Here is a 54,474-nt window from a genome sequence, read left to right as displayed (position 1 = left end):
TTTGTCCAGGACAAGAGAACACAAAAAGAGCCATTGCACAGTGCCAAAGAAGCACAAAGCTAAACTGCATAGTGCCTATCGAGCACAAGATCAAAGAGACCAACCAATCCTGATGGGATTCATAAAAATTTTGAGCCAAGACAAGAGGACTTGAATTTGTTTGGATTCAAGTTTGCGGCTGTTTAACATGTGTTAAAGGCAGGTCTTCCTTGTTCCACATTCTACCAAGTATCTCAAATTTGGCTCTTACTTGGCTCCTATAATCTGGTCCCTTTTCTGTCTTTCATAGTGTGGCAAACTTTCTGTAGTCCTGGCTACTGATTGGGTAAATGTATTATTGCTTAGATCATTTTAATTGGTCCCTGATTCAAGGACCTGGTATGGATTTATTTTTCCTTTACTTAGAATTTTTACCCATAAGACTTTGATAGTCTATATTTCATCCTGAACTTATTTTTTTCATTTGGATTTATTTTTATATGTTTTTATTTCTTTTGCCAATTGATTCATATACCTCATAACCCAGCCATGCATCCCTGAGTGATCCCTGTGCTTTTCAATCACCCTCTTCAGGGGGGAATGTATAATTATTATTATTTTAAATTGCAAAGTTTAAATTCCTTTTGAGAGTAATTTCAGGTTAAGAAACATGATACCTCTCCAAATCCAGAAAGTGAACTGTTTGGAGAAGACACCATGAAGATGCCTCCACAGACCACACAACTACACTAAAAGATCCAGAGTGAACTGGGGCCAGGTGATCAATCTAGGTCCAGAATATCAGGAGGAAGCAGTATCAGCAACACCAGAGTCAGCAGCAAGGAGGAATGAGGAACAAAGGACTCAAGCAGTTGGAAGAGAGAAGCAGTTTATTTCTACTTTGCCAAAAGTCCCCCCACTAAAAATATCCCAGCCAGTAGAGAGAAAAAGCAACTGGGCAAAAAGTAAGAAAAGAAAAACGCAGCAATGAAGAAAAGCTAGACACCATTGTTAGATTGGACTTAGAACCAATCCCAAGACAAAAAAGCAGAGCCTTGATCCATATAGTCGTGACAAGACAAAGAACAAGAAGGCAAGATGTAGCTGTAACAGTGGCAAATGCTGACCTTAGAGTCTCTTTAGTGTAAAAATTAAAATTAATCTCAAATAATAGAAATATTATATTTTAAGAGATTTATTAAAGATCACTAGAAATAAAGGAATAAAAGGGATACAAAATAAAACCATGTGCCCATGGCTAATCAGCCTGTTAAAATCCCCGTGCTTACCACCACCATGCTCAAGACAGGAAGAAAAGAGAAGTCCAAGCAGGACTACCCACTGAATTTATCCCCTGTCTACAGGAAGTACATAATGACAGGAAGTCAGTGGGCTCCCAGGAAATGTAGTTCTTTTTTAGGGTGACAGATTTCCAATTATACATTCCCCCCCCCATGATCATTGGAAGACTTGTCTCCCTTTAACATAATCAACTCTTAAATTACAATAATTTGGGGGTAAAAAGAAAAGAGTACAAAACCAATCATTGGTAGGCACATTGTCAAAAAGTCGGTTAGGGGACAGTCCCCTTCGGCATAAGAGTATACATACAAAAACAAATGCATTCAACCCCACACAGTTCAAATCACCACATCCCAAAGTTCACTCTGGATCTTCTTGGTGCGGCATGTGATCTGTGCAGGCATCTTCATGGATCCTTCTCCAAACAGTTCACTTTCTGGACTCAGAGAGGTAGCATGTTTCTTATCCTGAAATTTCTCTCAAAAGAATTTAAACTTTGCATTTTAGAATAATAATAATACATTAGGGAAACCTCAGGTTTAGGGTCCAAAAAAAACATTTTTAGTTTTCTACTATCGTGTATTGTTCATCCTGATTTTATTAAATGTTTGCACTTATCTGATGACATACATCTCGACCAGAATGCCTAGGTGCAATATTTCATGTGCTCCTACTCTTGTTTGAACTCTATGTAATGTAAATCTCACAGAAACTCAAGGGGAGGAGCCACACATTTTTTCTGGCTCTCTGTCCTCTACCAAATGACTTTATGAATTTCTTTCTAAAATTTTTTCTGGATTTGATATTTATTCTTTGTTTTTAAACCCTTACCTTCCATCTTGGAGTCAATACTGTGTATTGGCTCCAAGGCAGAAGAGTGGTAAGGGGTAGGCAATGGGGGTTAATTGATATTTATTCTTAAGGGACAGTAAATTGGAGTTAACAAGTCAAACCAGAGAATGAATATAGGCATCCATGATGAGCCCCCCAGAGTCAAACTACACTAGCAATAAACTGACCCCATTTCCCAAAGAAGTCAGGGTTTGGGAAGTCTCTTGCTCAGGCTAATGGTTATGTGCTCCACCTTGCTCCAGAAGGAGTGGCAGGAAAGTGCCAAGCTTGCTCTGCTTCTCAAAGAGTGGAATGTGTTCTAGCTCCCAATTTTACTCCATAGCTAGTTATGCCTATCTCATTGCCCTAAAGGGTGTCAGGGTATATGCATGCAAATAGAATAGCTTGGAGTCCTCACCTTCTAGGAAACCTCAACTGTTCCTACCTTAATGTAACTCACTGAGCCCTATTCATATAACCTGGATATAATGGAGTTAGCCATGTAACTAAATGGGCACAACTACATGATTTCCATAAACAATTATTCACTAGCATGTAATTAATTTTAAAAAAGAATAAAACAATATGCAATGGAAAATCTACCACACATCTGCAGCTTCTCCCGATTGTAATCGGGCTTAATATATTTATTATATATTAATATTAGTAATAAAGGCTTAATAGTTTGTAACCATGTGTCTACCCAAAGAGTTTTAAAGTCTGGCTTTTTAGAATTCTCCTCCTGCCACTCTTCAGTCTCCTTTGCTGAATCTTCATCTAGGTCATGCCCACTAAGCTTGAGTATCTCCTAGAGCTCTGCCCAGAGTCCTCTTTTCTTCTGCCTCTATACTCTTTTACTTGATGATATCATCAGCTCCTAAGTATTAAGTGATCAGCTCTATGCCAATGATTCTCAAATCTATTTCCATAGCCCTGATCTCTCTTCTAATCTCCAAACTGGCAGCTCTAGCACCCTATTAGAGATCTCAAACTGGCTGTCCCATAGATATCTTAACTCAACATGTCCAAGACTAAACTCCTTCCATCCCCTTCCACACCAACCTCTTTTTAACTCTCAATGGCTCTACCATCATCCCAGGGTGAGGATGACGACTTTGGCATCAATCTCAACACTTCATTCTCACATCCTCCATATCTAATCTATTGTCAAACCTTGTTGATTCTACCTTAATAAAATATGTGCCCTTTTCTTGGATTCTTCCTTTGTCAGATATCCTTTTCTTTCCTTTACCACTTCCACAGAAGAGGCCCTTTATATCCAGACTAGTTTAATAACAATAGTTGGTACTTTTGTTTTTCCCCACTCTAGTCCTTCCTCCATTCAATTGTCAGATTGACCTTCCTAAAGTCCAAGATTTATCAGGTTACCCACCTTATTCAGTAAATTCCAGGGACTCACTACGATATCTGAAATAGAAGGTCCTTTTTGGTTTTTAAAACCATTCATAATCTGGCCCTTTTCCAGTCTTTTTACCCCCATCATATACTTCAGGAGAGGTTTTCTTGTTTTTCCTAACACAAGTCATTCCATCTCTCAACTCCAGATATTTTCACTAGCTAAACCCATACCTGGAATTCTCTCCCTCCTCACTTTGACCTTTTGGCTTCCTTCAAGTTCCAACTACAATCTCATATGGAGTGTACAAGGTGTTCAGAGAAGACTAGTACCTGTGGTTTAAGGGCGTGCAGAGCCTGTTTCAGGGCTGCTTTTCTTCTTTAGTGTCCAACTGCCACCCAAATTTCATCTGTGGCTCCAAGAAACTGTAGCATGCACATTTGCCAAACCCCAGTAAACAGTCTTGTCAGGTGGTCTAAAACAGGTTGAGGGTAACCAACAGGCCTTAAACCAGTTAGTGAGTTGGTAAGGGGATTTGGGGGAGTACCTACACTAGGCATGTGAAGACTTCTACAGTAGAATATACAGATGAAAACAATTTGTTCAAACATCCATGAAAATGGCAGAAGTAGGTGCTATAGAATGCTTAGAATCAAAGAAGTCAAGGTCATCTATTGTTGAACTAGTTGTCTTTTTTTTATTAAAAACTCTTAACTTCTGTCTTAGAAATGATATTAAGTTTCAGCTCCAAGACAATATTAAAATTAATTGTGGTTGAGACTGATATATATTGTTAGGTGGTCACCAGGGATTTAATTTGTAAATTCCAAAATGAATTACTAAAGTAAATGGAATTTATGGTAGTTTATTTATAATATTTACAATAGAAGGAAGATATTAAGAAGAGAGAAAGAGAGAGAGAGAGACAGAGACAAAGACAGAGACAGAGAGAGAGACAGAGACAGAGACAGAGACAGAGACAGAGACAGAGACAGAGACAGAGACAGAGACAGAGAGAGAAACACTCTGGCTTCTTCTTATACCAGTTAGAATTTCTAAGTCCCAGCCAGGGGAAGAGAGTCTCAAGAAGTTGGGCCTTTCCTGAAGGCTTCATGCCTCCAGAAAGGCAGGGTCACTAAGTTAGCTGTTCACTCACCAATGGTAACAGTCTAAATGAAGTCTGAGTGTTGGTCTTCCAGTTGCTCCTCTGAGTCAGTGCCTGAATGAATCTCTGAATGAATGTCCATCTTCCTTTCAGCTCTGAGTGACTGATCCTTCACTCCAAACTCAGGTTAGATTATATCTTTTTGGGTTACTTAAATCCTATTTTGTTAAGTTCACCTTTTGTAGTTACTAAACACCTTTTTTGTGATTAATTCACCTTTTGTAGTTACTTAACACCTTTTTGTAGTTAAAATATAAAAATAGATTGTAGCTTACAATTCTAGCTTCACTATAAAGGAAGAGCTAAGTACCTTCATTGTTACAATCAGGAGATTACAATTTTATCTTCACAATAAAGAAATAGCTAAGTATCTTCATTGTTACAATCACGATATAGCTAAATCCAATCTTCACAGCAGAAGAGAAATAAGATCTTGGCAGTGTTAACTGGGAAAAACACGGAACTATAAAATAGTCGGAAAATAACTCTTTAATTAAGGAAAGTTGTTTAGCACTAGAATTTAGGCCTCCTCACAGAGCTGTGCACCATAAATCCACACAAACTCCAAGAAGTGCCACCTTGCTAGATGACAGCTCCAAAGAGGGGCAGAACTTAGGAGTCTTTTATACCCTCTGTAGAACTAGGTACAGCAAGCCTGCAAAGACAAACTTCAAGCAGGCTGCAGAGGTCTACAGCCAACCTCAGGGATATCAGGGAGTGGTCAACTCTAACAATTACAAAGGGAAGGATCAAACTAAGAGCTGGGCTTCCTGAGAGAGGACTGTAATACAGTGGGAGAAGTTTCTAAAACAAATAAAGGCACTCAAAATTTTGACTATGTCCATTGATCCCACCCACACTAGGGTCCCCAAACAGTTTAAGGTCTATAGTTCAACTCAAAACAGGTGTGCCTGGTACTGGGGTTTCTCAAAGGGTGGAGGTAAAATTGAGGCTTCCAAATTTCACATTGACAACAATTAGGGTTAAGTGACTTGCCCAGGGTCACACAGCAAGGAAGGCAGATCTGAACCCAGGACCTCCCATCTCCAGACCTGTTAGTCTATCCTCTGAGTGACCTGAGTTGTCTTGACTATTGTCTTGCCACTGGATTTGAATGATTCTAAAAAAGAGAGTGAGGATGGTGACTGAGCAACTCTAGCTCACTTAAATACAATCTATGATAGAGACAAAAGATATTACCAGTGCTGTCATTTCAGTCCTATTCCACCATTAAGGACAATAACCAACAATCTCACCTTCTCCAGAAGCCATTCTCCCTCTACATCAATCCTGGTGCTAACCCTCTGTGGAGTGTAATATTTATAGAGAAAATGAGGGGATATGAGAACAGGAGATACGGAAGGTTTTAATACAGGGAATGGAGGAGTTGAAAGGAGAGAGGGAATATGGCTTCCTGAGAGGCAAAAGGAGAGAGATGCCCCCTGCCAAGAGGCTATTTTTGAAAAATGGGGTTCCCGAGAAATGGGCCACTTATGATATCCTGAGGGAAAGTCTCCTCTATAGATTGATGTTGCAGATACCCCAGAGCAAGTAAACACAGACCCTCCTGAAGGACAAGCCTCCCCCCAGACCAAGGTCACCCAGCAGGGATCTGATAAGGACTGCTTATTGTTGAATGGCTGTCCTGAGGTTCAGCTCCCTCTATGCCCCCTGAAATGTTAGTCCTCTTATCTGACTGCAAGATTCAAATAAAGATAAAATTTAATAACAAGTTTGGATTGGAGAGGTATCAGAGAAGAGGGAAGAGGGATTTCTCTAGATGAGGTTTTGGAGTCACTCTCAGCTTTTGAGCTGAGGCCAGGCATCACAGGCTGGTGGAGGGTTTCTCTTATTCCTATCTATGCTATATCTAGCTTTCTTAATTTCGAAAGTCTTAGCAGTAGACAGTGAGAGGAAGAAAAGTTCTGACTTTCAGAGCTGGTTGGGACCATCTCTTCAGGCTGACACCCCTAAAGACTGGCCTTACAGTTCAAACTGTTTCTGTTAAGTCCTTTTGTCGATGACATAATCACAGGAATCCAGGGAGAGCACACAGTTAGGAAAATCAAGAAAATAAAGTCAATACTATCCAGAGACTGGGAGAGAGAGACCTCCTTCCACTTCCAGGGCCAGGAAGGAAGTGCTAGTCACAAGACCAACTGCCACTCCCAGTTGCCCCTTCCCCCACCAACTGTCAGTTTTATCAGTGTCTTCTCCCTAACACAACAACTGATGTTGGTTCCAACTCAGTGGTAGAAAGTTCAGAACTTGATTTAGTTTTCCTTTCCACAGGAGTAATCTAATTGATCCTGCCTGTATCTTATCTTTGTCTTGTAGTTGTCTGCCCATGGTCTGCCCCATTAAACTGTGGGCTCCTTCTATGGCAGTGGGTATCCATTTTTGTCATGAGTCTCTTGGAGTCCAAATGCAGATTGAAATTGTAGCCATCCTGCAACTACAAAATATTCTTGTGTGGGTCGAGCACCTGAATGGGAAACTGGAGACTGAGGAATATGGGAAGAAGAGTTAAAGATCAAGGTAAGAAAGACATAAAGAGTGTGAAGATTGGATTTGGCTATCCCCTGATTGTAACAATGAAGGTACTTAGTTCTTCCTTTATTGTAAAGATTAAATGTAATTCCCTGTCTATTTTTAGATTTTAATCCCCAAAGTGTTAACTCAGTATTTAAAGTATATCTACTCATTTTAACTACAAAAAAGGTGTTAACTAACCAAAAAAAGTGTTAACTAACTATAAAAGATGTGAACACCCATTTTATACATTGAGTGGGCAGTCCTGGAGAGGAGTATCTGCAGTGATTGGTAGATGTAAAAATTTAGGGGGGGTGGCACCAGAGAAAAAGGTCTTTAAATAGAGGAAAAAGAGGCACACAGATATAGATCTTTAGTCACTCAGAGTTGGACTGGAGATCAGACACTAGGACTTGGAGTGAAGGATCAGACACTTGAGCTTGGAGTAAAGAAGAGTCTTCAGAGGAGAGACTAGAATCAGTCACTTGGAGCTGGAGGGAAGACAGACATTTAAGGAGATTGGAAGACAAACACTCAGACTTGGAGTGAAGACACTTGGCTGTGGAACTGGACCCCTGGAGGAGCTCACAGGAGACCTCAGACTGTTTTCCTTTTAGATGGTCACCATGGTGAATGTGAAGCTGACTTAGTTTCCTTGCCCTTTCTGGAGGTGTGAACCTTTGAGAAAGGCCCATCATCTTGAGACTCCTTTCCCTAGGCTGGGGCTTAGAATTTCTACTGGCTCTGAAGCAGCCAGAGCTCTCTCTCCCTCTCTCTCTCCCCTTTTATCTCTTCCCTAATATCTTCCCTCTATTGTAAATAAACTATCATAAATTCCATTTTACTTTAGTATTTCAATTTGGGATTTAGACATTAAACCCCTGGTGACCACCAATTTCAATATTCATCCCAACCATAAATTTAACAAGAAAGAAAATAGACACAGAGACACAGGATTCTTCAGCATTACATCCAACATGTATTGTCCTCCTCTGATGGTGAGAAAGAGAGAGACCTGCAGGTGAACTGAGTTTTATTGAGGCTTCCAGGAATGGGGGATGTGGGATTGTCGATCAAACATGTGGAATGATAGAGATATTAGCATCATGTTGCCAATTAGTAACAAGACAAAAGAAAGGAACCCAACATACTGCCTCAATTGGAAGTCCTACTTCCTCTATAACCCTGGCACCATTTCATACAAATGCTGAGTGAGTGTCTTTGCCATTACAAAGAAGCTATAGAAATTGCATGTCAGTCTTTCAGACTGCAGACACCACGGGAAAAGGTTTAAGTTCCCCAGAATTTGAGACCCAATTCAATTCAGAAATCAATCATGTGAAATATTAGATATATATCCATAAGCCTGGTTCATGAGCACTTTGCTCATTAGTCAGCTTTTGAATACATCTTTAATACTTTCATGATTCATTCATACCTGGAACCCTTCAGAAACATTCCACGATCCATGATTCATTTTATTTCAGATATCAAGTGTCAATAAATGGACTTGACTTGGTGTATAAAACTGCACAGCTGGTATAAAGATTAAAATTAATATACAATAACTAAATATTATATTTTATAACATTTTATTAATAATAACAAAATCAAAAGAACTGCCTGAATTCAGTCCAGTTGCAGATCAAAGAGAGAGCATGGGAGGAGCATACATCCACTTAAATACCAATAATATGATCTCGCCAATGTGGAGACACAGGAGAGATTATAGGGAATTTTGGGAAATACTAAGGACTTCTGGGGAATGAAGTCAAAGGTTCAAAATCTCCATTTATACACTGGAATGAGGGAAAAGTCAGGGAGAAGGGGCTCTATAGAGGGGGATGGGTTCTGCAGATGAAGGATTTGTCTGAGAGTCAAGTGTTCAGTGAGCTCAGCAGAGATTTCAATGGGGGAGTGGGTTTGTGGTGAAGAGAGGGGTATAAACATTTATTAAATGGTTACTATGTGCCAGGTACATGGCTAAGCCCATTGCAAATATCTCATATCATCCTCACAAGAACCCTAGGAGGGATGTGCTATTATTATCCCGAATTTTATGATTGAGAAATGTAAGGTACAGAGGGATTAGGTGACTTGCCCAAGGTCTCACACAGCTAGTGTCTGAAACAGATTTTTTAACTGGGGTCTTCGTAATCAAAGACTCAGCACTTTATCCACTTTGCCATTTATCAGGGAGTGGGGAATAATGTGGCAAATGGAGGGCTATAATCCATAACTGCTGGAGATGAAAAAATGGGTAGGTGAAGGTTCTTAGGTATTAGGAGTAAGCAAAGGGGGATGAAAAGGGGTGGGCTCTGCAGGGACAAAGGCAGGGAGGGTGTGGCTATCTTGGAGTAGAGGGGAGAAAGATTTTAGAGAGCTCAAAGAGACTGTGGAGAGAGTGTGTGTTAGGGAGAAAGGATCTATACTGGATGGGAAATGTGGGAAAGAGAAGGGCTATCTGTGAGGAGGGAGAAGCTGTGCACAGAAAATGTATGTCTGTGGAGGGTGGGAGGGAGAGGTAGGAGAGGGGGATACTGTGCAGGCCTCAAGGTGGGAGAACTGGCGGGTAGCAGCCAGGATTAGGGAAGGCAGCTGAGAAAACTGGTACTCCAACAAAATCCAGGTGACTTCTGGGAATGTGGTTGTGCAGGACCCACAAGTCCCTCCCATCAGCATCCTTCTAACCAGAGCCTCCCATCCCATAATAGTTGTTTACAGTTTCATTATCCTTTGTCTTCCAGTGCTTGATGATTAAGGGGTAGGAGGGGGGCCTTTGTTAAGAGGGGGCTGGGCGGAAGCTGGGCTGCAGCAGCTTGGCTCCCCTGCAGTGCCTCAGCAGCAATCCTGGGCTCTGTCTGGAGTCCACATCCAGCTCCAAGGGGCTGACCCTCCCTTTTTCAGTGTCCAGCCTGATGCCCTTTCCCAATTGGAAATGCAATGCCCTGCTCCCTGGGGCTTTTCTTCTCTTTCCCTTTCTCTGTCCCTAAGCAAAACATCCATGTCCTTGTCTAAGCAGAAATCCATGCTGTAATTAGCAACACTGCCCCCAATCCCAGAGTTCTAGAAACCTAGAGTTGGGAGGAAGCAGCTATCTGAGGAGCTGGGGTAGCATGGAAGATAGAGGGGGCCAGAGGGGAAGTGGGGCTGTCTTTGTTAGGGATGGGTGGTACTAGCTCCCAGCTGCTTAAATGGAAGGAAACCACTATGTATAAAATCCCCCCACCCATTGTTTTAACTGGAAGGAAACTCAGACCTTAGATAGGTGGGAGGGTTCTTCAGTAGGGTAGAAACTCTTCTTATTGGAACTCAGCACTCTTGAATTCAGGTACACACCACTGGGGCAATCCAAAAAAAAAAAAAGCCAGAAAAATACAGAAAATGAAAATCGTTAGTTGCTCACTAAATCTGCTCCATTTCCCCAAACAGCATGAAGTCTCACCACAGTTCCCCCATCCTGCTCACTCTTGCTCCCAGAAGCCTTAGCAGGAGCCATTACCTTGCTTTGTGCCAAATATTAGACCCTGCATCAGTCTTTGTCCATGGTTCTCGCTTGTAATAAGACACGTCTGAGTCAAAGCAGTGGTGTTTCCCTTTGTTTCATTAACGCTATTTAGTTCATTAATAATGGCCCCAAATAATGGCGCCTCAGTCTTTGGACTTCAAAGCCACATGAGGGTACATCAATAGATGATAATGCACAAAGACAATCGTCATTCTTGGCTCCCGAGAGACTACCACTACTAATGGCCCCAAAGTACAAGCATAGTGATGCTGGTGGCTCTGAGAAGCCTAAGGAAAGTCACAAAGTGCCTAGAGAATATGTCCATATAAGAAATATATGTTAGATAATGGGGTTCTCCATTCCGCTCCATGTTCAGCTTAAGGGCATGTTAATGGAACATCACGTAAAATGAGGTCTTTCTATACTACAGATGGGAGAAGCTGGGATGGGGGCAATATTTATAAGTGTGGGGGCTCAGAGCCGTGTGTGTGTGTGTGTGTGTGTGTGTGTGTGTGTCTGTGTGTGTGTGTGTGTGTGTGTGTGTGTGTGTGTGTGTGTGAAGAGAGGAAAGGGACTAAGAGAAGAGGTTTTGGGGGAGTGGTAAGGGAGATATCTAGGCTATCAACTTGGGAAAACACATGCAACAGTTAAAATTAGTTTCTCTGATAAAAGTATTATATTTTATGAGGTTTATTAAAGATTATTAGAATGAAGAAATAAAGAAAATACAAAATAAGAAAAGCACGTGTCTAGGCCCAGGGCCCAATTCACAACCACTTACTCTACATCTTGCCTGCTAGGTAGAGAGACACGTGTGCTTAGAAGCGGAAGCAAGGAGAGGGCCAAAGTAGGCAGAGAGTCAGTTTAAATACCCATTTTGGTCTCAGCCCAGGTGAGGACCTCAGGTGAGATTTTAGGGAATTCTGGGAACTACCAAGGGCTTCTGGGAATTGAAGTCGGGGGTTCAAATCTCCATTTTTACACACAGAACTACTAAACTAGTCAGCAAAACCAAATCTTTAATCAGGAAAGATAGTGTTCAATATTTGGTGGCCACACAGAGTCAAGCACCTAAAAAACACACAAAGCCAAGGGCTCTGGGACTCTGGGAACAGTATCTCTGTGAGAATCACAGTAGGAGATGGTTCTCCAAAGAACACCAGAACTTGGAGATCTTACATACCTTTTGGGAACCAAGGACAGAGCAGTATGACTGATTGGCCTTACCATGGCTACAAGGAAATGAGAAGTCCAAGACAGGGTTATCAGTGAGAAGCTGATGGTCTACAATGGATACAAAAGGAAAGGGTCCAGCCAAGACTTAGGAGAGGACTTTGATACAATGGGAGAGACTACTAAGACAAAAAGGATACCTAAAACTTGGTTGCATGCTAATCTTATCTAAAATGGGATCATTAAGTACTTTAAGATTTATTATTCAGTATGAATCCAATGAGTCTGGGACTTCTTTCAGGGTGAGTTCCCAGGGGGCAGGGCCAAACTTGGGATTTCCAAAACTTTAACTGACAAGGCCAATGATTAGAGGTTAGGGAAAATATGGGGGCAGGTGGGTAGCTCAATGGATTGAGAGCCACACTTAGAGGTCCTGGGTTCAAATTTGATCAGTATCAAATACGTAGTATTGAGTCCAAGATGGAAGTTAAGGGTTAAAAAAAAAGGTTTGAGAATATAGATGGGGGTGAAGAAGAGGGCCTCATAAAGAGGGGAAAGTTCTGGGGGGCCATGGAGACTAAGGAGTGTGTACTTTTACTAGGGTTTGCATGACCTGGGGTAATGGAAATGAATGTAGATAGAAAGGGGCCATGAAAAGGTATATGGTAGATGGGGTGAAAATGGGTCCCTTGGACTACTAGAGGTGGAGCAAATGGTGCAGAGTCTCTTAGGGAAGAGAGGCCTTCCCAGCAATGGAAAAAGTATTTGTGGCTTGAGGAATCTGCTGGCCTAGAGTGGAAGGAGATCATATCCGTTGAGGATTGGAAGGGTCATCTGCAGGGTTTTCTTTGGGTGTGGGAGAGAGGAGAGTACAATCACCTCTGGACCTCATTTAAAGCCATTCACAAGCTGGCTCCAACCTACTTTTTCAGCCTTCCTAGATATCATTTCTGCCTCATGCACTCTTCACTCTCACAAGCGAGCCTTGCCATTCCTCATGCAAATCATGCCATCCCCTAGCTCCATGTCTTTCCACTGGCTGAGTCCTCTACTCCTGGAATCTACTCCATCTTCACCTCCATCCCTGGGAAGTCCTCATGGCCTTCAAAGCCCAGCTCAACTGCCCCAGCCTGAGAAGGGAAGACTTGGCCTGATCTTCCCCGTTGCTAGTGCTTCCCCAACTCTTAAAAAATCCTTGAATTTATTCTGTAACTGCTTATATGTATACATGTCAACTGGGTTTTCTGCCAGTTTTAAGTCTGCACCTGCCCCTTGAGAACTCAAGTACCAGACATGCCTGTTTTGGCCTGAACTATAGACCTTGAAGCAGGGGTCCCCAGACTTTTTACACAGGGGGCCAGTTCACTATCCCTCAGACCGTTGGAGGGCCAGACTATAAAAACCCAACCCTAACCCTAACCCTAACCAGGTAGTAGTATACACAGTGCAGAATCCCCTACCCCAGATCGCCGCTCACCATGCTGACGTCTTCCATTGGGCAGCCACATAATCCTTTGAAGGCACCTCGTTCTAAGGTCCCACACAAAGGATTATGTCTCACTGTACATGAGCAACGCCACTGCCACGCTTTGCGATGCCGCCACATACAGTGCTCCTTTCACTGACCACCAATGAAAGAGTTGCCCCTTCTGGAAGTGAGGTGGGGGCCACATGTGGCCCATGGGCTGTAGTTTGAGGACCCCTGCCTTGAAGTATTTGGTGACCCCACTTTGGGTGGGACTGGTAGGCAACGTCAAAGGGTGAGCACCCTCATTTGTCTTAGTAGCTTCTCCCATTCTATTAAAGTCCTCTCTGAAAGCCTAGTTTTTGGTTTAACCTTTTTCTTTTGTATTTATTCTGCCTGATGCTCCAGCTGCTGGCTGCAATGTCTTTGCAGCTTGTCTATGCATGCTTCCAATACCAAGTTCTCCAGAGGTCATAAAAGACCTCCAAGTATTGTCACTCTTAGGAGAATCATCTCACATTGTTTGGTCTCCCAGAGAAAAGGTTCCCAGAGTCCCAGAGCCCTTGGTTTTGTGTAGTTTTTAAGAGCTTGACTCTGTGTAGCAGCTGAAACTGAACACTATCTCTATCCTGATTAAAGACAAGGTTTTTCTGATTACTTTAATAGTTCTGTGTTATTTCCAAGTTAGGTTTTCCTAGATAGATAGAATATAAATTCCTTTCTGAAGGAAGAAAAGATTAATTTTTTTTCCTTGTATCCTCAGCCAGGGTTAATTCATTTGCTTAATGAATTAGCTTAATTAACTTAGCTTAATTCATAAGCTAAAATAAAGCTTAATTATTTGCTTCCTGGACCCTTGTCAATCTCCTGAAGGCTATGGAACACCTTTTAGACTAATTTTTTTAATGCATAAAATAAAATACTTCACTGTCTCCTGACTTCCTGTAATCTCAACTAATAGCTCACCTTCTACAAGAAATTATTCCAGAGACCCCTCAATACTAGTGCTTTCCTTCTGGGTTTATTTTCAAATTATTCCATGATCATGGGAGGAATAGTTGGTTGATTTGTTGTCATCCCTCAAACTGGAAGAGGACCAAAATGTCACTATTGATGTCTTTTGATGACTACACAAGTTGGATTTGAGTGAGGCAGAGTTGCACAAAGTTATCGGCCTCATTCTCTCTTCCAGAGTCACATCATTCCAATGACAAGACAACCCTCAAGATGACTTTTGATGTTACTATATTATCTCAAAGAGATCATAAAAAAGGAGAAAGGACATACTTGTACAAAAAGATAGCAGCTCTTTTTGTGGTAGCAAAGAACTGGAAATTATGGAGATGTCCATCAATTAGGAAATGGCTGAATAAATTGTGGCATATAATGATGGTGGAACACTATTATATTATGAGAAATAATAGGTAGGATGATTTCAGAAAAATCTGAAAAGACCTAAATGAACTGATGCAGAGTAAAATCAGCTAAACCAGGAGAACATGGTACACAGTATCAGCAGTATTGTATGATAAACTTGGCTACTAACAGCAATATGATGATCCAGGACACATCTGAAAGACTTATGACAAAGAATGTGTTAAACTGGAACAAACACAGAACTATTAAATGATCAGAAAAATAACTTTAAGGAAAGGATTGTAATGCTAAAATTGGGCCTCCTCGAAGAGCTGTGTGCTATTAACCCACACAGAGTCCCCAAACTATGGCAGCCTCGCTAGATGACAGCTCCAAAGAGTGGCAGAACTTGAGGATCTCTTACACCTTCTGGAGAACTAGGTACAGCAAGCATGCACAGACAAACTGCAAGGAGACTGCCAAGAGATTACCAGCCTCAGGAATATCAGGGACTGGTGAACTATAAAACAATGACAAAGGAAAGGATCAAACTAAGAGCTGGGCTTCCTGAGAGGACTTTTAATACCATGAGAGAAGCGTCTAAAATAAATAAAGGTACTCAACATTCTGACTATATCTACTAATCCCACCCACACTAGGGTCCCCAAACAGTAGGTCTATTGTTCAACTCAAAACAGGTGTGCCTGGTACTGGGGTTTCTCTAAGGGCAGGGGTAAAACTGAGGCATCCAGATTTCACATTGACAAATGCTCCACTTCCAGAGAAAACTCTTGAAATCAGAATGCAAATCAAAGCATGACTATTTTTCACATTAGTTTATTTATGCTATTATTTTCAGGGTTGATTTTTATATGAGTGTTCTCTTACGATAATGACCAATAGAGAAGTTTTAGAAGATTATGTGTGTGTGTGTGTGTGTGTGTGTGTGATTTTTAGATTTTCTCCATCTTGCTTGGTCTAGCACCCAGGAATGTGCACACCCGCACTACACGGGCATGTGCTAACTAATGACAAATCAGAAACAACTGACTACCACCCCCCCCCACGCTGTCCTAAGCCAAGCTTGAGCCACCATTGGTACATGTGAGACACAGGAAGTGATGTAGAGAACTGCCTTTGGAGTTCTCTTCACTTCCTGTGGAGAGGGCTACATGCCAGTTCCATCCTAGAACTCGAGCTTGGAGGATCCCTGCAGATAGCTTTCCTTCAATCGGTCAGTGATAAGGACTGACTTCCCTTCTCAGAGGAAGGCAGTCCCTATTCTGTCTTTCATAATGTGGCAGCTTTCTGTAGTCCTGGCCACTGATTGGGTAAATGCATCATTGCTTAGATCATTTTAATTGGGCCCTGATTAAAGGACCTGTTATAGATTGATTTTTCCTTTACTTGGAATTTTTACACATAAGACTTTGATAGTCTATATTTCGCCCCAAAATTATCTTTTTTATTTGAATTTTTCTGATATCTTTTTAATATCTCTTGCCAATTGATTCATATACCTCATAACTCAGCCATGCATCCCTAAATGATCCCTGTGTTTTTCAGTCACCCTCTTAAGGGGGGAATGTAAAAATATTATTTTAAATTGCAAAGTTTAAATTCCTTGAGAGAGTAATTTTAGGTTAAAAAACGTGCTACCTCCCCAAATCCAAAAAGTGAACTGTTTGGAGAAGACACCATGAAGATGCCTCCACAGACCACAGGAAAAGATCCAGAGTGAACTTTGGGATGTGGTGATTTGAACTGTGGGGGGTTTAAATGCATTTGTTTTGTATGTATACTTTCATGCCAAAGGGGACTGCCCCCCCAACTGGCTTTTTTGTCAATTAACAATTATTGGTTTTGTTCTCTTTTTCTCTTATCCTCAAATTGTTGTCATTTCAAAGTTGGTATGTTTACAAGCCCCAGTGGAGAGACTAGTCTTTCTCGGGTCTGGGGTGGGGAGGGATGTAAAAATGGAGATTTGAACCCTAGACTTCAATCCCCAGAAGTCCTTGGTATTTCCCAGAATTCCCTATAATCTCACCTGAGTCTCCACCTGGGTGAGATCACAATGAGTATTTAACTGGCTCTCTACCTCACAGGTGCCTCTCTACTCAGCCATTGCAATGGTGTAGTAAGTAAGCTAAGCATGGGCATTCTGAATTGTCTAATCAGCCATGGGCACGTGGTGTATTTTCTTTATTCCTTGATTTTCTAATAATCCCTAATAAACCTCACAAAATATAATATTTCTATTACTAGAGACTAATTTAATTTTACATATATAATATATATGGAATATAATATATAATAATATACTCAGATCAAATTGCTTACCATGTCCAGGAAGGTGAGGGAGGGAAGGAGATCATTTGGATCTTATAATTTCAGAAAACATGTTGAGAATTATTACATATAATTGGGGAAATAGAATATCTTTATTTAAAAAAAAAAAAAAGATGAGTGGTGATGGCTAGGGATGCAGAGGATGACCTTGGCATTTTTTATGTCTAACTAAACTCTAAGCATTCCTCAGAGCCTACTTCAGCAGCTTTCCTGGACTTTAGGACAAATCATTCTCATCTACCCATTCGTCTGGGGGAAGTCTTCACATGCCTAGGGCAGACATTTCCCCAATTCACTGATGGACTTGAGCCCAGCCCGATTTAGCTCACCTACCAAGATGATTCACTGAGGTGTGGTTGCTGGGTGTGCTACAGCTTCTTGGAGTCAGGAGGACCCCAAAGGAGGAAAGCAGCCCGGAAAATGGCTCAGCGGGCCCTCAAACCCCAGGTACTAACTAGTCTTCACTGAACACCCCACAAAGCCCTGTGGGCGAGATGTCTCTTCACTGGATTCCTGTGATAAGTAGTAACAGCTCGTGAACAAATCTATCACGATGCAGGACTTATAGAGATAAAAACTCCGATTTCACTCTGCTTGCGCTCAAGTTCAGGAGGTAGAACAAAGACGAAGATTCTAACGGGCGGGCGTTCTAGACAAAAATGACATCATGGGAACGTGATTGTTTGGGGCACAGAGCAATCTCGTACAGCCTCTTCGGTCAAAAGCCAAACTGTCTAACAGAATCACAGTCTCACGCATCTCCTATAGAAAGAAACAAACTTGGTTACATAGCCTCTAGATAAAATGAACAGTTACAGACTGCACTACTTTTAAAGAGTTCACAATGGGCTCTTTGACAGAAGGAGCTGTCCATGTCCCAGAAGCTCGAAGCCAAGATAATCCTTCCACAAAGGCCTAAATCGCTTTGGAAAGCTCAAAGTCTCCCTCGGCTTCTTATCTGAGAAATGTCAAAAAGTCCTCCCTTAATACGATTACTCTATGAATCCGGTTTCTAGACGGGCAACAGGAAACAGGTGTCATGTTCCTAAGTGGGCATTTTTCGCTTTGGCAAGAGCGTACGAATCCCCAGACAAGCTTGTGGAACCCAAGGTTAGGGGTGGAGGTGGGGGGAAAGTGAGACCACCCCCTTCCGCCCCCTCGCCTGCCTCCACCAGTCACCTGTCGTCCTCCTCTTCTCCCCGCCTCCTTATTAGCACTGTCCCTGCCTCCTCCTGTAGCCCTGCTCCAGCCCTGGCGCCCATCCTAATGCATTCTGGGGCTTGTAGTTCTGCTGCTTCTTCTACGCAAGCGCAGTTCTCAGGGGGGAGGGCGCTAGGGCAGTCGGTCCCCTCAGGCATCGGTTTTTGGGTGGCTCCCGAGGTGCCTTCGGATGGTGAGTGTGGGCTGAAGGGAGGGCGTATGCTATTGTGTGGCCTTTGTATGACTCCTGGATGTTGTTCGATGTTCTTTGTGTAGCTGTTGTTGTGTCTCCGGTGTTGGGTTTGTGCCTCCTGGGTGTTGTCTTGTGTCCCTTTGTGTGAGTGTCCCCGTGTGTTGTTGGGTCTCCAGGGTGTTATTGGGTGTCTCTTTGGGCTTTGTGTCTCCTGGGTGAGTCCTGGGTGCTGTCGGGTGTCCCTGTGGGCTTTGTGTCTCCCGGGTGTTGTGTGTCTGTGTAGGCTTTGTGTCTCCTGAGTGTTATTCGATGTCTCTGTGGGCTTTGTGTCTCCTGGGTGCTGCCGGATGTCCCTATAGGTTTAGTGTCTCCCGGGTGGTGGTGGTGGGTATCTCTGTGGGCTTTGTATCCCTTGTGTACTCGAGCGCGTGTCGCTGCCTGTGTGGGTGTCACGGGGTATCCATCAGCCTGGGAGGGAGAAGAGGGGCGGGGCGGCCTCTCTGCAGGGCCATCGATCTCCAGATCTAGTGCTGCGGGGTCTGGGGTCGGGTTCCTCCCGAGCTGAGCCCATCCTTCCACCTCACTCCCCTCTTAGCCCTGGAGAGAGTTGCCATCCCGCTTCCTCCCCACCTCGCCTGCCCGCACTCTGGCTTCCGTCCCCACCTCTGAGCCCCGTCCTGGGCCCTGACCTCTAACGGCTTTGAGCGGGCTGGGGATGGGGAGGGGGTGCTCCGCTGGCCTCCCCTGGGGCAGGTTGACTGTAAACTCCTTGAGGACCAGAAGCAGTTATTTTTTTCCTTTGTATTCTGCTGGCCCACCCCCTTGGTAGGTATTGAATTGGCGCTTGATTAAAGGATGAAAGGTGGGTGCCATTGGGGGTTCCTTTCTGGGGAAAAAAGGTGGGACTCAGTGTGTGGCTGGAGGGCCAAGAGCTGGGGGAGTGGCCGACCCCCGACACAGAGCTGGTGGGGACTTTGGGGATCATTTATTAAAAATCCCCTCATTTTACCTGGAGTGAATCTGAAGCTTGGAGTCAGGTGGCCAAAGTCCCTTAACAAGTCTTTGCTGGAGTGGAATTGGGATCTAGATCGTATCCCTTACTCCCATAGTGCCTCTGGGCTGAAGGGATAATGGGGAGTGGCAACTGGGGTCCTGTGAGTGGTGGAAGAATTTGCACTCTGCGGGGCTCAGATTAGGAGGGTGTGTGAACCTCTCCAAGGCTCAGGCAGGTGGGTTGTGTTAATGAGGTGGGAGGATGCCAAGAAGTAGGGCTGGGGGAGGAAGACCAAGTTGAGAGCCAGGGAGGCTCTTGGGGCATGAGCTCTGCAGTTCTGGGAAGATCATCAGTGGGTCTACACAAGGAGATGGGGTTCCAATACAACAAGAGTTGTGAGTCATGACTGGAGACTCAGCAGATCCAGGGGCCAACCTCAAGGTCCCATACACCCACCAAGACACGTTGCTATGTGGCTTTCCCTCCATTATCTGCTCTTCCCTCTGGCCCATCCTCTGCCCAACTACCACCATAACTATCCAAATGGACTCCTGACTAGGCCACTCCTTAAATCAAAACTTTGGGTGCTTCAATAATGGGATGAAGTATAGGCTCCTCAGATGGGTGGCATTCAAGGCCTTCAGTGAGTGAGTTCCTTCTCCTTTCCCCCTTTATTGCAAGTTACTACTCTGTGTCTTTGATCTTCCCTGGCAGTGTACAATGCCTGGCTGAACTCTGCTTGCCCCTTCTTTGCTGAAACCCCCCTTTTTCTAGAAGGCCCCAGTCAGTTCCCATTGCCTTCAGGAAGCTTCCCTTAGTCCCCTGGGAAAGGTGCTTCTCCTTCCCAGATTTTCCTAAGGAGTCTTGGCTTGGATCCCTTTTCTGCCCCTATTTGGGAGTCTCATTTTTTCTATTCCTCTACCTAAAGCTGTCTATTTGTTTCCTGCGTTGGATCCTCTTTATATACATCTATGTGAAAGAAGCCCCCAGGACAGCCTTGATCTCCTTGAGGAGCTTTTTATAAAAAGCATTTTATTTCTTTATATCCCCAGCTCTCAGCATGGGGCCTTGTATATAGTAGGAACAGAATACATGTTTATGAAGTGAGTCTGTGTCCTGGATCCCCCCACCCCCGGTTCTTGGCTGGGGGGTGGGGGGGTGGATCCAGGGATGGCCTGAGAGTGTCAGAAAAAGAGCCATTTTCTAGAGAGATAGACACACAGAGGGAGGGAAAGAGAGAGAGCGCAACAACCCCATGTTTGGATTTGTCTCTGTGTCTCTAAATACCTCTCTGTCTCTGGCCAGATCAGACCCCCTTCCAGGAACTCTAGTCTGTCTGACCATAGCACTCTGCATTGTCTGATGCCCCAGATTAGGAGAATTAAAAAACCCATTAAAGGAGAAGATGACATTTTGATTAATTATATATTCCTCCCAAGCTCAATTACATTAATTTGTTTAAGGGATAGAGAGAGCAAAGAGCTCTGATTGTCCCTCATGGCCTCAGGGTGTCTTATTGTCAGGTTGGGGAGAGGGGTAGGAAGAGAAGGGAGGGGATATTCAGTCCCTGATCAACTGGCCTTCCTCCCAATAGGCTGCATACAGTTACAGGACAGAAAGAGCACCAAATCCAGCCCCTCTGAAAGAGGGCAAGCCATGCAATTTCAACAAAAGGACAAGGAGATCTAGTTAAGCTGGATCCCCAGTACACTTTCAGGGTGGGAGAGCTGCAGGTCTGGGGATCAAATGTCATGGAAAACTGTATTGGAGAATCAGGAGACTGTCTAGTCCTTACTAGCTGTAAGACCCTAGGTAAGCCATAGAAAATCTCTTTAAGAAAGCAGATGGTAATACTACTCTCCTCCGGTGGCTGTGAGGTTTGACATGGGTTCTTTAGACAGGGAGCTTGGGAGAGAAGCCCAAGAAGAATCTGGGAGTCACCTGAAGTTAGAAGAGGGGGGAATGAGCAAGCAGATCTGGATTTGTGGGGGAGAGGGATGTCTGGAAACCTGAAAAATAGAGACAGTCTTGGGGAACCCAAGGATGAGGAAAAGGCAGTAGTTGAGAGGGTGGGGAAGGAGGCCAAGGAAGCTGGAAGGAGAAGCCAAGTGAAGGCTGCCTGAATGGCTTCACACAGAGTAGGGGATTAATAAATGCTTTGTTTTGTTTTCTTTTTTCCTGCATGCATGCATTCATTCATTCATTCTGCCTCTGTGTTACAGGGAGACCTCCCTGGCCCAGCCACTGGGCCTTGTGCCCCTGGCTTTATCATTTGCCTGTTGGAATCCTCTTCATCCTCCTTGGCGGTCTTCTTCCATCTACGCTGTCACCTTCCTTCTTTTCATCTTCTGCCCCATCATCCTCTGTGGTCTTTTTCTCTATCTCCCATCTTCCACCAAATCTTTCCTTCTCTCTTTCCTGCAGCTCTCAGGCCCTTCGTCCTGAGATGAGCCCCATTTATAAGTGTTTTACATAGACTTACACATTTCTTTTGGTTACAAGAAGCAAACTTTAGCCTTTTATTGGTAAATTCCTTGAGAACTGAGCCTGACCAGGACTTTGTATCCTCCCAAAGGATGTGCCATAGATCATTACACAGAATAATCATCGCCATTATAACACAGGTTGGCCATAATTTAGGGCTTTACAAATCTCTCATCTGATCTTTATAATATCCCTGTGAGATAGGTACTCTTGCTATTCCCATTTTAAAGATGAGAAAACTGAGGCCAACAGAGAGGTTAAGTCAGTTGCCTAGGGTCACATAGCTAGGAATTTTCTGAGCACAGATTTGAACTCAAGTCTTCCTGATACCAGATCCAGTGCTCTGTCCATTGTACCACCTCTCTGCCTCTTCATCATGAATGAGGATGATCTTATGCCCTTCATCTGGTCTCTGAGCATCTCTAAGCAGCCCTCTGAGCCCTTCCTGCCAATTTTTTCTTCTTTCAGCTCTTCTCCCAGAAACCTTTTGCTGGAATCTCCTGAGCTTTAGCCTAGTTTATGCAGAAGAAGGCCCCCTCCCCTCAGTGGGTGTGAGATGAACCCCAGAGCAAAGGGCCAAGCTAAAATCACCTCCTTTTGAAGTCCCCAGGCCCCAGCTCTACTTTGGAAGGCAAAGGTCCAGAGGATCCCCCTCCCGAGCAGAAATGAATCCTAGGAGGAGACTCAGCTGAAGGACAGAGCCTAGAAACTGATTCAAAGGAGCCTCTCCAGACCCTCCTGCCTGGGGAGACCAGACCCAAGTGAAATCAGAAGATTCAGAGAACAGCAAGGAGGGGGCGACCATGGAAGCATGGGTTCACGTGCTTGAAAAGAGAGGTGAGAATGTCATTTATATAGCACATTGCAAAGTACTTTCTATGTTTGTTTCCACATTGGGTCTTTCATCAGAAGTAGGTGCTATTATTTTCCTTTTTTTCAAATATGAGGAAACTGAGGCAGACAGGTAAGACGACTTGCCATGTGTCACACGGCTATTTGAGGTAGGACTTGAACTTGGGTCTTCCCGACACTCCATCTACTGTACCACCTAGCAGCCCCTTCCAGCTGTGCTCTTGAATCCAGGGTGAGAAAGCAGATATCCCCAACCAGCCCGAATAAGAGCAGAGGTGGCTAAGGGGCTCCTCCATACCACACAGAAGGCCCAGGCCAGAAGACCCGAGGACCTAAGTTTGTATCTGACCTGGGATACTTAGCATCTGGATGGCCCTGAACAGGTCACGCACCCCTCCTTGCCCGAGTTTCCTCAACTGTAAATGTCTCTGACTTCCCAAGATGGTGATGAGGATCAAATGAGATAGTGATTGTAAAGCATGGAAGACAGGGCTGGCACACAGTAGACACTGTGTGTGTGTGTATTTGTACTTTTTTTTTCTCAATTGCACCCTCCCCTGCCACCATTTTTGCTTCCCTGCCCAGAAATCAGTGGGCCCAGGCAATCGACTTTCATAAACCAGGGATAGTAATATTTCCCAGTGAGATCCTATGGTGAAATGTGCCCAAAGTCTTCAAGGCATCTCGTTTGGCCTTGACAAGATCCCGTCTCTGGGGGGGCACCCTTAGGGCATCCAAGTCCTTTTTACACCACACTTCGGCCCAAGGAGAAGATAGCACGGAACAGGAACAAGGGCTGGTTCCCAGCCTTCATGTGGAGAGCCATAACTCATGGAGGGCACATCGGAGACCTTGTCGTTCTGCCTCTACGGCTCCTTCTCCCCCAGCTTCCTTTATGTATTTCTCCGAGAAGCAGCTTGACCTAGCGTATAGGAGGCCTGAAGACCTGGGAGCACATCCCGCCCTCTGATACCTGCTGGCTATGGGAGCCAGTGCCAGGGGCTCCATCTCTCTAATACTTGTTGTCTTGGCCACAGCGGTGCCGAGAGGCCAGCTACAAAGGTGTGCAGAGTGGAGACGGGGAGAAAAGGAGATGCCCTCTGGATTCCTGGCAGCCCAGACCAAGGTAAGTCGCATTTCTCATTCTGTCTCTCCAGAAACTGCCTCTCTTCTAACAGGACGGACACGTTCTCTTCCCTTGGCCTAGCATTCAGCGTTGGTGAACCTTTCCCAGGTACGAGTGCCTGGGAGGCAAATTCAAGCTGTCTGTGAGCCACCCCCATCCCCATTACTGGAGACAGCTGAGGGAGAAAGCGTTTGCCTTGGGTCACTGGACAGAGGGGTGAGATGTGCAGAAAAATGTCCTCTGGCGCTGGGAAGAGGGGGAATCCAGCGGCTCCCCAAGTGCCGGCTCAGCACGTGTGCCCCACCTTTGCCAACGCTGGTCTAGATCATCTTTGCCCAATCGGAGGCTCTTCCAGGCCCTGCGACGTGGTGTCTCTCTCAAAAGAATGTAGTTCAATTGAGAGAGTCCATAGGATCCTCAGTCCAGATCTGGAGGGACCTTATAGGCCATCGAGTCCAGTTCCCTCTCTTTGTAGATGAGAAAGCGCAGGGCAGTTCAGTGATTTGTCCAAGGTCCCACAAGGAGTTACTATTCAGGGTGGGATTAGAACCAAGATTCTCTCCTAGAGTGTTATTGCTAGAAAGATCACAGGGTCATCCTTGCAGAGCTGGAAGGAACTTTTCTTCTTTTGACACATGAGGAAACTGAGGTCCAGATGGGGGCAGTAATTTGTTTGAGGGTGCCAGTGATAGGACTGGTAGTAGAGCCCCAGGCTCCTGACTTCATGAACAGTGCTCCCCTCTCAACCATGGCACCCCAGAGACAGAAGCTCTCTGTTTGCCCAGAACCCTCCCGCAATGGTTTTTTCACCATTTTTTAATATGGACTTTTCCACAGTCTGCATAATTATCTTATTTAGTACAGTCACTGGTTCTCCAGTGTTTGCTTGTATTAATCTACCACATACTGCCATGCATTTGGGTTGTTTCCAGTTTTAATTATTACGTATCACATAACTAGAAATATTTTTGTTCAAATCAGCCTTTCCCCCTCCCCCTTTTAGATTATTTCCCTGAGATTTATTCCCAGTAGTGGGTGGCCAGGTCTAAGGGAAAGACCAGTTTTATGATTTATGTTGAACTTGTGTGTAAATGATGCTTTGAAAGAGAGGTGACTCCCCAGGACCCAAACTCCCTGTGCCATAGGAGATACTTTTGGAGTTTCTGTGGCCCCAACCTTCTGTCACCTGATGGTCAGTCCCTTGGGGCTGAGGGTCTCCTACCTTGACTCGGTAGGTCCTTTTATCCAACGACCATGGAGCACATCGTCATTGACATCCTCACACTGTTTCAGCTCGGGAGGACCAGCCAGGATTCACACGGAGCTGGCAACGTCTTGGAGAATCCAGGACTGCTCAAAGGCCATTCACTGAATTTACCCCCAAAGTGCCTAGCAGTGTGGCACATAGTAGGTGCTTAGCAGATGTGTTGACTGATAAGACAAGTCATTTAATCTCTGTCTGTTTCCTAGCTGTAAAATTTAAATAATGACAGTACCGACGTCCTAGGGTTATTGTAAGGATCAAGTGAGATCATGTGTGGAAAGCACTTAGCACAGTCCCTAGCACATAGTAGACACTTGGAAAACCCTCCCTTTGCCCCTCTAACCCTTCCCTCCTCCCTTCCTCTTTCCTTCCTTCCTTCTCTTTCCCCATCTCTCACTTACTCTCTCTTCACCAGTAATTCCCCAAACTCCCCTGCCAGGCCACTTAGTGCAATAAGTACCTGGAGGCGTCTCTCCTGTGATATCTCAGGGGGTTTCCTTCTGCATCTGTAGACGGTTCTCAAACCAAGAACTGCCCAACTGAGATGCTTTGTAGAGCCGTCCTTCCAGTCACCAGGTGTGTCGCCTTGCAGTTGCCATCTGCTCTGCGCTCAGCCTCCTGCTGCATTGATGTGCCCACTATGGCCAGCCACCAAGGGTCGTTGGTTCTTCCTTTAGGCCGTCTCCTCCCTCACTCCCCGCTCTGTGCTCACACAGCCACCTTCCCACTTCACCTCTTTCTTGGATAAAGTAGTGACCTCCGTGCCTTCCTCCGTCTCTCAGCCTCCGTCTTGCCCTCGTAGACACTCCATACCACTGCTCCAGATATCCCTCATAAAAAAGAGGACAAACCGTGCCCCACTCAGCAGCCTCAGGAGATTCCTAATGTCTTCTGGAGCACACCTAAACGCCTCCGCTGGGCATATAAGACCCTTCACGATCCAGCGTCCAGCTTGCTTTCTATCCAGTGACACACATTACTTGCTGCCCCTCACTGTGGCCTCCCCAAAGCTGAGGTGCTTTGGTTTCTTCTGGCCTTTCTTTATATCCAAGGAGGTGAGTTCCAGGCCCTACACTTGCTTAGAAAATGCTGTTTCCTTGCCTGGTTTTCATCACAAGCTCCCTGGACCCACTGAGCTGACCTCCATGGCTTTATTGGGCAACCTCCTAACCCTGTCCTCTTAAGACTCCTTCCAAGCTCAACCTCTCACATGAGGCCTTTACTGATGTCCCCCACGGAAAATCTCCATAGCCCCCAGACCCTCTACAGCCATTTATTTACTTGTTTAATAGCTTGTCTCTCCTCAGAGGTATAGAGGCACCACTCCCTAGATCGCTTGGACCCTCTTTCAGGAGGAGCTGTTTGATTTTGGTCTTTGTACAGTGCCTATTACTGCCTGATTCTTTATATATATATTTTTGTATTACTAAGATGCCTACATTATATTCCCCCAACAGAATGTTAGCTCTTTTTGACCAAGTACTGGTTCATTTTTGCCCGTTTACCCACAGCCTAAAAATGGGTGCTTTGTGCATAGTCATTGCTCAGTAAATAAATACATACTAAAATTTTTTTTAATTCAATTGTTTTTGACATCTGTTAGTGGGTGGGTGGGGTTTCCATCCCTGATATTGTAGAGAAAATTTTCAGTGTTTCTCTCTTAGAAATTATGCTAGCTTTTGGTTGAAGCTAAGAGCTTTTTATTCCATTAATGATCCTTCGTTGCTCTGCTTTTTAGCATTTTTTTAAACATAAATCAGTAGTGCATTTTGTCAAAGACTATTCCCGCTGCTGTGATATCATTGGAATTTGGGACTTTCTTATTCATGCAATTAAGTATGTTCATGGTATTCCTACACTTAAACCCTTATATTCATGATACAAGTCCAACTTGTATAAATACTCATTTTCACATCTATTCTTACAACATCTTTATTAATATTTTATTTTAAAATTTTAGATCGATATACATTAGTGTCAGTCTATAGGTTTCATTCTCCAGCCTTCTCTGGGTGGGAGCCATATTTGCATCACAGAATGAGTTTTTCTAGAGAGATTTCTATCTGTTTCTAGGATAATTTATCTAGCATAAAAACTAACATTTCATAAAATCTGCCTATCAATGCATCTGGTCTAAGACAGTGGTTTTTTCTTCTGGGGATCCATTTTCAGTTTATACCTCTTTGGGTGATGGGCTTCTCTAGACTTCACTCTTTTCGAGATTGTTGATCTGGATATTTTATATATTTTTTAAATTCAGCATATAATGAAATATTGTCGTTTCTGGTAACCTTCCTTATGTCTTCTCCTTTCATTATGAATTCTTTCTCATTTTTTTAACCTCAGTAATTTGGTTTTCTTTTTTTCCCCCATTAATCACATTAGCTAATGATTTATTGATTTTGTTAGTCTTTTTAAAAAACAATCCTTGTTTTGTTTCTTGGTTCAATAGCCTTTTGGTTTTCAATTTTATTTCGTCAAATTTCAAAATTTCTTTTATGTGTGCTTGGGGATTGTTAATGTGTTCTGTTTATTTTTTAATTGCTATTCTAGTCATTGTTTTCTCTAATTGCCTTTTTCTAATATGTATTCAGAGCTATAAATTTTCCTCTAGCAACTACGTTAGCTACATCCCATAAATTCTGATGTGTGGCCTTGCTGTTATTTTCCTGAATTATTCATTCTTTGGTTTGTTCTTGAACCTACTCATTTGCCCTATTGTAATTTAGTCTCCATCTTTTATTGATTTTCCCCCTATTGAAACAGCATTTCAAAACAGATAGAGAGAGAGCCTTGGAGACAGGAAGCCTTTAAGTACAGGTTCGCTGACACAGACTAGCCGAGCGAACATGGCGCCAAGTCGCTCATCCTCTTCACACTCCATTGGATAAGTACTCTATGTTACATAGTAAGTTGGTGATCTCTGTTGGTGGGCGGAGATTTTATACCAGGAGCTCCCAACACAAAGAATTACCAGGCTGCACCCCAAACAAAAAGTTATTCCGTGACTGTGGACCTAATATTTACGTCATTTCATTATCTGGGGCGCCAGCAAACCTCCTCTGGCTGCCTTGCTTCCGTCAGAAGGCTTTGTTTGTTCTATTAGCTTCTGTGAAGTCATGACCAAAATTCCAACTTTGCATTCATCTGAAGAAGCTTAATCAGTGGCATTCCAGGCCATTACAGTAACTCGGGGTGCATATTGTTGTGCAAGTTCTTCGTGCATAGCTAATAGCCAGGTTCTCTCTTCTAGTCCATTTTGCAATTTTTTCCTTTGAATGTTGTGTCTTCATGATCCATTTTGTTTTAGGTATGTGGCTGGTCAGACCGGCCTCCCAGCCAGATCTCTGTGTAATCAGCACAACCTCTACACAGAGTGAGCTTCAGAAGGACCCAGACATGCGGAGGAAATAGCACTTCCATGACATCCGTGACACACCTCAGAATGAGTCTCCTTATTTTTATGGCTCATTTACTACTAGCAGTCAAGTCACTGACCAGTTATCTTCATAGTCCTATAAGCCATGGAATGTTGTATAAGAGAGCCTGGTAGCAGAGGTGTTAGAATGGCAGCTGCTGCTGAAGCAGATTAATATGTAATTGAGAGGGGCAGCTCAGTCCTCCATGGAAAGAGCCAGGCCTGGAGTCAGGAGGTTCTGGGTTCAAATTTGACCCCAAGCATTTCCCAGCTCTGTAACCTTGGGCAAATCACTTAACCCCAATTGCCTAGCCCTTACTGTTCTGCCTTGGAACTGATATTTGTATTGATTCTAAGACAGAAGGTAAGAGTTTAATATTTTTAATGCATATGAGAAATATCTAACAAAATAAATAAAATTCTAATAAAACATAAATAACAGTTACATGGGGTTTTCTAAGACAATATATTTCACTGGATTTGACAGCACTGTTCTTTGTTGCTTATCAGTTGCTTGGCCTTTTGAAAATTTGGTCTACTTTAGAAAATTCTCTAGGTAATCCTGCATAATCCTTTGGAAGTTTTCATCAAGAATGACTTTGCTACATGCAAAATGGATTTAGAGCTGGAAGGGACCTCAGAGGTTACCAAATCCAACCCCTTCATTTTTAGAGATGAGAAAAGAAGCCCATGGAACTCTAGCGATGTTTTCTCGGTCATTTTCTAGTGGTAATAAAACCATTATCACTTGGATTCTTTCTCTCTTTAAAGAAATCATTAACATTGACATTGAGATCCTTTTAATTTATATTAATGCTAGAAGAGATTTCTTCTGTTTATGTCTAGTCAGGTTCAGCCATTTTTGACTTACCTTTTTAGGTGCCATAAAATAGGGTTTGTTTTTTTAAAAAGGTTGGACTGGATTCTTTAAGAATAGGGTCACCAGGAATTTAATTTATTCCAAGAGATTTATTTACAATTTATTTACAAAATATAGGAAGAGTAAAGTAAGAAAATCAGAGAGAGGATAGGGTAAGATATCTAGCCTATGCACTATAAGTAATTTACTCCGGGCCCCTGGCTCAACCTGGACAGGGAGAGTTAGTCCTTAGCCAGAGAGGCCTCGGCAAAGCGGGGGACCTGGGGAAGTCTCTCTCAAGAGGTAGGTCTCTCCTGAGGCTGGTCTCTCCAGAAAATCCAGGAAAGGAGTCAGCTCTTTTTACTCACCACATGTCAGTCCAAAGGGAGAGATTTAAGAATAGTCACACCAAGTCCAAGGTCTCGGTCCAGTAAGCAGATTCTTCACCAGCCTCTAACTTGAACTCAGAACTCTAGAAGTCCTTTCTGAAGATCTCAGATGAATCTGCTCCACAGGAAGTTGTAACTCCCTTTTAAAGACACTTTCTTTTGTGTCACTTCCTGTGCCTTCCCCTAATTTTATGTCTACCAATCACAGTTGAAGCTTTGCTTTAGGACTGACCTGGGGCAGTCAGTTTGATTTTGATTCGTCACCCACTATTGCACACGTGGGTCACAGACCTTCCCACTAAATGATTAAGTGGGATGTTTCCACTTTTGGTGATTAGATCTAAAAATGGGCAGGGGTTACAATTTGATCTTCGCAATCAGGGGAGAGTTAATTAATTTCATTTTCATAATCAGGGTAAAGTTAAATTTAATCTTCACACATTGCTATGTCCTTCTATGGTATTTAGGGACACTGAGGGGCCCGAATCCAAATGCAGTGATTTCTCTGCTTCTGCTGATGAGAATAGATTGCCACAGGTCTCATTCTTGTAGTCAGCAGAGTAATTTTCTGGTCAAATTTGCTTTGTCGCTGTATAGGATGATAACCTCCCTCATTCTCTTTCTCTACCTACCATGATGCTTTGTAATTGAGCTCATATGAGTATTGCCCTCATTGTTGTTGCTCTCCAGCTTTGTTGGTGAATGTGGTTTGGGGTTTCTTTCAACCTTCTGGTGACTCTTCTTCATTGACTTGATTTCTTCAGAAATGTTAGTAATGGATGTGTTTTCCTTTTGACCACTTCCCAGTTGTTGACATCAGCCAAACCCAACTGCACTGCCAAGATTGGATTCTAGTTCTTATCCTTTGGTTTGTCTTCTATTCTCTCCTTCAGGATCAGGATGTTTATTTTGCTAGTGACCCTTCCCTCCCCAGTATTATCCTTGCTCATTCCCCCTTGATCTTCTGTTGAGTTCAATGAATTTCTTTACCTTACTTTTGTGTGCGTGTTTGAGCATCCTCTGTCTAGTGCAGATACGGGTTAGGTTCATCTGGTGTCCCTTCCTCCATATTTAGACATACTTCACATGTACCCCAATTGTGAGTTATAGAAGGTTCTACATCCTTCTTCCTCATTTCTTCACTATTTTACCCTGCCTCCGTTTTGCCCCTTTGAAATCCCCAGAACAGGACAAACATCACCCCACTCAAGATCTGTCTTCTTATTTAACTCCCTCAATACTTTTTGTAGTTATTTAGATTATAAAAAGATGGCCAATCCCCCCCCCTTAGAATATTAGCATCTTATCACACTCCCCCTTCCAATTGCTTGGATACATTTATCTTTTTTACTTTTTCTTCACTTTTATGTTTTTATTTCAAACTTTCTACTCAGTCCTAAGACATGCCTGAAAGTCCGCTATTTCATTATCGATCCATTTTTTTCTTTTGTAGGATTTTACACTCAGCCTTGGAGGGTAAGTCATTCTTGCTTTATAAGCTTATATCTTTTGCCTTTTTTTTTAAAGTAACCCTTACTTTCTCTCTTGGTATCAATACCATGTATTGATTCTAAAGCAGAAGAGCAGCAAGGGCTAGGCAATGGGGGTTAAGTGACTTGCCCAGGGTCACACAGTTAGGAAGTGTCTGAGACCAGATTTGAACCCAAGACCTCCCATCTCTAGATCTGGCTCTCAGTCCACTGAGCCACCCAGCTGCCCCCTATCTTTTGCCTTTTGGAATGTTCTACGCCGAGATCCCCTGTCATTTAAAGAAGCTGCCAGGTCTCACGTGTTCTTGCCGGGGGTCGTTTAGTACTGGAACTGCTTCTTGCTGGACGTTGGGAGTAGCTTTCCTTGAATGCGAGTTTGTAGATCACCTTCCCAGGACTGTTCCTTGTGGAGGTTCTTTCAAGAGAGGAGCAGTGGCTGCGTTCTCCCTGCTGAGGCAGCGGTCCTCGGCTGTCTCACCCTCTGGTGGAGAATAAGCTAGCGCTGGGCGGCAGGCGTGAAGAGGGGCGAGCCCATTCCTACTTCAGAAGCAATGAAGCGAGGAGCAGTTGTGTGCATTCAGAGGGGCTCCGTTGTCTGCTCAGCCCGCAGATAGGTACGCACCCCCCTCTGACGGGCCGTGCTTGCAGCTCTGCAGCCTCCATGGCAGTGTGTAACAACATGACGGCCGCCTGGCCTCTTCTACCACGGAGAGCCGCCTCGTTTCCTAAACGCTAAATGGTTCAATGCCTGTCTAAAGCGTTCATCACCACGAATAAGAGTTCCTATTTACGTAGGCTTTGAGGTTTGCAAAGCACTTTTAGAGGCTAGCTCATTTGTTCCTCACAATAACTCCGTGAGACCGGTGCTGTCTTTATCATCCCCATTTTTACAGTTAAGGAAACTGAGGCACAGAGGCTCGGTGACTTCCCGGGGCGAATCCGTTGTTAGCATCTGAGACGTGATTCCACCTCATGCCCTCCGTCTGCCAAGGCCTGTGCTCTAACCACTGTACCACCTTAGTTGGCGCAATCATAGCTAGAGTTTCACGGCAACTTAAGGGATGCAAAGCACAGTACAGATATGCTTGTCTTGTCCTCACAACAATCCTGGCAGTAGGTCTTAATGCCATTCCCGTGTTTTTGATGAAGAAAGTGAGCCTGACTGACACGTGTCAAGGGTCGCACAGCTAGTAAGTGCCCGAGGCAGGATTTGAATTCCTCACTTCCTCATTTCACTGCCAGCCATCTACCCCTGTGCCACCTACCTGCCAAAGTTTAAGAGGAATGTTGTATTTGCCCCCAATTACATATAACACTTTAACAGTCTTTTCTTTTCACTTTGAGTTCCACACCCCCTCCTTCCCCCATCCGTCTCGTTCCTTCGCCCCTCTCCGAGGGAAGCAAACTGATACAGATTTACGGGTTCCATCGCGTAAAGCATTTTTCCTTTTGAGTCATTTTGGGGAAGAGGCCTCAAGCCAAACAAAAAAGGAGCGAGAGCGAAGGAGAGTGCGATTCAGTCCCATCCGATTCCATCCGCTCTTTCTCTGCAGGCTTGTCTCCATCGCTGGGCGGCCAGGTGAGAGCGCGCCCTCCGCGAGCCCCACAGCACCACAGACTGGGCAGTTAAGCAGGGCCCGGGACCAGCCGCCCCGCGTGGAGATCCTCTGGGTGGCCGTCCGGAACAGCCACCGAGCGGGTCGCTCCCGGGCCAGCAGTCGGGCGCGAGGCTTGTGCTGTCCACGTTCTCCTGGGGCCCTGCACGGAGGCTGGATCTTACTAGCGAAGAACTGGAATCAATATATTCTTAGTCATTGAATTCAGCCCTGTGAGTCCGCTTTATCCGAGGAAGTCATTGCAGAGTTCTGTCTGTGGCCCTTTACGTGACGGAGCGGAACCAGGGCAAAGCGGGAAAGTCTCCGTTCCTCTCCGGGGAAGATCCTGTCAGGAAGGGCAGTGGGCAAGAGTCTGCAGTTAAGGCCCGAGTTCACATTTGACCATAGATACTTCCTGGTGGTGTGACCCTGTACAAGGCATTTAATTGTGTCTGCCTCCATTTCCTCGTCTGTAAAATGGGGACAATAGCGACGACCCTCAAAGTTATCGTGAGGATCAATTGCGATAATAATTATAAAGCTCTTGGCACAGTGCCTGGCACATCATAAATGCAACATAAATGTCAGCCATCATTCACCATTATTATCCTCTTTCTATTCATTGAGATTTGCAGCCTTTTCTCTCTTTCTCACTGCCCACCCCCACGCCTACTCTGTCACTAGGATTCCTTGAGTCCGCCCCGCCCCTGCCTCACTTTGCCCTTTGTGGACTCACAAATCTCTGTCCTGGTTAGACCTGTATCGCCTCTTAACTGAAACCTCCCAGTCTCGTACTCATTGGTCTCCTCCTTCCCTCTCCAATCCATCCTCTCCTAGTTGCCAAAATAATCTTCCTGATGCACAGGTCTGGGCCGCCAGGGGGCAGAGAGGATCCTGGACCCTGGGCAAATCTGGCCCCAGAGATCTACTGGCTGTGTGACCCTGGGCAAGTCACTTCACCCTGTTTGCCTCCACTTCCTCCTCTGTAAAATGAGCTGGAGAAGGACACGGCCAACCACTCCAGGGTCTTTGCCAAGAAAACCCAACTGGGGTCAGGAAGGGTTGGACATGGCCAAAATGGCGAGAGCATCTCCAGGCCCGTTTCCCAGGCTGCGAAGGCGTTTCTTCGCCTCCACTTTTCAGTCTTCCTGTTCATTGCAGCTCAGCTCAGGGGCCAAGTCCCGCATGAAGACCTTGTTGGCTTCCTCCAGGTCTTTGGTCTTTTTCCTCCTCAGGTTTCCCTGCATTTCCTGCGCTCGGGGCACACTCCGTCCCTCGGGCAGACTGTAAGCTCCTGGAGGGGAGGCACTCATGTCGGGTGTTTGTCCCGCTTTCTCTAGCACCACAAGAGACTGGATCTTGTGAGAGTCCAATAAGATCAGGACCGTAAAGCTCTTTGCAAACTTTAAAGTGCTGTTTAGACACCAGTTGTTATTATTAATCCCTGGTGTTGTTATCATCCCACTATCTTCCTGAGCCTTCTAATGTACTGCTATGGAGCTCAAACAGTGCTTATAGAACCATTCTGGGGGTGCTGGTAAATGTTTAACAACAGGCTCTCTGGAGAAGGTTTGCACTCATTTTCATGTTTTATCTCCTTTATTGACACTTTCTGAAATCCAGATGATTCACAAAAGGGCAAATCAAGCCGTGAGTTGTAGCATTGGCGTTTCTGAGGTGTGAATGCTCACAGATTTAACAATGGGCTCACCTAGAGAGAGCTGCAGCACACCTTGCAGCACAGAGCTGTTGTTCAGTTGTTTCAGTCCCTGCGACCTGCCTCACTTCGCCCTTTCTTGACTCACAAATCACTGTCCTGGTTAGACCTTTATCACCTCTTAACTGAAACCTCCTTTGTCCGGCTCTTTTTCCTGGCAGAAATACTGGAGGAGAAATAGGTGCCATTTCCTTCTCTGGCTCGTTTGCCAGGTGAGGAAGCTAAGGCAAAGCATGGTCAAGTGACTTGCCAGGATTTTGAACTCAGCTGGATGAGTCTTCCTGGCTCTGGGCCTGGCACTCTGTCCACTGCACCACGAGCTACCCCGGGGCACGGAGCATCCATCTCCCTAATGAGTGGTTGTTGAATTGTTGGCTTGGCGGAGCAAAATCTCCAAAGGCCCAGGGGTTTCTCCTGCACGTGTTGGTCAGTGACCTTTCACAGAAAGCAGGCAGGCATGAGCTTCCCCAAGTTCTTTGGCCCTGGCATGGGGAGGCCCCGTGCCGGGCTGGTGAGGTCCTCTGGGGCTACTGCTTGCTGGGAATCCTCTTCAGGGAGATCCCCGCTTACTGCAGAGAGCAGCCCAGCAGAGCAGACGGGAACAATTCAGAGGGTGACAAATGTCTCTTGTCCAGATGCAACATGCAGTTGGATGGCCAGTCCATTGGCATTTACTGCAGGTGGACACTGATATCAGCCTAAAAGAATATGGACCAGGGGCAGCTAGGCAACTCAGTGGATAAAAAGCTAGGTCTGGGATAGAAGATCTGGCCTCAGATACTCCCTAGCTGTGTGACCCTGGACGAGTCACTTAACCCCCACTGCCTAGCCCTTACTGTGCTTCCTTCTGCCTTGGAACTGATGCTTAGAATCAATTTTAAGACAGAGGATAAGCAGGTTTTTTCAAAAGAAGAATATGGGCTAGATGGCATTTGGGGAGTTGTCTAATGCTCTCACTGATCTCTGGCAGAAAAGGCCATTTTTTTCATTTTATTTTTATTGTGATTCAAAGCATACTTCCATATCGGTCATAGTGGTAGGAGCAAAGTCGTACCTAACTAAAATCTCCCAATAAAACCCACAATACAGCGATGTGAAAGACGACTCCCACAGTCCTTTCTCTGGAGGTAGATGGCATTCCCCATCACTTTCAGGAGAGTCCTATAAAATTAAATTATAATCCCTAATAATAAAAATATTATATTTTGTGAGGTTTATCATTAGAAATCAAGGAATAAAGAGACTAAAAAAAAGACCACGTGCCCATGGCTGGTTAGCCATTTTCAAATTTTCCCCACCTTACCACCATCACCACTGATGCTACATCATGCAAGAAGAGAGGGTGTGGGAGGCGTTACTGCCAGTTAGATACCAATAATGTGACCTCGCCAATGACACAGGACAAATTATAGGGAATTCTGGGAAATACCAAGGACTTCTGGGGAATGACGTCTGAGGTTCAAAATCTCCATTATACAGTCCCAGGTCATTGCATTGCTGAGAGTAGCCAAGGAGAAAAGGCCATTTTTAAAATACAAATCTCTTCAAGCCACGCTGCATGTTTAAGAATCATGAACGGCATTCCGAAGACTCGGAGTTGTGGGCAAACCAAAGGGAATTTGAGAGCTGTAGGGCAGGTGGAAGCCGTGGAAGACCTCAGTGAGAAAAATGGTCCAGAAAACCTTCAACCAAATGTATGATTTCTGAACACAAGAGAGGATCTTCGGTTTACTGATATAAAGAACAGCAGCGATAATCAATAAACTGCAGAGGGCTATAGGAGACCACAAGTCTGCAGTCAGCAGTAATTCTAAAATTCCATTTCCAAACGAGCCGCGTTCCATTATCTTGAATTACTCAATTACTGCCAAAGAAATAACCTCAAGGCCCATTTCCCAGCTGAACAGCTCTTTCTCCAGAAGATTGCCGCTTCTCTTGAGGTTTTGTACATCCATACAAGATTCGATTAGAAGGGAGAGGGGTTGGGCAATTACAGTTACCAAGGGGTGCCTCCATGCCTTTTTGTATGATGAGTTTCATTTAATACCCAAAGGTCATGGAAGCAGGACTGTTAGCCCAGGAGTGGATTTTAGCAAGGGAGGGAGTTCAGCAAGCATAACTGTGAAGAGGAAAATTCTGTTTCATGACAAAAGGGTATGCGGTCAGGAACATTCCTACATTTCTAGGAGCAATCCCTTCATCCCAAAAGGAGGCAAAGGTCTAAATAGCAAATAGACCATGTGCCCTAGAGGAAGAATGAGTTGCAGAAGCCACAGAACCAGACATCATAGGGTGACTCCTGGCAGATGCTGATGGATTGACCTCTCGGGTTGTTTGCTGATCTAAAAATCCTGTAACCTTATGACAGTGATTATTCATAATGAAAAATTAACCTTTGAGTGTGAACTGTGACGATGGTGTTGTGCATCTAAGTTCAAAATGGCATCTTGCTTGAATTATGTGTTCGGATGAGCGGTTAACAGTGAAGGAGGTGATTGCCTGGGATTCACACGGGGAGCAGAGGTGTCGTGGGTATCGGAGTGGAGGACAAACCAGTACTAGCTCCATGCCACCCAGTTTGGCACAAAGTACAGCAATTCTGAGGTGACCCACAAACCTTTGTGGTAGTTAGTTCAGGGCCCTGATAACTGTCCTTGTCTTGTCTTCTCTTTACCTCTGTCCACAACAGGGGGGCAGAAGGAGCCCTGAGTAAGCAGAAATATGTTTGGTGTTTCAGGAATCAGTCACTTTCAAGGATGTTTCTGTGGACTTTACTCGGGAAGAATGGGGACAACTGGACCCAACTCAGAAAAACTTGTACAGGGATGTGATGCTGGAGAACTATAGAAACCTGGTTTCCTTGGGTAAGGTTGACTTTCTCTAAGGAGAAAGAATGCTCCCCATTGTATCTTTCTGTTCTTATTTTCCAAATCTGGGGCAGGGGAAGGAACCTGACTTTCTTAGCTGAGTTTTGGCCTGGCACACAGAGGTGGGACATTAATATGTTTCAATACACATTTATTAAGCACCCAGGTACATACCAGGCACCACTTAAGTTGCTGAGGACAAAGACTGCCCAGTAAATCCATGACACACACACAAAAAAAAAGATTAAGAGGGGTCAATTTGGTGGCTCAGTGGATTGAGAGCCAGGCCCAGAGATGGGAGGTCCTAGGTTCAAATCTGGCCTTAGACACTTCCCAACTGTGTGACCCTGGGCAAGTCACTTAAGCCCCATTGCCTAGCCCTTACCACTCTTCTGCCTTGGAAGCAATACACAGTATTGATTCTAAGACAGAAGGTAAGGATTAAAAAAAAGACTAAGAGCTCCTAGTGTAGAGAGAAGGGAAGAGAGTCCAGGACAGAACTTTGGAAGAAGATGTGCTTAGCTGGTAAGAGATAGATGAGTCTCCACAAAAAGGAGGCAATTAGGAACAATCAGAAAAGTTGTCCTTCTTGACCTGACCTCTTCCTGTGTTCCCTGCTCCTGATACATCTCTCCGTATTCTGGGATCTAGCTACATTTGGCCTACTTGCGGTTCTTCACGATGACATTCCATCTCCCGTCTCTGTGTCTTTCTCTGTGGGGGGAATGCTGTGTCCCTACCTCTGCCTCTTCGTTTTCTGGACTTCCTTCAAAGCTCAACTCAAATCTTGCCTTCTAGAGGAGACTTTTCCCAGCCCTCCCAGCTGCCAGTGTCTTCCCTTTGGGGATAACCTTCCATCTAGTCTGTATATTTCTTGTTTAGACCTGGCTATTTACATATTGTCTCCCCCATTAGAATTGGAGCTCACTAAGGGCAGGAGCTATGTTTTTGCTTTTTGTGTATTCTTAGCCCTTAGCACAGAGCATGGCACATGGTAAGCACTTAATAGATGTTCTTTAACCTGACTGACTAGGAGGAGAGGGAAGAAAGAGCAGTCCTATGGATGTCCAGGGAGGAAAGAGTATGTTGGAAGAGACAATCTGGTCAGTCTTAAGCTAGAGGGTAAGGAGGGAAAAGACAACTTAAAGTGATGAGTTCATTGGTAATCTGGAAGAAAGTTTCAGTACAGTTGGAGGCCAGAATGCAAGGGGTTAAGAAGTTGAAACATTAGGAAGAGGAGGAATTAATTCAGGCAACGATATGTACCATGTTTTGTGTGAAAGAGAGACGGCGGTATCTTGAAAGGATGGGATGAGGGAGTGAAGTTTTCTAAAGGACCAAAGAGACCTGAGTATGTTTCTCCATAGCAGGGAAGGATTCAGGGGGTGGAGAAAGTTTGAAGATGAAAATGAGAAGATTTGATTGATGGGACAAGTGAAGAAGGGAAATGAGAAAGTGCGTAGGTTAGCTGTGGCAAGAAGGAAGACCATTTCTTCCCCAGAAACTACAACAGAGGAGGAGAAAATGAGGCATAACCTTGTGGGAGTTTGAAATGTGGCTTGAGTGTTTTTTGCATCATGTCCCCTTTATACAGCTGGAAAGTGGCAGTTTCAATGTGTTCCAGGGCTATAAGTTCCATATCCTCTGCTCCCCCAGTCAGTCAATAAGCTTTTATTAAGGGCTAACTATAGGCCAGGCAAACCCTGAGGATACAAAAAAAGGGCAAAAACAAGGTCCATATCCCCTAGATCACAGTCTAGTGGGGGAGATGGCATGTAAATAATGAGGTACACAAGAGATTTCTAGAGTTGGTGAATGGTAATCTCAGCAGGGAAGGTCCAGGAAAGGTGTCCTGTAGAAGAATGGACTTGAGCTGATTCTCAGAAGGAAGTCAGGAAAACTAAGAAGCGGAGAAGTATTGGACAGAACACTTCAAGCATGGGGGACAACCAGTGCAAAAATGCAGGAGGAGACATGGGCTATGGTGTTAAAGGGACAACCGATTGGCTGGTATAGCTAGATTAGAAAGTATATAGATGGCACGTATTCTCTTTCTCTGACTAGCTCAAATGTTTGAAGAGTTTTATGGTCCAAATTGGTTCCTATCCTAGCAGGAATTAGATCAAGTGAACTAATTATCTAATTCCCCAATTCTTTCTTTGATCTTATTTTTTAGCAGTTTAAAAGGAAGCCTACTTCCAGGTGTTCTGCCCTGACCACTACCCTACTCTTCCTAATATGCCCTTTTCCTAAGAGTAGATGGGATTGGAGTTGAATTCTGGGTAGTCATGCTCCAGGCACTTTGCCGTTTTTTTTTTCTATGAACAGGGCTTCAGGTTTTTAAGCCAGATGTGATCACCAGGCTGGAACGAGCAGAAGCTCCATGGACACTGGAGAACAAAGGCTTCAGACCCACCTGTCTGGGTAAGTAATGGAAAACCAACTGATGGGAATTACCAGGAACAACAGCTCTACAGCTAAGTAAGAGGAAACCACTTCTGAGATTATGGACAAGAAACATCCTTCAGAATCTTCCCTCAATCTTCAGGCAGAGGAGGAGGAGGAAGTTGCTGAGTATCAGTGCTAAAATGACAGTGTCTCCAGAATGTTCTTGTTTCTCTTCAGCTATGAATTGACACCTTTCATCCATCCCTTGGCATGAAGCCAACTGTGTTCTTGATACCTCTATCCATATTCTCTCTAGCCCCAGGTTAAGAAGTGTTGTTCCTTTTTTCTCAGGCTAATCCTTCCATCTACACTTAGGATCCCCATCCTTTCTGCTCCCTGAGGACATTGTTCCCAGGAGAAGCAGCATGATGTAGGAGGAATAGCACTAGCTTTGGAATCCATCAATCGATGAGCATTTATTAAGCATTTACTGTATTCCAGGCACTTTACTAAAGTGATGAGGATATGACAAAAAGACAAAAGAAAGATCTCTTCCTTTAAGAATATCAGTCTAGTTGGGGAACAACATGCAAACAATTATGTACAAATAAGCTATTACAAGACAAATGGGAAGCAGTCACCAGAGAGGAGGTAATTACTAGCATTAAGTGGGATTAGGAAAGGGACCTGAAACTTGGGGAGCAGCCAGGGTCACATGTGAAGAACAACAGGAACACCAGTGTTTGTGGGGCAGAGTAACATGCCTGGAAAGGAGTAAGGTGAGAAGAGTAATAAGGCTGAAGAAGCCCGGTGATAAGGGCTTTCAAAAGAGATGAGGCAGATAGCCTACTCCCCTTGACTAGGGGTGAAATGGTGAGGGCCGGGATTGTAATCTCCAAGGGTCTCCATAAAAGCCTGATGTAGTAGTTAGAGCCCTAGGCTTAGATCAGGAGAACCTGGGTCTAGTGCCTCCCTTTGACACCTGCTAGCTCTGTGCTCCTGGACAAATCCCTTAGGCTCTGGTTGCTCCTTGACAGCAGGAGCTATCTTTTGCCTTTCTTTGCATTCCTAGGGCTTAGCACAGTTCCTGGCACATAGTAGATACTTAATAGAGGTTTGTTGGCTAACTGACTCAGGAATCTGGGCCCGAGTTTCTCCATGGCTAAGATGAGTGAGTCGAACTCATTGGTCTCTAGAGTCTGTGCCAATTCTAATCCTGTGATGCTGTGGTCCTTCCATTTATTCTGTCCCCAGGGACCCAGTTCAGTCCCTACCTGCCTACTTTTCTTGCTGACCTCTCTTCAGTCTTCCTTTTGGTACTTTATTATTTGAAAATGATTGTATCCTTAGTGTGCCTTCAATCCCTATAAATCTGCAAACACCATGTTGTGTTGAACACGCACTGAATACCTTCTAGAAGGGAGCAGTTCAGAAAGCAGAGGTCCCATAAAGTCCATCAGAGGAAATACCTGATGCAGGGCCTACACAAGGCAACTGCTTCCCAACCTTGGTTCCCAAAGCAGGGTCCAGGGCTGCTTTGACTCGTGCTATTAGCCAGGTCCCTCTCCGTTATCACTGTATCAGGATTCTGCCAGGAGGCAGGAAGCCTGCCTTAATCTTTATAATTAAAGAATTTCTCTCCAGTCTAAATTCTCCAGTGATTGAGTAAAGCTAATGCATTGTCCCAGGTTTCTTTTATTTGCAGGATTTATTATCACTGTTCCTTCACAGATGCTTAAATTTACTGTATGAGTTCACCATTCCTCATGAGTTGCTTTAACTTCTTTTTAACCTTTACTTTCTGTCTTAGAATCAATACTCAGTATCAATTCTAAGGCAGAAAAGTAGTAAGGGCTAAGCAACTGGGGTTAAACTAGGCAGCATCTGAGGCCAGATTTGAACCCAGATCCTCCCAATTCTCCACATGGCGTTCAAACTACCTAGTTTCTCTCACATTAGCCTTTAATAGGTATTGCTGCTAAAAAGTCAGGACTTGGTTCTTCTCTTTTGGCACAGAAAACAGGGGTCATATATGGAGAGAGAGAGAGAGAGAGACAGAGAGACAGAGAGACAGAGAGACAGAGAGAGAGAGAGAGAGAGAGAGAGAGACAGAGAGAGACAGAGAGAGACAGAGACAGAGACAGAGACAGAGAGGGAGAGGAGACAGGAGGAGAGAGAGAGAGACAGAGAGGAGACAGAGAGGGGGAGAGAGAGAGAGAGAGAGAGAGAAGGAGGGAGAGGAGACAGAGGAGGAGAGAGAGAGACAGAGAGAGAGAGAGAGAGAGAGAGAGAGAGAGAGAGAGAGAGAGAGAGAAGGAGGGAGAGGAGACAGAGGAGGAGAGAGAGAGAGACAGAGAGAGAGAGAGGAAGACAGAGAAAGAGAGGAAGACAGAGAGAGAGAGAGAGAGAGAGAGAGAGAGAGAGAGAGAAGGAGGGAGAGGAGACAGAGGAGGAGAGAGAGAGACAGAGAGAGAGAGAAGGAGGGAGAGGAGACAGAGGAGGAGAGAGAGAGACAGAGAGAGAGAGAGAGAGAGAGAAGGAGGGAGAGGGGGGGGAAAGACTTGTCTATATATGTATGTATTTTAAAAACCATTTTTCTCCTTTCAGATTGGGAAATGAAGCCTGAGACTAAGGAGATCTTTTCAAAACGGGGAATGTATATGAATGTGTCATTGCCAGAAAAACTCAAAAGTGATGATCCCTGGGATTACACATTGGGACGAGTATGGGACTATGATAGGAAATTCAAGAAACAACGCAATAGCCAAGAAAAAGAGTCACGAGAAGTAGGGGTCATCCCCAAGAAAACAGCCAGTGATATGAGAAGCCAAGAAGGTAATTTGGGGAGGAATTTTGGACAAATGTCACTTCTTGTTGCACAACAAGATAGTACTACAAAAAAGCATCTCCATCAATATGATACAGGTGGAAATAGCTTTAAACAGTATTCAGAACTAATTAAATACAACAGAATTTCTCCAGGATTGAAACCTTATAAATATGAATACAATAAAGCTTCCAATTCCAACTCAGACCTTATTCAGTATAGTAGAATATCCACTGTAGAGAGAATCTCTAATTTTGACGAATTTGGCAAAGCCTTCCAACAAAAGAAGCACCTTATCCAACCCCAGATAAACCACGCTGGACACAAAGTCTATAAATGTGGTGAATGTGGCAAATTCTTCAGACAGAGCATGCACCTTATTCAGCACCAGAGAATTCATACTGGAGAGAAACCATATCACTGTAATGAATGTGGGAAATCCTTCAGGCAGAAGATTCACCTGATTCGACACCAGACACTTCACAGTGAAGAGAAACCCTTTAAATGTAATCATTGTGGGAAATGCTTCAGCGACAGCTCATCCCTCAATGTCCATCAGAGAATTCATACTGCCGAAAAGCCCTATCACTGTAGTGAGTGTGGCAAAGCCTTCAGCCTCAGTCAGTACCTTATTCAACACCAGCAAATTCATACCACTGAGAAACGTTATAAATGTGGTGAGTGTGGCAAGGCCTTCAGCCTGAGTCAGTACCTTATTCGGCATCAGAAGATTCATACTGGAGAGAAACCCTATGAATGCAATGAATGTGGGCAGACCTTTACTCAGCAGGGAAGTCTTACTCAGCACCAGAGAAGCCACGCTGGGGAGAAACCCTATAAATGTAGTGAGTGTGGAAAAGCCTTTGGCCGCAGTCTCTATCTTACTCGGCATCAGAGGATTCACACCGGAGAGAAGCCCCATATATGTGGGGAATGTGGGAAATCCTTTAATGATACGGCGGTCCTTGCTCTCCATCAGAGGATTCACACTGGGGAGAAACCGTGTAAGTGTAATGTTTGCGGAAAGGCCTTCCGCCATACAAACCAGGTTACCCAGCATCAGAGGATTCACACTGGGGAGAAGCCCTATAAATGTAATGAATGTGGAAAAGCTTTCACTCACTGTGCTGGCCTTACTCATCATCAGAGAATTCACACTGGAGAGAAGCCCTATAAATGTGATGAATGTGGAAAAGCCTTCAAACAGAAAGTTTACCTTACGCAGCATCAGAGAACTCACACTGGAGAGAAACCCTATAAATGTGATGAATGTGGGAAGACCTTCAGGCAGTGCTCAGCACTCATTTCTCATAAAAGAACTCACACTGGAGAGAAGCCCTACACTTGTAGGGAATGTGGAAAGGCCTTCAGTCATAGCTGTAGCCTTACTCTGCATCAGAGAATTCACACTGGAGAGAAACCCTATAAATGTAATGAATGTGGGAAAGCCTTCAGCCAAAATATATTCCTTACTAGACATCAGAGAACTCACACTGGGGAGAAACCCTTTAAATGTAGTGAATGTGGCAAAGTATTTAGCCAGAGTATGTCTCTTACCCGCCACCAGAAAACGCACACGGGGGAGAAACCCTACAAATGTGATGAATGTGGAAAAGGCTTCATCCAGAAGATCCAGTGTATTCAGCACCAGAAAATTCATACAGGAGAGAAATCTTAAAAAATGTATTCATCTAAGAAAGGCCTCCAGCCGGAGCAGAGGCATCATCATTCAACAGCAGAGAATTCATGTTGCGATAGGAAATGTATAAATGTAATTAATGAGTATTAGAAGGCCTTCAAGTGTAGTTTATTCCTTGCCACAGCTTTCAGAGTAGTACAAAATACAGAGTGTCTAAAGTTTTAGGCCTACTTATCGACCAATCAGCAGGTATTTCGTAAGCAGTCAGTTTGGTCCAAGCATTAGAAATACCAGTACAAAGAACGAATGCTCCCATGGAGCTTACAAAGAATAAGACCCAAGAGAACAAGAAGAAAAAGATATCTTCTCTTTCCTGCCTTGGTAATAGGGGTTAATGGGTGTATGCAATCAAGAGCAGGAAATCCATAGGGAGGAAGTCTGAACTAACATCTCTGAGAAACAGGGGCCGCCAATGCCACTTGCATCCCTAAATCTGGGATCCTATTTATTCCCCAGGCAAACAGAGGCAGAAGAAGATATACAATATGACTATCATGATATACATGAGAGCTATGCGAAAAGGTAGCTGAACTCGATTAAATGCAGTGAGCAATCTTAGTTCTGGACAATAGATGATGCTACATACTTCCCTTTGGTCGGAGAGGTGGGAACTCCAGGCGTGGAATGTTGCATGTGTTGTCAAACACAATCCTGGTGTCCGTCACTTGGTTTGTTATGAGGGGGGGCTCTTTGAGGGGGGAGGGGGGAAGGTAAATAAGGAAATCATGTCAGTGTAAAAATGGCTCAAATAAAAAAATAAAATTTCCTACAACACTGTGGTTTCTTGAAAACAAAAGGAGAACTTACCCTCACTTCTAATCAGATGACATGGCGGAGGGGAGGGGGGGGGAATAGATGAAATATGTAGATAAGTTGACAATTTCCCCCAGGGTAGATGTATGTACAGCTCCACAGTACAGGAAGCCTTTGTTCACGCGGATTCCTAGTCCCATCTTTGTGAAGCACTATCAAGTTCTCTCATGTTTCAGAGAAGCAGGAATGCGGGCAGTGCAGTCCTCAGCTGTGCTCTGGAAGAGCACCTCAGAGGTGGGAGTGATGTGGGTGGTCATCTTAATCCTCAGGGGGAAACAGCAAATGAAATGGGAAATTGTTCTGGGACTGGAGAAACTGGCCTCCTTGAGGACAGCACTTGTGGTAAGGGAAGGAGGCACCTACTATGTGCCAGGCACAGTACTAATCTCATTACAGACACCTCATTTGATCCTCACAACAACTCTGAGACATAAGTGCTATTATTACCCCATTTTGCAATTGAGGAAACTGAGGCAGGGAGGTTAAATGACTTACTCAGGTTTATATCCATTTAGTGTCTGAAGCTAGATTTGAACTCTCGGCTTGCTATTTGTATGGGGAACAGAGAGGAAGTATTTATTGTAGGTTAGAAATTAACTTCAGTCATCAGATCTGCACAGTGCAGACAACTTTCCAGGCACTAGTGGAGGTCATGTGGCTCACCACTTCTCCCCAAGAAGCTGGGTCCAAGAACTCGGAACTCCAGATACCGGCTTCCTCTCGAAGGGCTGGTATCGTGCAAAGTTCAGAGCCCATTTTGAGGCATTGAGTCTAGTCTGTGATCCCTGGATCTCTCTCCAAACCTCTGGAAGATTTTGTATAGAGACATGGTATGGCTCATATCTGGGTGAGCCTGACCCAATGGGAGGGTAGAGATTAGATTTGTGATTTCACTGGGATAGGGAACTTCCAGTAGAGGAAACTTCCTCTCTACCTTCCCTGCAGCTTAGAGAGTTGTTTAAGGACCTCAGAGGTTAAGTGACTTGTCCAGGGTGGCTCTTAATCCCAGTTAAGACTAACACCACTCCACAGCACCAATAAAATGATCCCCAAATACCAGGACTCGACCACCCAGGGAACATCTTTGTACTTAAAACATAGGCATAATCAGAGTCCAAAATACAATACAGAGTCTGGTTAAGTAGCCCAAAATTTCAGGGTAACACCTTCTAAACACTCTCCTCCCTGATTCCAATTCACATTCCCTGCAAATCAAACATTGGTGACTCCCCACTGTACTGCCTGATGTTCTCAATTCTGGCTATCTGGGGATCTGGGGAGACTACATAGTGGCCAACAGACTGATAGGGAATACAGCAGTCTCTGAGTCTTTTACTAGAGGGTCTTAGATCCCCCATTAGATTCACAAGACAGTTTTTAGACACATCCAAAATGAGCAATACTTTGTGAGGGTCCGACTGCCCATTACTGGGTAGCCTTGCCACTTACAATCACCCACAACACATAATTGCATTTGTCCCAAATCCCAGAAAAGAAATTAGAAACAAGGAAAAAGTTATTTCAATAAAACTGAATACAGAATTGGGTCCTATATTGTCCTTCAGATTTAGAGTGCTTTCCTAAGTGCTTTATACTCCCCTGGAAGGAATTTGGCACTTGGTTGTCCTGTTAGGCCTGCATTGTCCGAAATAACTCACAGTAACAGAAAAGGGGGCCAGTTTGCTTCCTCCCACCATGATTCAGCCCTTTGTCACTTCAAATTAATGGTCATATTCTTGGTGTCTTGGGTCTAGACAAGGCACTGTCTAGACATCGCCATGCCCCTTCTCTTTCTAGAAATCTAGTTTCCAGGGCTTATCACTTTACATGAAGGCAAGACCAAGAGATTTTCTTTTATCCCACCATTGTTCAAAGCTGCTGCTTCTCAGAGGCAAACAGTTCTTCTTTCCATGGATACCATTTCTGACAGCAAGAAGCTGAACCCCTGCACCCTGAGTCTCACTGCATCCAGGAACTGGGGTATGAATACCCTCGTCCCTCCCCGCTGTTTCCTGCTACTACCATTTCTCAGGCTAGGGAAGGGAAGGGAAAAAGAAGGGAAGGAAAGAGGGAAAGAGGAAGCCCTGTAGCATATAAGAATAGTTAAGCAATATAAATTTCCACATTGGCCACATCCATAAATGTGTTACTTATTCTGAATTCTGCATATTCATTATTATAAGGTTGGCACCAATTTTTAATCAGTCTTGGAATCATGGTTGATTATTCAGTTAATTAGGGTTCTTAAGTCATTCAGAAATGTTTATTTTTGCAATATTGATGGGTGTAGAATAAATTATTCTCCTGGTTCTCCTCCTCACTTCACTCTTCATCAATTCATACAGGCCATGTAGGAAAAGTCTCCTATGAAACCATCTTTTTCTTCATTCTTTAGAGCACAGTAATATCCCAATACATCATATACCACAATTTCTCTCCCAATTCCATAGTGTTAAAAAGCACCCCACTTTATATTCTTTTTAAAAAATTCTTACCTTTTGTCTTAGAATCAATAGTATTGGTTCCAAGGCAGAAGAACAAAAAGGGTTAAGTGACTTGCCCAGGACCACACAACTAGAAAGTGTTTGAGGTCAAATCTAAACCCAGGACTTCCTATCCCTAGGCCTGGCTCTCTATCTACTAAGCCCCCTAGCTGTCCCTCCATTTGTATTCCTTTTGAAGTATTTAGATTATCTGTGTTGTTGTGAAGAGGTGTGAACTTTAGATTACTCCACCCTACTTAGTCTAACAAAATCAGGAATGTCTACACCCATACTTAAGGATTAAGTATTTAGGAAGATGGCCTATGACAGATATGTGCTAGCAAATGACAAATCAGAAACAACTGACAGACCCCTGGGCTGTCCTAAGTCAAGCTTAAACTACCATTGGTACATGTGAGACACAGGAAAGTGATGTAAAAACTGTCTATATATTTGGCGTCACTTCCTTTCTCCAGTATCTTTCCACGGAGAGGTGGCTCTGGTGGCAGCTTGCTGAGCGTTTCAACATCTTGGCATGGTGGCAGCTATTGTCCGGGTTTGGCGGTGATTTTTCCCTGATACTATACTGGAGGAAGCCTAGTAGCCTAGTTCAGGTGAGGCATCTTTACTGAGCTCTCTCAGAGTTTAGGCAGATTCTTTTCTACTTTACCTTCCAAACACTATCCTCTTAGAAAAGCCTCTTATCGACTTCCGGGTAATCATGGCTGCAATCTAGACGCCACACGCTTCCTCTTCCCAGCACCGAACGAAATAGACTACATCAAAGGAGCATAAAAATCACCTTTGGAGGAACAGAAGGACTCCCCAGTACTCCCCAGTACACCACAGAGGCAAAGGTACATGGGGTTTGAACATTTCCACAATATAATAAGAAGGAGGAAAAGCTTGCACAGAAACGTGAACTGTAACCAAATCAGAAGGGTAGCAACAAATTGGGAAATAATCTTCATAAAAACCTCTGACAAAGGTTTAATTACTCAAATTTACAAAGAACTAAATCAATTGTACAAAAAATCAAGCCATTCTCCAATTGATAAATGGGCAAGGGACATGAACAGGCAGTTCTCAGCCAAAGAAATCAAAACTATTAATAAGCACATGAAAAAGTGCTCTCAATCTCTTATAATCAAAGAGATGCAAATCAAAACAACACTGAGGTATCACCTCACACCTAGCAGATTGGCTAACATGACAGCTATGGAAAGTAATGAATGCTGGAGGGGATGTGGCAAAGTAGGGACATTAATTCATTGCTGGTGGAGTTGTGAATTGATCCAGCCATTCTGGAGGGCAATTTGGAACTATGCCCAAAGGGTGATAAAAGACTGCCCTTTGATCCGCTATAGCACTGCTGGGTTTGTACCCCAAAGAGATAATAAGGAAAAAGACTTGTACAAGAATATTCATAGCTGCGCTCTTTGTGGTGGCCAAAAATTGGAAAATGAGGGGATGCCCTTCAATTGGGGAATGGCTGAACAAATTGTGGTATATGTTGGTGATGGAATACTAGTGTGCTAAAAGGAATAATAAAGTAGAGGAATTCCATGGAGACTGGAACAACCTCCAGGAAGTGATGCAGAGTGAAAGGAGCAGAACCAAGAAAACACTATACACAGAGACTGATACATTGTGGTACAATCAAAGGTGATGGACTTCTCCATTAGTGGCAATGCAATGTCCCTGAACAATCTGCAGGGATCTAAAAAATACTATCCACAAGCAGAGGATAAACTGTGGGAGTAAAAACACCGATGAAAAGCAACTGCTTGACTACAGGGGTGGAGGGGATATAATTGAGGAGAGACTCTAAATGAACACTCTAATGCAAATACCAACAACAGGGAAATGGGTTCGAGTCAAGAACACATGTGATAACCAGTGGAATCGTGCGTCGGCTAAGGGAGAGGGAAAGGTGGTGGGAGGCAGGGCGGGGAGGAAAAGAAAATGATCTTTGTTTCCAGTGAATAATGTTTGGAAATGACCAAATAAAATAATGTTTAAAATTTAAAAAAAAAGAAAGAAAAGCCTCTTATCTTCTTCAAAGACCTCGTGGCAGAGGTCTTTGAATTCCCCCTGGCACAGGCCAGGTGGGAGAAATCTTATACCCTCCTTCTCTCTCTCTTTTCCTTAATTCCTTCTCTCTATATTAATTTAAATCACCATAAATTTCCAAACTGACTTGGGTATTTTATTTGGGATTTTCTCTGGTGACCAAATTAATTTAGATTAGGTCACAACCCTAAAATTATCCTTACAGAGGAGACTGTGGTAAGATACTTTGTTATTGTTCACAAACAAATCTTTCATTTCTCCCCTCAGAAGGAAAACCAAGAGTGACTTCCCTTCACCAGGTCATTGTGCACTTTATTTAGAGACTCTAAATTCATTTAAAAAATCTATTTATTTATAATTAAAAGATATAAATGCAAGGATTAATAACAGGGAAACCTAACCACTAAAAGGGGAACTAACTTTTCAGCCTTTGTTCGTTTCACAACAAACTCTTCAGTTCTTCCGGCTACTCTGAAACTGCCTAGCACTTACTAAAAATACCCCAAAACACTATGTGATTATAATCTAACTAAAATCCTTATTCAATTAACTTAATTTGATAAAGATATCTCTAAGTACATATGGATTCAATCAGCCAAGATGGCAGCTGCTAACTGACATTAAAGTAACCCTGGTATGGCCCAGAGTCCAGGCAAACATCCTTCAGCCTTTCTTTCTCCAAAACTGTTTCTCCAGCAAAACACAACTGCCAGCTTAGACTTCTCTCAGTCAGGGAAGTAGAAAACCTCTTCAGATGGTTTTCAGAATTTTCTCTTCCCTCTCACCAGCACAGAGCAAGGTCTCAGATGTCTGCCTCCATCAGCAGCCAGAGAAAGTCAGCCAGTCAGTGAGTGGACCTCACCAACCATTAGAATCTTTTCCTGTGGTCCTCCTTCTAAGATCTGGTCTCATGCCCAAGACTCTGCCTTGCCTGCATCCTCAGAGATCTCTTTATCAAATATTTTATTTTAATCAATACTTAATCAATATCCTAAATTCCTTACTACAGTTTGCAACTATGTTATCAAACAAAACAAAAACATTCATGACATAGAGGGAAACAAAGAAATTACATTAAACTAGAAAATGTAGACAAAAATCCAACAATATTTTAGCAACTAAACTCACAAAGAAAAAAACTAATTTGGAAAGAGGCATAAACAGTAACATAATTATAGCAGAACACTAATTGTTTATCATTTTTAGGCAAATCCTAAAGGAAAAATATAAAATTGCTTAAGCTAAAAGACTTAATACTTTTTTCTTTGTTAGACTGCTAAAGAATTTGTCTTATTGAGAATTACGTGGAACTTTTATTAAAGACTGACCATATCTTGAAAAATATTTTACAAGATTGCACATGTAAAATCTTAATGAAATTGCTTACTGCATTAAGGGGGTGGGGATGGGGGGTAGGGAGAGAAGTGGAGACCCAATATTCTTTGAAAAATGTAGGAAACTGTATTTACACAGAGTTGGGAAAATAAAATAAAATTTAATACCTAAAAATATTAACTGTATATTAGGGCACAGAGAAAGAATAAAGCAGGTTAATATCTAAGAGAGTAGTCCCACTGACAAAATTAGATGTATGAACTCTGTGAGTATCTGGTTAAGATACACTTTGATTTCATAAGTATCACTGATACTTGGTGGAATGAAACCTAAGACTGCAATATAACTCTAGATGGATATTCTTTATATAAAAGAAGAGGAAAAGGGAATGAGAAATATTTGTATCATCTTGTCAAAAGTGTATACTCATATGAGAAAATTCAGGAGCCAAAGGGGGGGTAAACATGGTGGAAAGCATTTGAGTGAAGATCATTGGAGGAAAACAAAAAGAGAAGTATTTTTGTCTTTGTCAAAGACCACTTAAATAGAAAGAAAAACTAAATTAATTTGGGAACTTGATTATAAGGGTTACACAGAGACATTTTAAGAGTAGTGATAGAGTACTTCTATTATCCAGATCTGTAAAGGAAATCTCCCTCTGCCCAAACAAGAGCAACCAACAATTTCTTGACTTGCCTTAATGATGATTTTGTCCTTCAGGAAATGAAAGAACCCACAAGGGAACTTCTCTTTCAGGATTTGACTCTCATTAACAGAGATAAACTGGAGTGGAAATAATGAGGTTGTGGAGGAAAGCCACTTCCTCCTAAGAGTTTGTGAAAAAAAAAGCAAAGAAATCTGAGCATAGTCAGAAAAGCACTTTAAATTTGGGGAAAGCAGATTTCAGAGTTCAGAGGAAGTATAACTACAGTTCTATAGACTAAAATTCTGCAGGGAGGTCAGCTACAGAGGGATGGAAAACTCGAGAACAAAATTCTAAAGACAGAGGGAAATCATCTCAATGAGTAGGAAAAAGGGAACTATTTGAAGATACCAATGTGGATGCAAAGGAAGCTCATTGAAAGACTTGGATATTTAAAATATAATACACACAAAAAGAAAACAAGGACCAGTAATGGGATGAATATAAAAGTATGTTGTTCAAAATGAGCTGAGTCTGACAAGGAAAACTAAAGAGATAAAAAAGGGCTTTTTAAAAGCTATCTTTGGGGGGAAAAGATCAGAGAAGGTATAGGACCACTGATTGGGGGCGGATAGGAAGATGATAGCTAAAAACAGAAGGCAGAACTACCTGATTCTTCTCTTCCTTCTGTTTTCTCAGCCACAAAGAATGACGTAGGGACTGGCAAAGACTAGGCAAAAATGTCTAAAAGGAAGATTGCATGAAGAATAAGAAGTAGTAAGAGAACACTTAACTTCCTTTGGGGAATTCAAATTGCTTGGTCAGATGAACTACTAGCCTTGAGAACTGAAACAAACATCTATATGATGTCTGAGGACCTTGGATCTGTCCCCACCCCAATCCATCCTCTACTCAGCTGCCACCATGATTTTTCTATAGCATACTGCCGATCATGTGGCTTGCTATTATCTCCAGAATCAATTATGAGCTCAGTCTGGCAGTTAAGTCCTTCATAAGCTGCCCTCATAACTGTTCTAAGCTTCTTATCCTTTATTCCCCTCCACTTACTTTTTGATCTGATATTAATACTGGCCTATGTTACAGTTAAAAGAGATGGTTGGCATAAACTGTGACCACAGAAATATGGTTTCAAAATAAAAAATATAGTGGTTGCCATGGGAAAATTCCCAAATATGAAATACCCAAGTCAGCTGGGTTTTTATGGAGATTTTAATTAATACAAATAAGGAATTAAGGAGAGGGAGAGAGAGAGTAAGAGGAAATAATGAGAAAAGAGCTAGGCCAGCCTAGGCTTAAGCCTTAAGAGAGAGACTAAGTTAGTCTTTTATCAACTCACCACAAGATCCTTCCAAGCAAAACTCTAGTGTTCAGAGAGACCCTCCAGTATAGCTCAGGAAGCTGAACTAAGTTCAGCCACTGAGAGAGAGGCCAGCCTCCAATTCAGCTCCATAGCTGAATCTTATTTTCAGAGGCCTTCTGACCTCCCTTTAAAGAGAATTTTCTCCTATGTCACCTCCCCTAAGTTCTCACATCTACCAATCACAGTAGACATTTTTCAAAGGACTGACCATTCTTAATTCACACCTGAGTAGACTAAAACTTTTGAGTAATTCACACCTGAGTAGACTAATCTTGTCCTTTATAATTTGCCTGATTAATTTGATCTTCATAGGTACTTAGCATCCCTTTGTATTAGATCTAAAAATTGACCTAGCTTAAGGGTTCTTGCTTCACTTTAAGTATGGGGTGAGTACTTTTCATTGTTCAGTAAGGAGTTTACAACTTTATCTTCCCCTAAAGTATGCCTACGTATGGGTGGAGTAATGTAAAGTTCTCACATACATTCCTGACTAAGTACCTCCATTGTTTTAAAATGGGGAATGGTCCTAATCAAATGTTCTAAGGTAGAGTCTGAGAATTCTTAAGATTCACAAGTCTGAGAAATTTTAAGATTCACACCTACTTGCAGTTTCTTGAACACAACACTCCATCTCCCATCTCCAGGCCTTCTTCATTGGCCATCCCCAATGCCCTGAAGACTCTGCCCCCTTACCTTTGCCTCTTAAGATACAATTTTGCTCCCTAGTGGGTAAGTCTTTCTGATGTCCTTAACTGCTAGTGCTTTCCCAACCCAAGTATCATATATTTAACTACTTTGAATATATTTGTTTTTGTTCACATATTTAAGCTCTATACTTATGTGTGAATATTTATATTATATTTACATTATCTTAATATCTTTATATTTATCATGGGGTGTGAGATAAAGTGACTGAGGAAACAAAGGTTCAATCTTTTCAGCATTCTGATTTATTAAATGATACATGCCAATTGCCTAACAAATCAGGATCAGGCCTAGGTGGACTTTTATACATTAAAAACAGTTAGTCAAATAAGACCAATTAATTAGAAGTGGTCATCTGACTTTCAAATGAATGAAAGATTAGGTGCTTTCCAAGTTGGGAGGGGAAGAGTATAAGGATAGTTTTAGTGTTTTGACTTAAATCTAAATAATTGGTCGCCAGGGATGATTCCCAAATAATAAAATACCCAAGACAACTGGGAATTATAGTGATTTTAATTAATATAGAGAGAAGTAATTAAGGGAGGGAGAGAGAGAGAGAGAGAGAGAGAGAGAGAGAGAGAGAGAGAGAGAGAGAGAGAGAGAGAGAGAGAGAGAGAGAGAGAATGAATTTAAACTGCTCTGGCTCAGGCTGAGCCAGGCAG

At 43.5% G+C, this 54,474-nt stretch overlaps 1 protein-coding gene and 1 long non-coding RNA gene across 2 annotated transcripts; one reads left to right on the top strand and one right to left on the bottom strand.

The window, feature by feature from the left end:
- Nucleotides 1–17,089: 17,089 nt before the first annotated feature.
- LOC130454050 (uncharacterized) lies at nucleotides 17,090–18,336 on the bottom strand. The gene is made up of 2 exons (XR_008911732.1): nucleotides 18,197–18,336; nucleotides 17,090–17,779 (listed from the first exon to the last, which is right to left on the bottom strand). It is a non-coding gene; the product is annotated as an uncharacterized LOC130454050 (long non-coding RNA).
- On the top strand, nucleotides 18,273–45,151 carry LOC100016346 (zinc finger protein 260-like). The gene is made up of 6 exons (XM_007492183.3): nucleotides 18,273–18,410; nucleotides 22,492–22,725; nucleotides 23,778–23,866; nucleotides 37,336–37,462; nucleotides 39,794–39,889; nucleotides 42,461–45,151. The coding sequence occupies exons 2-6, from the start codon at nucleotides 22,692–22,694 to the stop codon at nucleotides 44,356–44,358; spliced, it is 2,244 nt and encodes a 747-aa protein (XP_007492245.1). The 5' UTR covers nucleotides 18,273–18,410; nucleotides 22,492–22,691; the 3' UTR covers nucleotides 44,359–45,151.
- The last annotated feature ends 9,323 nt before the right edge of the window (nucleotides 45,152–54,474 follow it).

Source organism: Monodelphis domestica, chromosome 4 (assembly GCF_027887165.1).
Source record: "Monodelphis domestica isolate mMonDom1 chromosome 4, mMonDom1.pri, whole genome shotgun sequence".
Taxonomy (NCBI): Eukaryota; Metazoa; Chordata; class Mammalia; order Didelphimorphia; family Didelphidae; genus Monodelphis; species Monodelphis domestica.
This window is presented reverse-complemented; position numbering and strand designations above follow the sequence as displayed.

Bases quoted from the DNA above. Each gene is read 5' to 3' on its own strand.
- LOC100016346 (XM_007492183.3), top strand. From the start codon at position 22,692: ATGGAAGCATGGGTTCACGTGCTTGAAAAGAGAG. The intron at 22,726-23,777 runs GTGAGAATGTCA...TCTTGGCCACAG, and splicing joins TCACGTGCTTGAAAAGAGAG to CGGTGCCGAGAGGCCAGCTA. The intron at 37,463-39,793 runs GTAAGGTTGACT...TTCTATGAACAG, and splicing joins TAGAAACCTGGTTTCCTTGG to GGCTTCAGGTTTTTAAGCCA.